This window comes from Lissotriton helveticus, chromosome 1_1 (genome assembly GCF_964261635.1).
Source record: "Lissotriton helveticus chromosome 1_1, aLisHel1.1, whole genome shotgun sequence".
In the NCBI taxonomy this organism is placed as follows: domain Eukaryota; kingdom Metazoa; phylum Chordata; class Amphibia; order Caudata; family Salamandridae; genus Lissotriton; species Lissotriton helveticus.
The window spans coordinates 230,306,319-230,378,407 of record NC_136057.1 but is presented as its reverse complement, the minus strand read 5'-3'; the positions used below and the strand labels follow the sequence as shown (position 1 = coordinate 230,378,407).

The following is a 72,089-nucleotide window of genomic DNA, read 5'->3' as shown; positions in this document are numbered from 1 at the left end:
AAGCTACCTCAGTTGGCATTGTCAATGCATCTATCAGCTCTTCAAGCAATTGTCTGTGCATTACAGGTGTGCCATCTGATTTAAGAAAGTCTCGCTTTTTCCACCGTAGAATACCTGAATGTGTGGTCATTGTGACATAAGCAAAATCTGAATACACAGTGATGCAGGAGTCTGCGCTTTCTTTCAAGGCAGCTATTAAAGCGACAAGTTCTGCCGCTTGTGCTGAGTAATATGATGGTAGAGTTATTTGCTGTATGATGTCTAGGAAATCTGAGGAATCACATTGTTGTGCTTGAACTACTGCAACTCCTGTATGTCTTATGCCTGTGTCTTGGTCGATGGTGGATGAACCATCAACAAAGTACACTGTACTGTCTGGCAATGGGTCCTCCTTCGCCGTGCCTGACTCATCTGCACAGTATGTGGCACAGTCATGGGATCATCATCTGTGCTTGCAAGGGGGTGGGCAAAGAAAGTGGTGGGATTCACTGTGTGACACTTAACAACTTTCAGAGATGGCAATGATAGGATGACTTCATAACCTGATACTCTTTGTGTAGTTAGTGTTGTTTTCGCTTTTTTTATGATTGCAAAAACAGCATGTTCAGTGTACAGTGTTAACGGGGAACCCATGACTATGGGGGTGCGTTTTTCAACTGCAAATGCAGCGGCAGCCAATACTTGCTCACATGGATAATGCCCTTTCATTACTGAGTCTAACATGCTGATGAAGTAGGCAATGGGCTTGTGGCCCTTAGGGTATTTCTGAGTAAAGACTGCTGTCATAGCTTAACCATCACAGTGGGTAAAATTCATTGGTGTAGTCAGGGGATCCTAACACTGGTGCATTGGTAATTTCAACTTTTAACTGTGTGAAGACTGTAGTCATTTCAGGTGTCCAATCTATTTTGTTATGTCTGTCTTTGGCCATTTTAACAGCTTTTAGCAGTGGGGCAGTGATGGTGGAAAAATCAAAGACCCATTGTAGGACATAATTCACTAAGCCTAGGAATTTCTGCATGTCTTCCACTGTCTTGGGCTGAGGAGTACCATGTATAGCTTGGATTCTGTAGTGGGTGACTCTTCTTCCTGACGCTGAGAGCAACTGTCCAAGGTATTGTACTTATTTCTGACAGTATTGAAACTTATTTGTCTACCTTAAAGCCTCTTTGTGTTAGTGTTGTGAGAAGAGCAATTGTATCCCGCCGGCACTGTTGCTCCGTTGGGCTACAGAGCTGCATGTCATCTACATATTGCAGCAAGGTACTGAATCATTACTGATATGGGCCTTTATCAATTGGCTTCTGACAACCCTATTTGGACATTCGCTGTGGGTGATATTGACCAACTACGTCTTCCTCACAGTAAATTCTGTGGAAATGAACTTATAGTGCTAACAGCTGGTGTCCAATATTTAAGATAATCTCCATTATGGTGCGGCTGGGTAAGAGACTCTGGTTCTGTCAAACTTAAACATGCTCACATGTGTGTGAGCTGAGCATGTGAGACTACTGCCTAGCTCAGCCCATTATTAGCGCACAGGTAGCCTGTCCCTGTAGGGATCCTTCAGTAATTGGTGCTGAGCTGGTGTAGGCATTACAATATGAGTAGGATACATAGCATACATATGCATTGATTACTGGAAAGACTATGCTCACTGCATAATACCTGACCGGCAAAATCTTCCCAACTGCACAATTTCACCCAAATTAGGCCTAAAGATATTGGTCAGGCATCAATTTTAGGGTAAACGTACTTTGAATGTAAATTCACTGTCACTTTTGTGATGTTTGTACTGTTTATGCCATTTTGAGAGTTATCATAGTTCCCTGGGTCAACCGCAATCAGATCCCAAAGCTTTGCCCCAACTACCAGATCAAGTGACTTACTCTGCTGGCCAGCAGAAAGATCAAAGCCTGTCAAACTCCCTTTAAGAGGACAATGGGGTATGCAGGAGTTATTGGGCCCAACCGTGGGGATGCGCCGTTTTACTCCTGATGTCCCAGGGTCCGACCTGCTATAGATTCTAAGGAACTGGGCCAAGTACCCCTTTTGTACTTGACTATCAGTGGTGGATTTGATCAAGCAGTCTAAATCTCCCTTCTGAGGGGGCGAGAGGGATGGGGGAGGTGTGGATACAGATTAATTAACAAGGATTAGAACTCAAAATGTTAGCTGCAGCAGCAATAATTCAATATGACGCCAAACAATTACTTTTATTCTAAAAGAAGTATTTTATTTCTAACTCTACTCATTCAAAGGAAGGTTAAGGCATTCACAGACAGCAACACGTTTCCCCCTTGTGGTTGGAGCTCTAGTGTTTCATAGGCAAGCCCCTGTCCCCCGGTGCCTCACAATGTGATTGGGGTTATCCGCATTCATTAGAGGCCTCATCCGGTGAATGCTCACTAGCAGGCCTTATCTGAAGAGTCCACTCTGACTCTTTGAATACAGTCAAAAGTGTCTTAGCGCCGCAGTGTTTTCAGCAGCGAGTCCCCTAGGACCCAGTAGGCCCATAACAAGCCTTACCTGCTTTGGCAGGACGGAAGTGTGTTGTGTCTTGGAGGGTGTGCCATGCTTAAGCACTCTCAACATCTCTGGTCCTGCTCAGGTGAGTTGACTGAACAAAAGTGATATAATAAAACCTGAATGGACCCCCTTGCACAGTACATAGAGGGCCCCCCTCCGGACTCACTCAGGTGCTCTCAGGCCTGGGTATTTTGCTGAGTGGGTGCCCTGAAACTCAGCCCTCCACACTGCGGGAGGTAAAGGGACCTTTGTTACACCACTGCTGCACCCAAACTTAGCAGCAGTACCCAGTAAGCACAGGTTCTCTCCTTAACCCACACAATCATGCTCTGCCAGCGATCAGAGGTGTTTCTGTGCTCCTCATGGGGGCTGTTAGACCTGACATCATTGGCGTGAGACTCCCTTCCATTTTTTGACGGATTGCCTTCTCTGTTTTGACATATTTTTGCTGGTTGTATGTTTTGGGCCCTGTGCCACTGCTAATCAGTGCCACAGTGCAAGTGCTCCCTATGTTAAATTGATATACTGATTGGATTCCAGGATTGGCTTATTTTGATCTACTGTCAGCCCCTAGTACAGTGCACCATGTGTGCCCAGGGCTTGTAGAGCAAATGCTGCTTGTGGGCTTGCAGCACTGGTTGTGCCACCCACAGAAGTAGCTTGTAAAATGTGTCTCATGCCTGCCATTGCAAGGCCTGTGTGTAGTCTGTGACTACCATGTCAACTTGGCCAAGATCACCCACTTGCCAGTCCCTAAACCTTCCCTTTGCTTCATATTAGACACCCCTATGGTAGGCCCAAGGGCAAAGTGCATTGTAAGTATAAGGTAGGTCATGCTCTGATGTGTGTAGCATGTTCTAGTAGTGAATGAAAGCCCTTTTCGTTTTTCACTTTTGAAGGCTACCTGTTCTCATAGACTAGAATGGCAGTGAAGATTGTTACATCCCTACAATCCTAACTGACTTAGGGAACATGGTAGAAATTCGAGTTTAGTATGCCTGAATAAAATACATCTTTTAGTAAAGTTTATTTTAATATTCTGTGTTTGAAAATACCACTTTTAGAAAGTAGGTATTTGCTTGCCTAACCAGTCTGGGTTTGTGTGTGACAGGGCTGGGGAAATTCCAGGAGACAGTCTGGGACAGCCCAGTGGTGAATAGGGAGATTTACCTCCAGATGGGAGGGGTAGAGTGTACCTGGGACCTGAATAGGGCTGGGCCTTCCCTCCACAATGCTGGCTCCACCCCCTGTGGCTTGTCTGATGTCTCTGCCCTGCACAGTGAAAGGGGAAGGGGAATCCTGTCAACAGAGTACCCCGTAGCTGCTGAGGTTCCGTAAAAATGATTACGACGTTTTGGGCATTACCGAATATGGACGAGTTTGGTATCTACGAACCGTAAAAGGCAAGTTCGATAAGTGTACGCATTTTCGCTACACTACCTGATAGGGTTCGCCTAATTTACGTGTTCTTCATCTGAACCTTCGGGTTCCATTTTAGATACGGCATCCATTTTGTTTCTTGCCCTCACGTAGTCAGCGAGCAGGCAACTGTTCGCCTCCTGACCTTAAGTTCCCAAGCCTTGCGGAAGACGCATATTCCTTTCATGCGCCTTTATGGCCGGAGGAATGACACAGCGAAGGCAGATGGCTCAGCTTGAGGGTAATCTGGCCGTACCGGTCTATTGTGGCAGCCGTTGGGATCTGGCTCTTTGATCCTACGATCATGCTTCCGATATTACCCCCACACTCTTTTCTCTACACGTGTCTGACTTCCTTGCAGCTGCTTTTGTCTCTTTTTCTTGGTCATTTACAACTCAAATGGGTGTGCCTAATGGTGGGAAGATGTGCTTTTACAGTTGGGAACCGGCATTGCTACTGTAATTATGTTCCGGGGTTCTGAAAACATGAAAACTACCCTTTTGAAGTTTACTGTGGGAACTGGATTGTAACCTTTTGTTCACATGTTGTGCAATGGCAACATTTTGTATAAAGGAGAGCGACCCACATATGCAATTGGAAGCAGACTCACAGAACCTACATGCCGTTGTACTTCTAATGACTCTTGTTTCCCTGCAGTAAATAAACGCTGATCTTTGACGCCGAAGGAAGTGTCCCGTGTCTCTGTCACTTGTGCGCCGAAACAGGTATCCCATGAAGGTTATAGGTGTTGTTCCCTGGCACCGCTGGTTCTGTTAAAAGTCCAGTCCTTCAGTTGGCGCCCAACGTGGGGCGACATCAGCGGTACCGGTCCAAAGCCTGACGATCGTGAGGAACTTCGTGTGAAATCTCCGAGGGAAGGTGCACCCCGCTTCATCGATCCTGTTGTCGAAATAAGTGGCCCGAAGATTTTCCCTGCGAAGATTCCCGCCTCCTGACGGCTGCGACGGACCGATGCCCTGACTGTCGACCTGTCGTCGACGCCCGGCGCAGACCTTTCGTACAAGCGAGACGATAGACGGGCCTTTCTGGTGACGCCATTGAAGTTCTGAGTTAAGTATTTGTGGGTCGCTCCCAGTCCTTAGTGGTTGTTGTAGCTTATTGAAGCTTTGTTGTATTGCATGGTTCCATTGCATTTGTGGTTCTTAGTTGTGGTTCTTAGTGGTTATTTGACAGTTGCAATTGCCAAAAACCGAGGGTTTTTGTCTTACACGAAGATTTACTTCGGTAACCCTTGAAGTTTGATACTAGGTTAGTGTGCACGATGCCTGGCCATAGTGGTTTGTTTGGTTTCTTCAAATGTTGCGTAATGGATTCCCGGTTGGAGGACTCGTGTCCGATACCTCCAGTTGGAACCCCGATATATGAGCTCTATAGTCGACACGGTGTGGGCCCTATTATATATAATGAATACTGGGTCCGTTACACGAAAAAAGACGGTGTCCTTAGTTGGCCACCACATGGAAGTTTTGAACTTACGATTTTAGATAATCTTGAAGCTAAATTATTTTAAAAAAAAGCTAGGCCAGGTATGTTTGATTCCTTCCGGCTGTGGCGTAAAGAGGCCAAGCAGAAAGAAATCAAACAGCTTAAAAAGGATCGAAGAGAAGGGTTTGTTCCGATAATGCAAGTTGTACAACAATGTAAGCAAGAAAAAGAAGAAAAAGAAATAGAAGTTTCCACTAGACTACATCACATGAGTATAGATAAATGTTATCCGGTTTTACCGACTGGTCTAGATAAGAAAGAAGAAGATTTGAAGGAGGATTCCTTGTTAGCTATTTGATGAAATCGCCACCTCCTTATGCGCAGGGTGCTATGGCTCCTGTAGTTCCTCCTGTAGTTCCTCCCGTCGTTCCAGCGGCTGCGGGTCCGCCCGTTGTTAATCCTACGTTTGTCCCACCACCTGTCCCTGTTCCTACTGCCCCTGTACCTGTACCTCCTCAATCTGTTATCACTGTTACCCCGACTACCTTGTCTGTTTCTACTATGCCTAGTTTCACTTCTAATGTTGTTGCTCCTGTTCTTCTTTCTCCTTCTGTTCGTAATCGTATCACTAACACTGTTGCTACCCTTTATTCACCGCTTACTGGTCAGTTATTCCCGTCTGATATTTCTGAAACTCCCCAGAGACGGAGCCAGATCCCTAGTGGAAGGGAAAAAGAGACATTAGTGACTATGGCACATAGATGGATAAGACACCCTGCTAACTACACTCCACGTGTGGTCTTCGACACGTTTTCTCAGTTTAATGAGCCTACGCAGAGATTCGTGTTTGAAGAAATGTGTAACTTTTTGAGAGAAGAATGGTATAATAATGATGTAGACATTGTACCGCCCGATATAACTGAGCTTCAGAGTCAATATTCGAATGGTATGATTGTAGGTGGAGATGTACGACGTGCTTTAGAGCGATTGTTAGCCCATAGGTCGACAGTACCTTCTCGAGTGTCATTTGATGACGACTCTGAGAATTGGAAAGCGGCTCCTGGTCAGTATCCTATGAGAGAGGTTCCGCCACTTTGGGTGCCTGGTGATCCACAAGCTCACCCTCCGGTTTTACCGCACTTTCGAAGAGTGTGGATACACCTCCCATGGAAACGATCGGAAGTTTTGCAAGTAAAGCAATCCTTGCCTGATCCGCGTAAGAATCCGGCTGGTTATTATAAGGAACTATCCCAATTGGTGGAAGCTTCTGTTATGAACCTTGCCGACATCGACATGTTGTTTGGTAATGTTGTACCACAACCAGTTTGGGCGAAAATTCGCCAAGCAAATCACGCAAATGAGTTAGGTGGTGATTGGGCTGCACTAATAGCGGCTGATGCATTACAAGTTGGAGGGGCTAAGCCTGAGCAGTTGATTTTAGATTTACCTCAGAAAATCATTACACTTATGAAAACTCTCATTGCGGCGATGAAGGTGAACTGGGATAAATTATCAGCTTGTAAGCAAAAGAAGGACGAGAGTGTCTCGGATTTCTTTACAAGGTTTGAGGAAGCGTTTGTCGACCACAGCGGTCAGGACATGGGCTCTGAGGGAGGCCAGCGGTTATTTGTCGACAAGTTTGTGTCGAATTTGTTGCCTCAACTATGTAACAAATTGAAGAATTCAGAAAGTGCATGGGCGGTTTCAACCACCGCACAGATATTAGCGACGGCTCAATACTATGAGAATAGGGAAAAGGAAGAAAGTGATCGTGCAGATAAGAAAACGAAGGAGCTCAAAACGAAGGTTTTGTTGCAGCAAGCGTATCCTCCACGATCAAATCAAAATGATTCACAACAGCAGTATCGACCACGAGCACAGCCCGATAGGATGCAGCCGCGCTCTGACAACTTTGACTATAGATCTTCACTTGGGTATAATCAGTGCGCATATTGTAGAAGAGAGGGACACATAAAATACGACTGTCCCGCTTTACGTGACCGTCTAAACGGTGTGTCGACACGAGGAAACCGTGGTGGTGGTCCTCAACAGGCATCACGAGGTAGAGGTCGCGGTGCCCCCCAAAATCAAATTGTTGATCGCCCTCAAATTCCATCAGATACGAATAATTGTTTTGACCAGCGAAATGCGGGGTCAGTTCGATCTGCACAATATCATGTGGACGATTATTACGTTGAACATGAGACTGTTGCAAACGACCATTACTAGGACAGCCACCGACAAAGAGAGGGAGTAGTATCAGTTCCGGTTGATCAGAGTGGGCCTTACGTCGCAGTGGCTACATCGGGCGTAGTTGAGCCTTTTCTGTTAGACACTGGTGCGACGAAAAGTTCCATCATGCATTCGAAACTCCCTGGCGCACCTTTGTCTGGCTTAACGAATGTTTCCGTTGGATTCTCTGGCGCCCCTGTTAGCAATCCTCTCTCTAGCCCTTTGCCCCTTACGATTGGCCCTCGTGAGCTGGAGGCTCCGCTGATTCTATCTACCGGTTGTGGTGAGAATCTTTTGGGTCTGGATTTGTTGAAACGACTATATGCGACTTTGTATTGTTCTCCAGAAGGAGTGGAGCTTACATTAGGTCGGAGAGTGATCTCTCCTATGTACTTGTCGATCGATAAATTCCCACCGGAATTGAGTTCCCTTCCTGCGTCTCTATGGGCCACAGGTCCCAATGATGTGGGTCTGTTAGACATTCCACCTTATGTGATTCAATTGAAACCAAATGTGCGATTACCACGTTTTCCTCAGTATCGTATCTCTCTTGATGGTGAGCGAGCGCTGTTAGCAATCGTTCATGATCTAATTAAGAAAGGTGTTGTTGAAGAAACTCGTGGAAACATGTGTAATAGCCCTGTATTGCCTATTTTGAAACGAACTGATCCATCCAAACCTCCTGTGTATCGTTTCGTAATAGATTTGAGAGAAGTAAATAAAATAGTGATTCCACAATTTCCCGTGGTCCCTGATATCACGGCCTTGCTAACAATGATTCCGGCCTCTGCCTCCTGGTTCACGGTGATCGATCTAAAGAATGCTTTCTTTAGTATCCCGATTGCTGAGGAAAGCAGAGACCTATTCGGATTCACATTAGGTGGTCGCAGTTTTCGGCTAAAACGCGCTCCACAGGGCTACTGTGAAAGTCCGTCAATCTACAGTCAAGCACTTAAAAGTCAGCTTGATGCCTTTGTGTTACCGACGGGTGCGGCTTTGATTCAATACGTTGACGACCTGCTAGTGGCAGCTGATACAGAAGCTATTTGCAAAACGGCTACAGTATCATTATTGCATTATCTACATGACTTACATCACAAAGTATCACCTTCTAAGCTACAATATTGTTGTCAAGAAGTTACCTATTTAGGTCACTTATTGTCAAAAGAAGGGAGAAGGTTGACCCCAGAGAGAATCGCAGCGATTTCCCGAATGACTGTGCCAAAAACCCAGAGAGATGTACGTGCCTTTTTAGGTATTACGTCCTACTGCAGACAATGGATTCCAAATTTTTCATTGTTGGCGAAACCATTGATAGCCCTTACGTGCAAGGATGTTTCATCTCCTTTGCCTTGGACTGAAGAGTGTCAGAAAGGTTTTTCTGAATTGCGTGATGCGTTGTGTTCGGCTCCTGTGTTGGGTACTCCTGATTACAGTAAGCTGTTTACACTATACGTTCACGAGAGGGATGGCTGTGCGTTGAGTGTTCTGACACAACCTTTTGGCGGCAAACAACATCCATGCGCATATTTTTCTTAGACTTTAGACCCAGTAGTTAGAGCCTTGCCGAGTTGTTTAAGAGCAACAGCGGCAGCTGCGGCGTCCATTCGACAGTCCGCAGGTCTGGTCATGGATAATATGCTTACGGTGATGGTTCCGCATGCAGTTGACACTCTCTTGAACCGAACGAAGACTCAACATTTGACGAGCGCAAGATTGTCTGGATATGAGTTAACGTTACTGGCCAGTCATATACGGATAAAACGATGTAATATGTTGAATCCAGCAACATTGCTGCCGATCGACACGGAGTCAAGTGGTGAAGCACTACATGACTGTTATCTAAGAACTGAAGAGGAAACAAAGGGTCGTATTGACCTGAAAGATACTCCATTGGTAGATCCCGATGGTACTTTGTATGTGGATGGTTCCTGTTTTAAGTTGCCGAATGGTGATGTGACGACTGCGTATGCTGTAGTAACATTGAGTACGGTTGTAGAAAGCGCAAGATTGAGTCAGAATTCGGCTCAGGCTGCTGAGCTGATCGCCTTGACAAGAGCGTGTGTGTTGTCTAAAGATAAACGGGTGAATGTGTTTACAGATAGCCAGTATGCTTTTGGTGTTGCCCATAGTTTTGGGCGATTGTGGAAAGAAAGAGGATTCCTTACGTCGCATGGCACGAAGATTCAGCATGGACAGCTTGTGAATGACCTTTTAGATGCACTCACATTGCCTAAACAGGTGGCCGTAATCAAATGTAATGCTCATCGGAAAGTGACGGATGATGTGGGTCGTGGTAATGCGTTTGCGGATGAAACGGCTAAAGAGACAGCTAAAGATTTGACAAATCGAATGTATGTTACGAGTTCAGTGAGATGGCCAACGGAGACTAGTATGTGAGAAGACACGACTGAGAGTGTGAAGGGAATACAGAATGAAGCCACTGAGACGGAAAAGACTAAATGGAAAGAGAGCACGGGAAGGCTGGATGAGAACGGATGTTGGGTTGATTTGTCAGAGAAACAGAGATGGATGTTACCGGATGCATATGTGCCCGCTGTTCTTACAATGGCCCATGGTACAGCACACATAAGCACAAAAGGCATATGCAAGTTGTTGTCTCATGTATGGAAGAATGATGGGATTACTAAGTGTGCAGAGAGAGTGGTTAAGAATTGTATGGTGTGTTTGATGCACAATCCCGGTAAGGGCACTCCCACTCCACCTGGCCATTTTGCCCCTCCTACATGCCCTTTCGAAGTTATCCAGTTGGACTTCATCCACATGGAGAGATGCAACAATTTGAAATATGTGTTGGTTGTGGTATGTGCATTCTCCAGATGGATTGAGGCTTACCCCCTTAAGGATAATACTGCCTTATCCACGGCAAAAATTTTGCTCAAGGAGTATTTTCCCCGATATGGAATGCCTCGGGTTGTATGGTCAGACAACGGAAGTGAGTTCGTGGGAAGTGTGATGAAGAGTGTGTGTCGTGGCCTTGGTATCAATCAAAAGTTCCACAGTGCTAATCATCCTCAGTCAGCGGGCTTGGTGGAAGGATACAATGGCACCCTAAAACTAAAACTGGCTAAAATTCAGGCAACAACTGGTTTATCATGGCCCGACGCTTTGCCTCTAGCTCTCCTATCGACCAGGGCAACTGTACACTCAAGAGTAGGGCTTAGCCCATATGAAATTGTGTTCGGCCGTCCTGCTAATATATGGGGAGTCCCAAGGCCTAAAGAATTTGATAGAATTGAATATCCAATGCTGATTGATTATCTTCATGATCTGACTGCTAAATTGAGTTTGATTCATCAACAGGTCTTTGAGGCTCTGCCGTCACAAACAGAGGGTCCTGGTCATCGGCTCCAACCCGGGGACTGGATCCTCGTCCGCAACTTCGGCCGAAAACGGAACCTTGAGCCGAGGTTTGTGGGACCTTACCAGGTGCAACTAGCAACGAGGACAGCAGTTCGGCTGGAGGGACGGAAGCACTGGGTACATGCTACCCACACCAAAAAGGTCCCGCTTCCTTTGCCGGCGGACACTTGGATGAGAAGAGGTTTTTCTTCATCTGAAACCGACGCTCCACAACGTTTTGTCCCATTCAGCGAAGCTCAGCTTATATCTGACACCCTTGTTGATTCCCCTCAAACAATTTCCTTTCCGTCAACCCTGGAGAATTCGAGTGCTGAACAATCATCTGAACAATCGGACACTCATTTGCCATCCAATCCACTATTTGAAGATCAGACTTGCCCTGGGAGCAGCCGATACCTTCTTCGTCCACGTACAAAAGACTAATAAAATGTTTTTGTTTTTAGGTTTCACACTTCCCCTGAACATAGTGGACATTGTATATTGTGTACCTTTTTCCTTTTCGTACAGCCAAGAATGTTAATAAATTGAATGTTCAATTTAGCTAGAACCTATCATCCAGGTTGGCCGTAGGGCCGTGCGGGTACTTTTTTCTGTTTAGCAGCTATCGACACTAGGTCGGTTTCTTTTGTCAATTTCTGGGAACTCCTGGGAATTCATAATTGCTACTCAGAACGAAGTGCGTCAAGAACGTCGCGGACGGTCGTTAGAGGATGGAATCGTCATTGTCTGAGCTGTCGAAAAGAGAGAAAATGTCGGCGCAAAGGTCTGCATTAGATAAGGTGTTTCGTACAAAATGGTTTTTGCTACAGGTTTTCATATTGTTCCTGACTATCTATGTTGCTGGTGGGGGGAGTATATTTTGGGTCCCAATTATTACTGCCTTCTACTATACCTACTCCTCCATCTCATGATCTAAGTTTCGTTTCAACTGTCTCTCCACATTCCTTTCATCTTCTGCCTCAACACGAACAAGCCAGACGTGCGGAATTTAGAAACAACTCCTTTATTCAACTCTTGCATCAGCATCAGTTAGTGGTAAACACTACCAATTGTTGGGTGTGTGGGTTAATGCCACATACCATGGATAAGGGTATTCCATACTTGGTTCTGCCTTATAGTTCCCAAGGGTCAGCTCGAGCATTCCAAACTATGTTCCGCAGCGCACTAGATTCCTACCCCCATCGAGAACCACGCTCAGCAAACTTTGGTCCTGGCCCGTACCACAAGACTCTGGCGATAGCTATTGCTGATTTAGATAGAGATATTTTTGAAGCATCGCTTATCCCAGAGGAGGAGGTGCGAGCATATAAGGAACTAAGTGAGACTGAGTATAGTATATCAGTGGGTGATAGACAGCTTAAAAGCTCATCACCGATATGGATTGTACCTCGCCTTGGTCACTTTTGCCTGAAAGGTCTTGGTCGAAATCCGAGAGCTCAGTTTGGGGAGAGTGCTTGTACTGAGACGTATGTCTTACCGACGCTCTCATCCCCTGTCTTCCTAACTGCCAAGGGTACCTATTTTGTATGTTATGATCGAGCCTATACGTGGTTACCTCATGACTTCTCGGGTACCTGCTATATTGCAAATCTTTTGCCTCCGACTTTCACTGTTGCCTCAGATTATCACAGAACTAGAGTTGTGAGAGGTGTTGTTAACAAAGAAGATACTGCCGGTCAAGAAGCAGGAGACTTCTTTATGGGTTTCCTACCGTTTTGGGGCCCTATGGTCAATAGCAGGAACCTGAGACAGTTAACTCGTGTAGTAGAATCAACTGCCAACATAACTGCAAGTGCCCTTGGTAATTTGACAGCCGAGCTTCAGGCGGATAGACTGATGACGTTACAGAACCGTATGGTTCTAGACATTGTTCTAGCAGATAGAGGTGGTGTGTGTAAGGTCATCCATTCGAGCTGCTGCATATTCATACCTGATAACGCTCCAACGGTTTATCAAGCCATCTCTAAGTTGCACAAAATCTCGGAGTCCATACACGTGGATGAAGGAAATTGGACGCTTCTAGGATGGTTTTGGGGCCTGATGTCGACTTGGGGTTGGAAGATTCTGATGATTATAGGGGTTGTTGTGACGTTTCTGTTCACATGTTGTCTTTGTGTGCAGTGTGGTCCTGCCTTATGTGGCCTTTGTGCTACAACGTGTATAAGACAGCCAGTTGTCACCAAAGAGGCATTGATGGATAGAATAATGTATCAGCAACATCTAAATGATCTGATGAATATCGAGATCGATTATGATTCCGACTAGTGCTTGCCTACATGAGGGCAAAAGGAGCGTCTGAGGTTCCGTAAAAATTATTACGACGTTTTGGGCATTACCGAATATGGACGAGTTTGGTATCTACGAACCGTAAAAGGCAAGTTCGATAAGTGTACGCATTTTCGCTACACTACCTGATAGGGTTCGCCTAATTTACGTGTTCTTCATCTGAACCTTCGGGTTCCATTTTAGATACGGCATCCATTTTGTTTCTTGCCCTCACGTAGTCAGCGAGCAGGCAACTGTTCGCCTCCTGACCTTAAGTTCCCAAGCCTTGCGGAAGACGCATATTCCTTTCATGCGCCTTTATGGCCGGAGGAATGACACAGCGAAGGCAGATGGCTCAGCTTGAGGGTAATCTGGCCGTACCGGTCTATTGTGGCAGCCGTGCAGGCGATGGGATCTGGCTCTTTGATCCTACGATCATGCTTCCGATATTACCCCCACACTCTTTTCTCTACACGTGTCTGACTTCCTTGCAGCTGCTTTTGTCTCTTTTTCTTGGTCATTTACAACTCAAATGGGTGTGCCTAATGGTGGGAAGATGTGCTTTTACAGTTGGGAACCGGCATTGCTACTGTAATTATGTTCCGGGGTTCTGAAAACATGAAAACGACCCTTTTGAAGTTTACTGTGGGAACTGGATTGTAACCTTTTGTTCACATGTTGTGCAATGGCAACATTTTGTATAAAGGAGAGCGACCCACATATGCAATTGGAAGCAGACTCACAGAACCTACATGCCGTTGTACTTCTAATGACTCTTGTTTCCCTGCAGTAAATAAACGCTGATCTTTGACGCCGAAGGAAGTGTCCCGTGTCTCTGTCACTTGTGCGCCGAAACAGGTATCCCATGAGGGTTATAGGTGTTGTTCCCTGGCACCGCTGGTTCTGTTAAAAGTCCAGTCCTTCACTGCATCTTCCCTCCCCTGTGCTGGCTCCACCTCCTGTGGGGCGTCTGATGTTTCTGCTCTGCACAGTGAAAGGAAGAGAAGAGGCATGTAAACACAGTGCTCAGGAACTGGTTTAAACTAGGCAGAGGCCTCTCTGCCTTCAGAGAACAAAGGACTTTAGATCACCTCTGGAACAAGAAACCTTTCTGCCAACGAGAAGAACCAAGGAAGCTGCAGGAGTTTGGACTGTCCCTTTGACAGTGTGCTGTTTGCTGGGTTGGCCTGCAATGGTTGCTTCATTGCTAAGGGATAGGAAAAGGAACTTTGTAAGGACTTTCATCTACAGAATATTCTCCAAGGGCTTGAACTGTGCTTCTCTGCTGCTGAAGTCTCAGGGCCAAAAGACTTCACCTCCAGCTCCCTCCTGAATTTCCTTGCTGGGAATTCTGACTCCAGTCACTTGCGTGCTGCTGGGAGCTGGAAGCACGACGCATCGAGAAGAAGCGTGTCGCTGCCGCAGCTGAAATCATCGCAACGCCGGAGAAGCGATTGTTTGTCGCATCTCCCTGGAAGCGTGTGTTCAACGAAGGTGTCTGCTGTCGCATCACCGGAGAAGCGAGACGCATCGAGAGAGCTGTCATCGCATCGCCGGAGAAGGGCATCGCAGGGCCTGTCGCGGCTCCAAAGTACAGAGTCGTCACAAGGCTGCCAGGGCGTCATCGCATCATCATCGCATCGCCGCATCAAGGGCGTCATCTTCTTGCATCGCAACTGGATCATAGCATCGGCATCGCATCGCATCAAGGCGCCATCTTACGCACCGCAACAGGTCGAGAATCTACGCATCACCTCTGCACCGGTAAGGCTCACGACGAGTCCCCTACTCTGTGCAAGAATTGAGGAAGGATGCAACTGTTCCCCCGGGTCACGGAACTGACGCATCTCCCCTTTTGCGAGCCTTTTGTTCACTTTGCGTGCCGCATCCAAGACCTTTGTTGAGAACTTTGTCGCATTTACCATCAACTTGAATTAAGAGACTTTTATCATCTTTTAAGTAACCTTTAGTATAGTATTGTGGATTTTTGTCGTTTGTGGTCTTGTGTTATAGGCCCCGATGTAGGTAAAATAGATTTACCGATTTTTAATTACCGAATTTTACCGATTCGGTAATTAAAAATCGGTAAATCTAAGGGGTGGATATGTAGGAACATCCAGCTGTTCCTTTTACCGAATCGGTAAATATCTGTATTTACCGATTCGGTAAATACCGACCGGTAATGCCCCATTCATTCTTATGGGCTTTGAAGCCCATAGGAATGAATGGGACATTACCGGTCGGTATTTACCGAATCGGTAAATACCGATTTTGACAAGGGTGCAGAGGGTGTCACTTTGACACCCTCTAGCACCCCCAAAAAAGGTTCGGGGTGCCATGTGGCAGGCATACCTGCCCTAAGGGCAGGTCTGCCTGTCATATGACACAGGTGTGCATGCACACATGTGCATGCACACCGGAATCGGTATTTTACCATCAAATATATTTGATGGTAAAATACAGATTCGGTAAGGGTTGTGGGACTCAGAAGAGTCCCACCTACATATCAAAATTACCGAATAGGTATAAATACCGATTCGGTATTTTACAGAATCGGTAAATTTACCGATCGGTAAATTTACCGATTCTGTAAAATATGTGGCCCTACATACCATTTACTAAATACCGGTCGGTAACGGCCGAAAATACCGATTTTCGGCCGTTACCGACCGACCTACATCGGGCCCTAAGTCTTTATAAAGAATACCTATTTTTATAAAACCTGTGTTGTGTCCATCTGTAGTTTTATCACTGTATTACTGTGTATATTCACAAATGCTTAACACACTGCCTCTGAGATAAGCCTGTCTGCACGTGCCAGTCGAGTACTCCCCTTGTCCTGACTTAGAAGTAAGGGTCCCTATTTGGACAAAGGTGATAACCATTGTCAACTAGAGACCCCCAGATCTAACATTGTTGGTCAGCGGTGAGGATTTGGACTTTGCATTTGTGTTTCATATACAGTGATTGGAGTACACTACTAGTGAGTGCAGGCCAAACGTGACCACATACTTTTTTTTTATAGAATCCTTGTTTTTCCTTGGAACTGTTATTTTTTCTAAAGACTCCCAATTCTTACTACCATGAGTAAACCAGCATCTGATGCCTCTATGGATGTTGATTTTGAGGAAGAGAGGGTGGAAACCTACACTGTGAAACAGCTCAAGTATCTCTGCAGGAAATTAAAAGTTGCTACACCAGGCATTTCTAAAAAGGAAGACTACCAAAAGGCGTTGAGGGCCTGGGTAGAAGCCAGAAATGTCCCTGATCTTGTTGTGGAGCCTGTTGGGGATGCAGATGGGCAAATTGATGGGCTAGAATTACCAGCCTGGGGAGGGGTACCGTCCCCACCTGGCAGCAGCATCTCTTCCAAAGACCTGTCCCCCAGACAACTGGAAGACAGGGAGAGAAATAGAGCCCTGAAGCTGGAGTTTGCTAGGCTTAAGATAGAGGGTCAGAGAGAAGCAGAGAATACCAGGTTGTCTCTGGAAAGAGAGAGAATGAGAATGGAGCATGAGAGAATGTTGAGGGAGTTAGAGATCAAGGCCAAGGGCTTAGAGATCAATTCCTCTGGTGGCAGCGCACCATCTGTGCCTTCAGAAGGCAGGGTACAAATTCCCAAGGATGTCATCAATGATTTTCACAAAGGTGAAGATATTGGTCAGTGGTTTGCAGCCTATGAGATAGCAATGTTCGCCCACCGGGTCCCTGAGAAGGATTGGAGAGCGGGGTTGTGGGGCCGCTTTGTCACTGAAGGTAGGGACACTTTGTTAGACCTGCCCAAAGAGCATAGGATGTCTTATAGCCACATGAAGGAAGCACTGATGACAAGGTATGGGTTAACTCCAGAGCTCTATAGACAGAGGTTCAGGAATTGTAAGAAATGGAGGGAATAAATTGGGTAGAATATGTGTCTTTCTTTTGCAGAGCCATGGATGGTGGGGTGAGGGCTAGCAATGTTGACAATTTGTCAGCTCTCTATGATTTGATTGCCAGGGAGCACTTATCTGCTAATTGGTTTCCAGAGCTATGCCAGCACCTTGTTGATAGCAAGTTGACTAATTATAGAAAGCTTGCTGAGGAGGCGGACCGCTGGGTCAGTACCAGGGTCCACAAGAGTCTTGTGGGAGACTCCGCCAAAGGTGGGCAGGGTCCCCAGCAGAAGAGTGGGGGACAAGGGTAAACAGAGGGAGTTCCAAAAAGGTCCCCAAAGTAATTCCCAAGGGAACCAGGGTAAGGGTTCCCAGCCTCCCCCTGAAAAGAAGTCAGGAACCCCAACAGGTAAACCTGTTCATAGGGGGCCTGTTACCTGCTTTTAGTGTAAGCAGGTGGGACGCCGTTGGTATGATCCCCAGTGTCCTTAGAAAGGACAGTACGTGCCACCCCATGCACCACCCCGTCAGATGGCCAGTGTAGCCCTGGGTGGGGAAGAGATGGGTGCCCAAGGTGGGTGGGGTCCCGCAGAAATGTCCCTTGTCTCATTAGGAGATTTTGAGATGGTCCCTAAAACTCAGCACTAAAAAATACAGGCAGTGGGTGACCATCAATGGCCATAGAATGGAGGCTCTCAGAGACACAGGGGCAAGTTTGACAGCTGTCAAGTGTCACTTGGTCTCTGAGGAGCAGGTAGTACCTCATGCGTTCTTCCCAGTTGTTGCCGCTGACAACACAGAGAGCCATTGCAAGGGGGCTCAAGTTCCCTTTGAGTGGAGTGGAAGTATGTTGCTTGGAGTGGAATTATGTGGGTTGAATTGGATTTGTTTGCTGTGGAATTGTGTGAGGTGAAACTGTCTGATCTGTAGTGTATTTGTGAGAGCTGCACAGAATAAATAGATAGAGAGGGATATTTAGTTTGTGCACAAAGTAGTGAATGAACTACAGAGTAGCAGAAAGAGAGTATGAGAAAGAGAGAAAAAAGGGGCGACCAAGCAAAAGACACATAAAGAGGGTTCACCTGTGTATGCAGAAGACACTCCAATAACAGGAGGAGGGAATGAATTTGAGGGATGGAAATCTTGAAAAGGCACTGGAAAGAAACTGTGCTCAAAGGCCTGCAGTGAGGCAATTTGAGAGAGATTGTAAAAGCCATTGAGAGAGCGAGAGAGAAGTTTGAGAGAGAGTATGAGAGAAAAAGGGATGAATGGGAGGGGCAGCCCTGGGAGAGGTAGACCAGTGCACAACACGCCAAGGTACAGGAAGGTAGCATGTGTGAGCACGCAGTATAGATTAGAGACAGCGAGTTTGAGGGAGGGTTGAGTGAGGCAGTGGACTGGCAAGATGAGAGTGGGAAGAGGGAGTGTGAGAAAGATGAGAGGGGCTGTGGGTGTGTGTGAGGGAGAGATGACATGGTTTATAGAAGTGAGATGTAGAGATGGGTTGTATTGGAATTGTTTGTTGTGGAATTGTGTGGTGTGAGATTGAGTGGTGTGGAGTTGTGTAGTAGAAATATGTGGCATGGTGTGCTGTGGAATTATGTGTATAGTAAGTAAACGGTATTAACTGTTTGGGAGTATCTAGAGTGAGATTGTGTGTTTTGGAGTTCATTATGTGGAATGGTATTGTGTGTTGTGGCATGGCCTGCAGTGGATATGAATTATGTGGTGTGCTGTTAAATGTTGCAGCATGATGTTGAAATCTGAGTTGTATTTTAGAGGTATGTGGTGTATTGTGGAATTGGGTTGTGTAGTTGAAATATGTAGATTGGTGTGAAATTATGTGGTGTGTATTAGACATGTATGAAGTTGAATTGTGTGGCATGGAACCGTGTGACGTTGAGTGAAAATATGCAATTATGCGCCATGGTGTGTAGTGCATTTATGTGGTTTGCTGGTATGTGACATATAGTGCATTTATGTGGGGTATTTTTATGTTGTACTGAGTAGAGTAGAAATATGTGGAGTGTAATTATGTGGTTCTGAGTGGTTTTATGTGGAGCGTAATTAAGTTGTGTGGTGCAGAAATGTGTGCCATTGATTTGTGTGGTGTGGTGGGGAATTATGTGGGATGGTTTGGAGTGGTATTATGTGGCATGGTGTGGAGTATTATTATAAGATGTGGAATTATGAGGCAAGTTGCAAAGTTGTGGAGTGTAATTATGTGTTTTGGAATTTAGTGGAGATATGTGTAGTGTAAAAATGTGGTCTGAAATGTAGGTTGGAGTGTAATTATGTGTAGTGACATTTTCTGAAGTTCAATTGTGTTGTATGTGTAAGTATATTGTTTGAGTGGAGTGTAATTATGTAGCATGGAGTAGTATGTGTGGCATTGGCAATGCCAATATGTCTCACATTAGTGAGAGTTAGAGCTATTAGAGTTGTAAATGAGAATATCTTTTGCCCATGGGTTACAAAGTGGACTGGATGTATGTGATGTGGAATAGAATTATGTGAGTTGTGTTGTAATTGTTAGTTGTGGAATTATATGATTTGAAATTGTGGAGTGGATGCGTGTAGTGGAATTTTGTGGCCTGGTGTGCAGTGGAATTATGTGTTTTGAGTGTACTGAAACTATCTGGAGTAGGATTGTGTGTGGTGGAGTATAATTATGTTGATTGGTATTTTGTGTTGTGTAGTGGTTCGTTGTGGAGTTTAATGATGGGGTATTCTGTTGCATTTTATGGCATGATGTGGTATATTGTGGTGTAGATTGGATGTATGTGGTGTGTTGTATAAATGTGTTGTTGAGTTTGTTGCCAAACTACGTGGTGTGGAATGGAAATGTGTGGAGTGGAATTGTGTTGTGTGGAACTGCGTGGCATTGAGTTAAATTCTGCTGATTGGAATTATGTGACATGATGTGGAGTTTATTTATGTGTCATAAAGGGGATTTGTGTACTAGAGTGTCATAGAGTTGAGTACAGGGGAGCAGAGTTCAGAGGTAAAGAGTTGTGTGACTCCGCCCCTTGTGGCTCCACTCATGATCCTTCGTTTATGGGTTACCAGGGTATTTATTTCATTTTCAGCACAGATACATACGTACTATGTACTTCTATTAAGTGAACATGAGGCTGGCACTGTTGAATGGAATCTGAAAACTTGCACTGAAAAGAAACATAATTTCACCTCAAATCATACGTAGATACCCACATTAAGTAAAACCTTCACACATGTGTGTCAACAGATGACCTTGAGCTTTTAGACAATGGAGGCTTCCAAAGTAAAGCAAGTATTGAATGATAATGCACACCTGAGTGAAGGTAATCACCTGTCCTAGATACATGCATTTAATTGCTCACAATTAACACAAGTCTTAATATCTAGGAGCACACAAGCACCGCCCACTGGCCAACACAGTGAAGGAACAAGCTAGGAAATGGTCATGTGGTAATCCGAAAGTTAGCGAGGCGGAAGTGCCTCACTAGCTATATAGAATGTATTTCCAGAATAAAAAATTATATTCTCCACTGAAAGTGGACATGGCTACGTGCAGCCATCATTATAAACTATGCTGTGAAGGGGCGCATCTTAACAAAACAGAGTATAATATGTTTAGGATGGCAAGTGGACTAGAAAGACCACTGCCATCTAAGCACAGAATGTAATGGTGATATGTAGTAATGACTGCTGAGGCTAAAAATAAATAGAGGAGGCCTAGCTGTGGCATGCTGAAGAAAAGAAAAGCAAAGTGGCTGCAATGCCTAAAGATAAAGCATGGCGCGCCACGCTAATGAAATATTGTCAAAGTAAATGAAAATGTCCCAAAGTAAATAAATAGAGGTGGGCGAGCTGTGCCATGCTGCACAGAATAAAAGAAAGGCATGGCTGTCATGCTTAAGGATAAAGCACAGCGTGCCACACTAATGAAATGGTGCCGAAATAAATGAAACATTTCCTAAAGTAATTAAATAGAGGTGGGTGAGCCATGCCATGCAGAACAAAAAAAGGCATGGCTGCAATGCCCAAAAGTAAAGTACTGTGATCCACGCTAACAAAATGTCGCCAAAGTAATTAAAACAATTTCCCAAAGTATATAAATAGAGGTAGGTGATCCGTGGAGTGCTGACCAAAAGAAAGGCATTGCCGCCATGTTTAAAGATAAAGCATGGTATGCCACAGTGATGAAATGTTGCCAAAGTATGAAAATGTCCCCAAAGTAAATAAATAGAAGAAGGCGAGCCTCGCCGTGCAGAACAAAACAAAGGGGCAGCCCCCATGCTTAAAGATAAAGAGCAGCATGCCACGCTGGCCAAATGTTGCAAAAGTAAACAAGCACTTTCAATCATTGCTGAACACACAGCTAGCCACAATAAGACTAAAGAGAATTTAATGAACCAAAAAAGACATGAATGAACAAAAGAGTAGGGGGACGTGTAACAGGGTCAATAGCCATGAAAGTGAGATGTACACCCAAAGTCATGACAAATAGCAACATTTCACTAAAAAAAGAAAGGAATTTAGAAAGGCACACAATGAAAAAGGATGGGCTTGATGAAAGCCCATAGAGCAGCTACAGCATGTCTCAAAGAGACAGCGCATCATGCACTGCCTAGGCGAAATCTAAAAAAGGACCTGTCCAATCATACTGATCACTACACAGTATACTGCTACCACTGCGCTCATACTGATTAACTCCAGGTGAAGGCAGTAAACTTCCACCACTATGAGGGTAGCACTTTGGGTTCCCATCCTGATCCAACAAGATCTCAATCCATGAGTGAGACAACCTATGTCATGGGGAACTTGCAACAAAAACAGAATTAGAAATTCAGACAAATTTACAGTTGGTCACTCAGGGCAGGGATATACGTCTATTTGGGAAATTTCATTTACCTAACAGGCAGAAACACAACTTGCCTTTACTCTGCAGTCACTACCCTAACTGCAACATTACCACACATTCCTTTACCATGCAAGTTGTTGTAATGACTTGTTTTAGGGGGCGTGTTGTATTGTTAGTCCAACACCTTCCCTACTGATAGATACACCAACTGGAGGCGGAAAGTAATTTATACTATTCCAAAGTCCATCACCCCCAAGGCAGGTCGTTGTACCGACTTGCGTGGTAAAGGAACGAGGTTGGGGTAGTGACTGCGGAGTAGAGGCATATGTGATAAATGCATGCAGGGTTCCATCAATCATGCACGTCCATTACCATGCAGAGGACGTTTCCCTATCAATACAGCCCTCGAACACAATAGAGCCATTTCACAGTGCTCAGCTCAGTTTCTGTGAAAGGATGGAGTAAGGAAGGAACCTGACCTGAACAAGCACCTGGACACGCCAAAGTATACAGAATCCAAGGAGAAAGGCCACACTCTGGAGGCAAACACAGGAGGGTATTCAGTCAGCGGTGTCATTTCTGCGAGTCAAAGCTTCTAGGAAGGTTTTTTTATAGACCACCATGTTTAAATGCCCCAGAATACTGTGCAGGAGGGCTGGGGTATGTATGGAGTGATGTTGTGACACATGGGATTGTCAGAACTTTCCATCACCACTTGAAAACCCCTGCAGATTTCACTACACCTGGAAATGACAATGGTGAAAGAATGTCCAGTTGGAAGAAGAAAACACCTGCCCCCACTGAGAAGATGGAATAAATAACTTTGACTTCATCTGGCACCCAAGACTAGCATGGGTATTTCTAAGGACAGTGGTGGTGGTACCCTGAGGAAAAGGAGGGAGAATGGACCTGCTGGGGGGACACAGAAGAATCACCCTGGGCCTTCTATGATCTGTCACTTGACTCCAGTGACACACAGGTGCACTTGAAGTACTGAGGAGGCTTTGGGACTTGGGCAGTATTTTTTTTTTGCAGAGTTTTATATAGCGGAAACTAGACCCGAACCGAATCAGGTATCAGAGCGCTTTACATATTTTCCAGTTACGTTACATGAGGGCACACTTTCATTTCAGGCACGGGGAGATTAAGTGATTTGCCCAGAATCACAGGAGGTTTTGGCGCCGTTACCGAGACTCGAACCCAGATCCCCAGGTCCGAGGTCGTGCGCCCTAGCCGTTAGGCCAACTCCTCTCCCCCTTGTATGACAAGGACGGTGTTCTGATTGATTGGTGGCTGTGAAAGATGCTCCTCTAAGGGTATGATGAGCGCAAACGGAAGACAGGTCTGGTGAAGGTAGGCTCAGAAACAAGCACAACAAAAAAAGTTTAAGGCTAGGAGTCCTGAATAAACTACTCCTGATAGACTGGGCCCAGTTTTTAACAAAAAGATTTACTGACATCAAACAAACAAAATTTCAAGTAGGTAAGGAGAAGGAGCAAGAAAATGTCAAAGATCAAGTGCAACAAAAGAATAATGCCACGCCATCTAAACAAAAAACAAACCACACTATTCCCGATACCCTACCTTAGCACCGAAAGCAGATGCAGTACAAAGGAATGGAGTCATCATAAACGCCAGCAGCTCAAGGGCTATACTTGAAAAAAGAGCCTATCAACTTGAGGAGATAAAAAGAATAACCTTGAAGGGATGAGGAACCGAGGCCCCAGGTCTGAATGAACCCCTCCGCTAATCTTCAAACTTGTACCAGATTTCGGGGGAGGGAGACTACAAAACGTATTTGAAGAAGTAAGCGCAAAAGTGACGCATTGCTGGAGTGTGTCACAAAAGTCACGCAACTCCAGCAATGCCCCAAGTAAAAGGGCCTGTGTCAGTCTTACGCCTGCTGTGAGGCAGGTGTAAGATATTGACTATTTGCACCATAGAAGTGGCTCAGTGAACTCTCGTAGATTTGACTGCGTCACTTCTACGAGGCTTACTTAGGTGGGATCGATCGCCCACCCTGCATGCAAGTATAATGCAAAGTGACACAGCTACTTTATAAATAGTGTGCAACAGGAGGCATGTTTTACGCCGCCGATGCGTCACAAAGAGTGACGCAATGGAAGCGTAAAACTGTCGCAAGGTTGAAGCCCCTTTGAGTTGATGAGGGGTAGGAAATATGGAAGAATATTATTGCCAACTTGGATGTGTGAGGAAACTACTAAAGGTTTGAGAATGGACAGCCTGGAGAAATGCCTGATTGATGTGGGAGATTTGGTGAAGGTGAAGCCTGGAGATTGTAGTGCATTTTTGAGTAGATTTCAGGGTGCCGTTCGCGGTGAAGAGAGTGAGAGGCAATTGGGTCAAGTGAGATGATGGACAGACATGGAATTTAAGGCATGTTGCTCGTTACCAGAAGAAAGGTCGTGTTATTGAACATGAGCAGGTAAAGCATGGTGTGGGCGACACTTGTTCGCCTTGGTTGTTGATGAATGACAAAGAATTTTCAAATGCACAACAGGGGGCAACAGGTCAATAATTTGGAGTTCTTGTACTGGGTCATGATGAACTTGTTGCACGTAGAGGAGATTATTCCAATATTATGGCACAGGCTGGGAGGGAGGTAAGGGCAAGAAGGCCTCCTGCCTACTTCAATGAATATGTTTGTGAATAAGGTTATTTTGTTTCTTGTAGGTTCTCTGCTTACTTTGGTATCCATGAAATCTTTCTAGGTGGTTTTGTTTTGAATTATTTTACTAGGATTTTACATGTTATTTATCTATGCTGGTTTCCTATTAGTTGTTTATTGATGGAAGATTGAAAGAAAACACTACAAAGAAATTAAGGGAGATACATTAAATAACAGAGTTGGTGCAAATTGCATTGAAATATTATACATTTTTAGACAATATTCTTTGAAAAAGTGTGCCCAAAATGCTCCATTTCGCTAATTTTTTTCAAAATTGTCTCAGGTGAAAAGTCCCTCTGCTCTTATAAGTCTCTCTCAAACAGTTGGATCTTGTTTGCCGCTCTCTTTGGATTGATGCAATTACACATAGGATTTTTTTAAGACACACTGATTTCAGATTTCACTAACCTCTACTGCCGATTGGGAATCTACATATAAAAACACATTAATATACACAGCTTTTGATTTTAAAGGACACCTTGAGGGTACTGATGGTGATGGAATTCTACTATCATTTTATTATCTTTGAATTGAACCTCAATTTAAAAAACAGTCTTTTAAAGGCACACTTTTATTTTTTCAATTTAGGGGCTTCTCTCAATTGTATTACAACTTGCTCAAAAACATAAATCACCATGTAACTATGCTCAGGGTTTATTTACAAATTTCAATGTTACAAGTCAATGCTTTGCTCATGTCTTCTATTTCCATACCTGTTTAGGTTATCAAGTTCAAGCCATGAAGCTACAAAATGAAACCAAAGAGTTTACTCTCTTATGCCTCACAGGTGATCATAATCTTAAAATCCCACTTTTCCTTCTCTTCGTGGCCATTTATGGGGTGACTCTAGTGTGCAACGGTGGCATGATTGCCCTAATCCATAATGACCCTCGACTTTGGACACCAATGTATTTCTTTATCAGTCATCTGTCCTTCGCAGACCTCTGCTACTCATCCACCATCACCCCAAAGATGTTGGTCAGCTTTATTGTGGTGAAAAACTATATCTCCTATGGTGGCTGTATGGCCCAGCTTTTTTTCTATACATTTTTTGGAAGTGCTGATTCATTCCTTCTTGCGGCAATGGGATATGACCGCTATGTTGCTATATGTGTTCCGTTGAAATACAGCTCTATCATGACTAAGAAATATTGCATTATGATTGCATCTGCCTGTTATGTGTGTAGTTTTGTGAATACATCATTAAATGTAGGTTTCATGTTGGGGCTTTCTTTCTGTGGATCAACTGAAATCCAGCATTTCTTTTGTGATTATCCTTCCCTGTTCCAGATAGCCTGCACTAACACACGGATAAACAGAGTCCAATTCAAAGTCTTATCAATCCTGATAGGAATGTTCTCCACCCTAATTATCCTCATATCGTACGCCTTCATATTAAAAAGCATCCTGAGGATGCGTTCAGCAGCCGGGATACTTAGGGCATTATCCACATGCTCTTCCCACTTCACTGTAGTGATGCTCTTCTATGGAACCGGTTTGTTTATATTTCTACAGGCCCCAGATAGCCACTCCTTGATTAAGGATATGGTGGTGTCTGTCTTCTACACTGTGGGGATCTCCATGATGAATCCACTGGTCTACAGCCTGAGAAACCAGGATGTCAAGAAAGCTATCAAGCTGATCTTGTCAAAGAAATGGTCTCTTCAGAAAGTATGATCTTTGCAATGCACTTGAAATGACATATATGTTGTTTTATAACACCTCCCTTAAAGTGACAGGTGGCAAGACAATGCTCATCATATAGCAGCCCAAAAGGCATTACAGATAATTGGGCATACAACCAGACTTAATAGTATTCATTTCATAGCAAGTGATTATTCTGAACAATTAACATGGATCCAACCCTGCTGGATATATGTCTGATTCTCCTGACTCTCATTGGAGTTTAGTTTCTTACATCTTGCTATGAGTTTCCTTTTGAGCTTTCACAATTTGTTTCAACATTCTTTTTCATATATTACAATAAATGGGGTTTCTCATCTATAGTGGCTTATCAAGACTTACAAGGTCATTTGTTACTTGGAAAAGCTCATGTTCTGTCAAACGTAATTCCCCCACATGATATTTACGTGCATTAACTTATAACAAAATAGCAATGGCATGTTCCACAGAGCCACCACATTTGCAGCATTTGTTAGTCGGTTTTAAAAATTATGAGCATATTAAGTTAATGTTCCATCAATGTGGTCTTTGCATTTTCACTGGTTTGGTCTACTCTTGTCTCAGGCAATAGGTACTGTTTTCAACGAGGTGTAGGGATGCCCTTTATATATCACTGAATTTGTTTGTCACGTTCATGTGTGGAATTAGCTTTTTTCACCTATACTTTGACATTAGCAGTGGACCCTGGGTACAAACACATGCATGGATCTACGTGGGACACACCACACAGGACCCCCCTCCCTCCATATGTCTTCTTCTCAGAAGTGTTTTGAAATGGTAGATGTAACTAGATACCCACTAACTGGGTGCTCAAATACTGCAGTCATACCATGTGTTAAGTTTCCATTGATTGCACCTGGGTGAAGTGTCAGACCTTTCCCCTCCCAAGAGATAGAAGAACCATACTTGTCGGATGCAATTGAAATCGGGAGAGCTGTGAGAAGGATGAATAAACCACCTTAGGACGCACAGAGTATCCTGGTCAGAGATGACCAAAGGAGAAAGAGGTTAGTAGGAGAGCATATCAAGAGGAGGGATAAGATCATTATTGTGGATTGGTATGAATAGTGTGGAACATGAAAATGTAGGCAGGTACAGTTTGAACAAGGATCCCCAGTTCTTTGGGAGTAAATTTCAAACAATTGGTTTTGCACCAGTAATGATTACTTTAAGATTACTACAAACCTAAATGTATGGTTTTCTATGGGTAGTTTGGATTTACTCTTTGAAAATCACACACACCCTAGAAGCAGTAAGTAGGTTGAGGAGGTAACTAGATCTATTTAGGTATATATATTTATCTGACAGACAGCCTATTTTGAATGTAAATCTTGCTTCCACAGGAAGTAGATGAAATTCCCAAAGGAATATTATGATGTGAATGTATTTCTAGTAAGCTGTGCAGTGTATTACAGTCTTGAGAGGAACTAGTGAAGATGTCAGGAGAACACTTACAATGGCATTTCCACAGACAGTTCTGATGATGATTAAGGCATGCACAGCTGTTTCCAATTGATTGGTGTTACTAAGTGTTATAGCTGGTTTAATAAACAAAACTAGAAGTACACTGATTTATGCTTGAAGTAGAAATGACATCTTCCTGCACAGAAACAATCCGTAAAGGCATTTTCCTCTTTCTACTTGTCCTGCAAAATGCCTATGCCTTTGCAGAATGCAACACACATAGATAGAGGGAGCAAAGGGGGAAATACAAATATTTCTACTTGTTATGCTTGCTTCAGGAAGGCATAGATTTTTGACACATTCCCAGTTTACATGCCTCTGTAAACCTGGAAATGCACCAAAATCCATTGATAGATACATGGAAATGCCCATGCTTTACCCATTAAGGCCTCCCTGAAACAAAATAACAGCAAGGCAACTCTTGCGCTTCCTTGTGTTACTCTGTATCTACTAAACCATGCAAAGCAGTAAAATAAATTCATCAATCAATCAGGATTCATACTGCTTGGCTAATCACCCACAATGTTATTTATGCCCTAGGATCCTGCTGTGATCATTCGAAGAACCAGGCCTTGAGTCCCTGTCTGAATTCCGTGAAGGAGGATGCTGTTCAGAGGTGTAGGGGAGAGGAAGTTCCAAGACTTGGCAGCAAGATATGAGAAAAAACGTCTTCCAGTGCAGCTTCGCATGGATTTACGTGGCATAGTAAATGCCAAAACAGATTTTGCATTGGTACCATGATTCACCCTGACACAAAACATTAGTAAACATCCCTTTAATGTTTTCTGCACATGAGAGTTTTAATATGGATTTGATCCTGCAGAGATCCATTCGGCCCATTGTATCATAGCATCACCGATGTGTATGGTTGCATTATTCCATAAGAGAGCACACTTGTGGAGGATGGGATCAATTTTCAGTAATTTATCTATGGCTCCTCATGCTAACATTGTGTTTCAAAGGACTGGATTTATCCATCAGTCAGTTGGGGGATTTTTTAGTATGTGTATCTATACCTGTGTCACATGGTAGACCCATCAACTTTCATTTGTGGTCATCCACAGTGCTGCTGATAAATCAGCAAGATGTGTTAGCTGATGTGGCAGGTAATAGGATTCTACACATGGAATTTGGAGACCACGGGATGATTTGCGTTCAATAGTTTAAGTGTGGTTATCCATGTGTTACACAGACTCTCTTGAAGACTTCCTCTGCACCCATGGAGAGAGTGATTGTTTCATCATTACAGTCCTTTGCAAGTCATATTAGGTGACAAAATGTCCTCAGGCGAAGGTGGGATGACACTTTATTCAACCATTCACCAGTTCATTTCTAATTTTGATGAGACCCTTCTATTTGAAAATGGTCAAAACCCCATCAACACCATCTAAAGACATGCCTGAAATATTACAAACACACCAAATATTTCCTCTAGTGTCCTTATTTTTATGCAATACCATTGGCTGTATTTTGTTTTATACCAATATGCTTTTCTATTTTCACATTGTCACTTCCTTGACTTTCTTCTGCTATTGTTTTTTTGCACTTGGGGTTCTGTTGAAAAAACTCTTTCTCACTCTTCACTTCATCATGTGTGACTCAATTGTTGCATATATTTCTAACTTTTTTCTAAAAATAAACTTGAATCGTTGAGCGATACACAACAGGGATATCCTCCGTCCCTTGGTGAGCTATTTGGGTCACCACCTGATTCTTATTCTTTGGTTAAAGGAAGTTACCTTAGGGTCTGTTGATTTCTTAACACTAACAGTCCTTGAAAGTTGTGAAGCATGGACTTTTTCTTTTGGAGTGCTGGGTGTCAGGCAGCCAGTACACACAACCCCTGTGTGTGACACAGGGTGTAATTTGGATTTTAGGGAACATTTGGACCTTGGTGAATAAGGTATAGCTTGTGTTTGGCCACAGAGGGATGATAGTCGAAAGCTGTCCCTTTTTTCTCTGCCCAAATAGTTTCTATTATTGTTAAATTATAAAGCTCCCTTAGCTCCACGTGGTACATAGAGCATTCCTCCCTTTGGGCTGTAGGCTCTAGGAGTGTACTTAAGTATTTGGGAAGAAGTAAGAATTGTTTCAGTCAAATCTTTTCTCCTCTAGTCTTTTCTATATTTCTCCATTTTATGTATTATTGATACTGTGGTGCTGGTGAAATTTTGCAAATAGTTCTAAAATGTTTAAACGTTCTGTTATTTTAATAAGTTTATGAATTTCATGAAGTAATAATTTTTTCAATATTCAGATGCCCAGATTTGCTATTTCACATCAGGAAATCAACTTGTATTGTTCTGATCTAACCATTACAATTTTGTTACATGTTGTTTTTATTGCAAAGCATTTGTCATTGTCAAATTGATAAACGTCTATTAATGCACTGGTTTATATTTGCTCTCAGAAATATTGTTTATGGTACAGCCCCATTGTAAAGATGTTATCTTTAGTTAATGTCCCGCGTGCCAGCATGCATGGGACATCTCTTTGGATTCCATGTTCTGGCGTAGAATGTATTACTTTGACATGTCGGCAGTTGCTGCCAGGAGACCTATGCACCAGGACGAATAAAGAAGAGCTCCTCATCTTACCTCCTTGTGTCCTCTTTTCATTGGCGACGTGGACCCGCCTGGTGCTGCTGGTTGTCCCAAGTGTTGCTGGATGTCTGGAAGCTTCTTTCTTGATGAGGCAACTGCGAATTGGTTGATTGCGTTTCCTGACTGCCTGCTTTACACGCGAGTCCTCATGTCTCCGTGTTTGCTTTTCCGTATCTGCTCTCTGTGAGTGCCTCTCTGAGGATTATTTCATTGTGTTCGATTTTTGCTGTTCGGTGGTTTCTGCACGTCTTTCCGCGCGATCTTGCACGCGCCAGCTCACACCGTTTCCTAGCTCTACGCTGCATCAGCGTGTGTCAACGTCACGTCAGTGTGCGTTCCAGCTTGCGTTTCAACTCTCATTCTGATGGTTACCATGGTGCCATTCTAAACTCCTTCTGAAACGCATTACTTCATTATTTTCTGCTACATTCATCTTGCGTGTGTTGTTGTTCTAATTTTACACGCATTATGTGGTCTTTGTGACAATTTTCAGACCTGAAACCTATATTTTCTTGTATTACAGCAGATTCGTGATTTAAATTTTGCTAGTAAACCTTGCATTTTTGTTTAATCTTCACTTTGTTGGCTGGGGCAGCAACTCGCCCACGCAAATGGAGAAAGTGGCCATTACACCTCCCTTTTTACAGTCTCCTGGTCCGCCTACTATGATTTGGAAACAGTGGAAAGCAACTTTTGAAACCTACATTGATGCTATTGATGGTGGTACCTTCACCTCTAAAAAAAAGAGAGCGTTGCTTGTTTATAATTTAGGAGCTGAAGGCAGATCTATTCTAGAGACTCTACAACTAGAGGAAGTGAGAGTATCCAATGGTTCACGTGAAGAGGGTGACACATTGGTGATTGACGAATATGCTTCTCTCATAAAAACGTTGGATAAAAGGTTCAATCCAAAGCGCAATATTGTTCTGCAATGTCACAAATTTTTGCAACGTGTACAGATGCCTGGAGAGTCGATCGACGATTTTGTTGCTGCCTTAAGGATCTTGGCTGTGAATTGCAACTATACGGAATTTAGGGATGAAATTATTCGAGACCAATTAATTGAACGCACATTTGACAAGAAAGTGCGTGAGAAACTTTTGTCCTCAGATGACCCTGATTTGGAGACTGCGTTGACTCTTGCCAAATCTGTTGAACATTCCCAGTTTTGCATGAAGGAACTAAGTACACCTACCACTTCTACACCTCTGTCATCGGAGGTTAATTTAGTAACGTCCAAGGTTCCTCCAAAAACCAATAAAACTACTGTTCCGGTATCTTCCAGAACTGCCAAAACTACCTTACCGGGAGCGTTTGTTGACAAACCCAGGAATGATGCTCAAGCCTTGTCATGTCATCGCTGTGGTAGCAGGTTGCATCTGGGAAATTTCAAGTTTTGCTTTGCTATTAATCAGTCTCGTTTTAAATGTGGAAGGAAGGGTCATCTTGCACGCATGTGTAAAATTACTTTTTCCCAAAGGTCACTGTCACAAAGTGTGAAGAATATAGTGTGTGAGAATACCGATGTTGATGATGATGATAATTACTATGAATTATTAATGTTATCGGCTTCCCCCATGGAAGTGGAAGGTATTATAGAGATTGCATCTCTTAATGAATCTCAGAGGAGGAAATCCCCTACTGGTGTTGGAAACTTGAACGACCAATTCGGTCAAATTCCTTGCGGATTCTGGTTCCCCATTCACCTTGGTCAATGTTAGGGATTTTGAAGGTTTGGGTGAGATCTTTTTGGCGTCATCATCAATTAAGATGTTTGCATATGGTGGGAAAAGGGTTGACGTCTTGGAAAAGTTTAAAAACAAACTAGAATTTAAGGGCGAGTGCACGTCATGTGTAATTTACGTTGTCAAAGATGGTGCTAATTTGTTGGGATGGCATGAACACGGTGAGCTAAATATCATCCTTGACCCCAATCATCACAACATGGTTTTGTCTAGGAATGAAGCCAAACAATATTACGCTTCAATTGCACAACCTGAGTCAGTACATGTTGTGACCACATTGAGTGAAATGAGTGGGTTTGTGCTTATCCGGAGGTGTTTAGCGATAATCTTGGTAAGCGGACGGAAGAGCGACCGCAGCCCTGGAGTAAGCGTAAAATGCCTTTTCCGTGTCCGCCTGCCGCGGACACTCCGTCCGCCATATCAGGATAGGAAAGAGTGTCAAAATTCCGTCTGCGACGGAAGAGCACGCACCGCCGCCCAACTACACCCGACCACGCGGCGGACGTAACCAATCCAGAGACTCCTCCGTACGTACTGACGTCTACGACCGTCCCCCAAATCAAGATGGCGGAAAATACACATAAAACCGCTGCGGAAAAACAACCTGTCTGAACACGGCGGATTCCCCACAGCGAAGATAACATACATAGCAGAGATACCCACCGCAAGCTGCTCGCCACCATGGACCCAGCGCTACACGCTTTCCCGATGCTCTCCGCGATCCACCACGTCCAAGTCTTGGCCCACTATCGACGACGACGCAGGTAAGGCACAAACCATTCGCTGTCTGTAGGGGAATACCTGCAAGGGTCGTGACTTTGGGATAGGGGGTGTCATGTTACCGAAACCACTGATTAGAAGCAAATACAAATACATAATTGTAGTACGCAAGCAGGAATGACTACGACAAACCACGACACATGATTGACTACCTTTATTACACATAATAGGGGTATAATCACAGTGTATGCGTGAGCATGGGCAAAGTGGGCACCAGAGCATGAACATCAGAACCAGCACATCAGAGGGCAGAATGCAGTATCAGAGCATCAACAGGGCATTGTTCGTAACAGAGCAGGTACAGCAGGGTCAGCACATCAGAGGGCAGAATGCAGTATCAGAGCATCAACAGGGCATTGTGGACAACAGAGCAGGTACATCAGAGGCAGTAAGCGAGAGGGCAGAATGCAGTATCAGAGCATCAACAGGGCATTGTGGACAACAGAGCAGGTACATCAGAGGCAGTAAACGAGAGGGCAGAATGCAGTATCAGAGCATCAACAGGGCATTGTTGACAACAGAGCAGGTACATCAGAGGCAGTAAACGAGAGGGCAGAATGCAGTATCAGAGCATCAACAGGGCATTGTGGACAACAGAGCAGGTACATCAGAGGCAGTAAACGAGAGGGCAGAATGCAGTATCAGAGCATCAACAGGGCATTGTGGACAACAGAGCAGGTACATCATTGGCAGCACCTGAGAGTGGCTAAGTGCATCAACAGTCCATTGCACTGAACATGTCCATCAGAGGCAGCACGTGAGAGGGCAGAATGCAGTATCAGAACAGCAACAGGGCATTGTGGACAACAGAGCAGGTACATCATTGGCAGCACGTGAGAGTGGCTAAGTGCATCAACAGTCCATTGCACTGAACATGTCCATCAGAGGCAGCACGTGAGAGGGCAAAATGCAGTATCAGAACAGCAACAGGGCATTGTTCGTAACAGAGCAGGTACATCAGAGTCAGCACATCAGAGGGCAGAATGCAGTATCAGAGCATCAACAGGGCATTGTGGACAACAGAGCAGGTACATCAGAGGCAGTAAACGAGAGGGCAGAATGCAGTATCAGAGCATCAACAGGGCATTGTGGACAACAGAGCAGGTACATCAGAGGCAGTAAACGAGAGGGCAGAATGCAGTATCAGAGCATCAACAGGGCATTGTGGACAACAGAGCAGGTACATCATTGGCAGCACGTGAGAGTGACTAAGTGCATCAACAGTCCATTGCACTGAACATGTCCATCAGAGGCAGCACGTGAGAGGGCAGAATGCAGTATCAGAACAGCAACAGGGCATTGTGGACAACCGAGCAGGTACATCATTGGCAGCACGTGAGAGTGGCTAAGTGCATCAACAGTCCATTGCACTGAACATGTCCATCAGAGGCAGCACGTGAGAGGGGCAAAGTGCATCAACAGTCCATTGCACTGAACATGTCCATCAGAGGCAGCACGTGAGAGGGCAGAATGCAGTATCAGAACAGCAACAGGGCATTTTTCGTAACAGAGCAGGTACATCAGAGGCAGCACAAGTACGTGTTCTAAGCAACCCGTCCCAAGCACCACAACAGTGCAAGGCTGTTCTCAATGGACAATGTACACACCATGTGCAATAACATGTGAGTGAAGTGAACAGCACCTCACATCACAGAATCAGGTGGACTGCGTGAGCTACCTGCCTCGGACACACTGCCAGCACCAGAAACAGGAGTGTGAGACACAGCCACAGCCCGAGTGACAGACACATGGGCCACAGACCCAGACACACTGCCAGCACCAGAAACAGGAGTGTGAGACACCGCCACAGCTCGAGTGACTGACACATGAGCCATAGACCCAGATACACTGCCAGCACCTGAAACAGTAATGTGAGACACAGCCACAGATGTAGTGACTGACACGTGAGCCACAGACCCAGACACACTGCCAGCACCAGAAACAGGAGTGTGAGACACAGCCACAGATCTACTGACTGACACATGAGCCATAGACCCAGATACACTGCCAGCACCTGAAACAGGAGAGGGCACAACTGAGACTGTGCTACTACATGATGCATGACAGCAAACAACAGACACAGTGCCACTATCTGATACATGAGAGTCAACTGCACCTGCGCCACTGGGACCACTGAAATGATGAGCCACAGGGCTGTATGGGCCAGGAGGCAGGGTGGCCCTGGGAGCTGGGGATAGCTGTACTTGAGCGACATTGGGGTGGGCAGGTGTCAATGGTGTGTGTCTGCGTTTCTTAGGGATATGTGAGTGCACCCTGGACAGGACAGGACTGGCAAGTGGTGGGGACTCAAAAGAATTATCACCCACCATAGGTGGAGCATCTGCTGCCGGGGGGTCGGCTTTCTGGGGACGTGCTGGAGCCTGCTTGTCGTTTGCTGTGTGCCTGCCGCCTGGACTCAGAATCATGTGTAATGGGGGATGCAACAACAGGGGACTCCCTGCTCTGCTTCTGACTGGCCTGGATGGGAGTGGAGGTATGGGGGGACTCCGCCGCGGAGACATCTGTTTTCCGTTCCTTCGACAACATCAGCCTCAGTGCAGCCAGGGGTGATGTATGCCTGTCCTTGATTGCGCCAGTGTCCATGGGAGAAGCCTTGTCCCTAGGATGTGCCTTATCCGTAGGAGGAGTGTTGTCTCTGGACTTTCCCTGTGCCCTGGACGGTGCCCTGTTCCTGGCAGCAGACTTATCGTCTGTGGTGTACCTGTCTCCAGAAGACACCTTCTCCCTGTGTGTGGCCCTTGCTCTGTTGTGTGCCTGCCCTTGGGAGTCTCCCTGCTCTTTTGAGGTGCCTTTGTCTTTTGACTGTCCTTGTCCCTGCCCTTGGGAGATGGCCCTTGCTCTGTTGTGTGCCTGCCCTTAGGACTCTCCATGCTCTTTTGAGGTGCCTTTGTCTTTTGACTGTCCTTGTCCCTGTCCTTGGGAGTGGCCCCTTCCTTAGTATTGTCCTTGTCCTTGGGAGTGTCCCTGCTCCTTTGAGGTGCCTTTGTCCTCTGACTGTCCTTGTCCAAGGGAGAGTCCATGGACTTGGGAGTATCCCTTGCCTTGGGAGTACCTTTTGTGTGGAATGCCTGTATAGCATGTGAAGGCATGTCCCCCAACACCACTTGTGGATCCTGTGTGTGTACTCCAGTGTATCTGACGTTGTCTTTGTGAACAGATTTTGCTGACCTAGGGGATGTCTGTGCCCTCCGTGCCATGACGTGCTGTCTGACGCTGCTTCTAGTGCAATAACCTGTATTAGAGTCCTGGTCAGAATATTCACTCCCCCCTGAGACATCCAGTGGTGTAGATGGGGAAACAGAAGTAGCACCCTGTCCATGCGACTGTACAATGGCAGACGACACACTGCTTGCCAATGACTGAACTGTCCTGTGTAGACCAGCAAGATCGCCATGCATCGCTTCCATGAATGCCACCACCTGCCCCAACTTCCTATCATGGTCTTGGAATGCATTTGTCATATTGGTCTGCCCGACACACAGCTGTCGCAGCAGATCAACAGCCTCAGCACAAAGTGCACTTTGGGTCACCGTGGCAGGGGCAGCGGTGCCTGCACCGAACGCCACTCTGCTCCCCCTACTCCTGCGTGCACGAACAGTACATGGTGCAGTTGGCGGCAGTGTGGGCCCTGTGTACTGTGTCCCGACCGAAGGTGTTGATTGCCCACTCCCAGTCTGTGACAACAGTGGTGGCTCACCAACACTGTCGGAAGATGAGGACGATGGTGTCTCCACATGCGAGTCCTCAGGGACGGTCCTGTCCCCCTCTCCGGCGCTGCACTCCTCTGTGTCAGTCTGCGTGTGCGTGAAGTCTGATCCGGATGCATTGCCTCCACTCATCTCCGCCGTCTGTGTGCCCTCTGCCAAAGCTGAAATGCACAGAAAAGAGGTGTAAGTCATGGGCACACTCACGTACAGAAGGATAAGGAATCCCTAATTCCATTGCTGACAAAGTTCTTCTAGCCTCCATCCTGCACACGGCCCACCTCTACCAGTCATCCTCACATGACATAAGCGTTGGTGGCCGTGACACATGTACAGCATGCGGACAGGGCAGGAGCATGTACATCTGCACACATGTCTTGCCATGGGGCCACGGACCACTACGGCATGTGCTTCAACACTCAACTACTAAGCAAGTGGCGTGTCAACATAGCGGACCTGGATGTCAAATTACACTCACCCAATGGCACCAACATGGCATCGCAGCGATACATACGCACCACGGAAGTCACTACTGTGTCTGAGCACCAATACATGCATTGCACTCCAAAGTAACATACACAGACAGTCTGCTCACCGCTAGTTTGCTGTTGATCCACACTCAGCCGTTCGGACAGGTCAGGATGCGTCACAGCAATAATACGGTGCATGAGAGGGGTCATGGAGCGTCGGGCCAGACGTGGCGTCCTTGGAATCATCCCCAGTGTCACTTCCGCTACATTCTTGCTCAGCCTGGAAATGTCGTCCCAGCGTTTGTGGCAGTGTGTATGTCGTCTATTGCACACCCCCAATGCCCGTACATCACGTGCTATGCTCCTCCACACGTCCTTGCGAAGGTGCAGCTTGACCTACCATGATGGGAGACAAAAGGGTGCAAGTCAGTGGACAGTTGGCCTGTCACAAAGATAGGGGCAACACGTATCTGTCAGCAGCCATGCACATTCCGACAAATATGTCGGGCCCACAGTACACAGCTAAGATTGCAGAAGCCAGGAGTCATTGACCACCTCATGCACACCAACATGTCCCACACTGTCCGGGTGCACCGTAGAGCCGTCCAAAGTTGCGGAGCAAACCGTCCACGAGGACATCAAGCTCCGCGGCGGTGAAGGGATGAGACCGGATCTCTTTGACTCTCGACATGGCAAGATCACGGAGTATGGCACTAGAGCAGCAGTCGGTGGTCAGCTCAGCAGCAGCAGGTCGAGGTGATGGTCACAGGCAGCAGTCGGTGGTCAGCTTAGCAGCAGCAGGTCGAGGTGATGTCCACAGGCAGCAGTCGGTGGTCAGCTCAGCAGCAGCAGGTCGAGGTGAACAGGCAGCACTGGTTCCCTGGGTAGGATGTGTGCTTTTTGACATCACACATATATAGGGCCCTGAGCACATGTCAGTGGCATACGTCGCCAGCAATTGGTCAGCCCTGGATGCGTGTTTGTAAAAGGGCCAATGACTGGCCCTGGTGTTGCGGTGCACTGCTTCCGCTACTTTCGATTGGCCATACGCGGCCAGCGTTCCCTCTTCCCATTGGCTGCATGTGCACGGACCGTCACGGTCACACATCGGCAACCGCAAGTGCAAGGTTCCGGGACGGATGCTTCTTTTGCACCAATGTTCTATCACTGGCGCCACCATGGCGGTGCACGTATTCGGCGGGGGAGGTGCAGGCCAACACACCCTTTAGATGTAGTCAATGGACATGGTAGTTCGAAAATAGCGGAAGCAGTGCACCGCCATGGCGGCGCCAATGATTGTATATTTTCAGACGCTGCACCGTGGTGTATTGTCTGCAGTTGCGTCATGAGGGTTGTGAGCGTGATAGGGAAACTTCATATGTCATGCACTATTCCATATGTGTCCATACTATGCCCATCGGTGTGCACACAATGTGCAACACATGTGCATGTCGACGTGTTGACGTCGGGTGTGACCCTACAGACGTTTTAACTTCTTCACATCTACACAGTACATCACGGCTGTATCGCCACATTCTGAATCTGTTGTCAGTGTGTGGTTCATGTGAGGTCACTACAATGGTGGGGGTACACATGCATTCAGTGTATGTGTGTTGCCTGTTGTGTCACCATGCATGTAATGTCCGTATGCTCACCATTATTGGTTTTGGCATTGGTGCATGATGACATGGTGTGTGTGTATCATTATTGTTTGTGTGCATGCACTTGCATGTGTGTCTGTGATGTGGCTTCTACACATTAGGGTCATGACACACGTCTTGTCAGTAATGTTGGCATGTGACAAAGTTGCGTTGTACGTGTTGACACACTTTCTGTTGCTAGTGGCTGCACATTGTTAACGGGGCACTCCGTATTGTAGTTACTATCAGAGATGTCACACATATGACCATTGTCCACAACATTTATCTTCTTGCTAATGTTGGCTTACATGTGATGGAGTTGCACACCTATGCGTCGTTTGTAAGTTGACTCAAGTTACATCTCTCTCCCACACAGGAGGGCTCCAAATGTGCATGGCCATACACTGCTGGAGGATATGGTTGACGAGGAGGTGATCAGGAAATTCCGGCTAGATCGACGTAGATTGATGGAGCTTGTTGCCCAATTGTCTCCTCATCTGCCTCCACGAAGGACGTATCCTGGTTCCGTTACACCCACAGCAAAGGTGATGGCGGCACTACATTTTTTTGCTACTGGCACCTTTCAGTACACAGTTGGACATGCCGGGGGGATGTCACAGTCCATGTTCAGCATGGTACTTCGGGATGTTATAAAAGCTATGATGCTGTACAAGGATGACTACATCCATTTCCCACAGCCGGCAGAGTTGGCAGCAGTCAAAGCAGACTTCTATGCACTGGGCCAGATACCACACGTAGTGGGTTCCATTGATGGCACACATATCGCTCTCATTCCACCACGGGCACGTGAGCAGGTTTATAGGAATCGGAAGCACTTCCATTAGCTGAACGTGCAGGTGGTGTGCCTGGCCGACAACATCATCTCCCATGTGTGTGCAAGATTTCCAGGCTCCGCACATGACGCCCACATCATGCGGAGCAGCATTGTCCCCCAACTGATGGCAAATCTGCGTCCCGGTCATGCGTGGCTTGTTGGTGAGTATGCTGTGGGGATATTTGTGATTTCTGTGTGGCATGGGGTACCCACCAATTCTGGTTGTGATATTTGTGTCTGTCATCCCCCTACATAGGCGACTCGGCGTACCCAAACCGGCCCTGGCTCCTGAGTCCCATACGTAATCCTACTACAGCGGGTGAAATGCGCTACAATGATGCACATGGAAGGACACGTAGAGTGGTGGATCGTACTTTTGGACTGCTAAAGTCTAGGTTTCGGTGCCTGGATAAGACCGGAGGGGCCCTGCCTTACTCACCAGCCAAAGCATGCAGGATCGTGATTGCCTGCTGCATGCTCCACAACCTGGCCGTGCGCAATGACATTGAACTGCTCTTGGACCCTGAAGACCAAGAAGTTCATCGGCCTCCCATCCCACCCATGTCGACTGATGAGGATAGTGGTGAGGAGGAAGGTGTGGACCAGAGGCGCCAGCTCATTGATCGCTACTTCCCTTGAATGTGAGTAACTACCTCTTGTGCCGGTTGCCAATGCCTTATGTATGTTTGCTGGTGTTGTGTGGATGTGGTGTGCATCAGCTGGGTGTTCTGCTATGTGATGGTTGCATATGTGTGTGTTCATTTATTTGGACATGCTAGTCTCCATGATGTGTGTCCTCTCATCCAATGACTTTGTAATGAGTGTGGTTTGTGGAATGTGGCTGTGCAGTGTGTTGTGATGGGTGTGAATCTGTTTCCTGACGTGTGTTTGCTGTCTCTGAAGTTCCCTAGGTCACTCCCGCAGCGGCATGATTATGTACGACTTGGATCCCTGCACCTGGTTACGTCTGTTTCTGAGGCAATCATGTGATTAAACATGAAGGCAATACATCATTGAGTGTGTAAGTGGCATTTATTTACAGGTTGTGCATTGGTGCTGGTGAATATTTACAAGTAAGTGTGGGGTGGGGAAGTGTGAGTTGAAGGTAATGGCAGATGAAATGTCCATGCTGACACCACATTGGGTGATGTCAGGCTAGTCCAGCAGACCTGTGCCAATGATTGGCTATGTGGGACAGGATAGTTGGCAGGGTGAATGGCTGGCTCAGGCAGTGTCAGAGTCATTGTCGGCCCCTCTTGGTGCGTGTGGATGGAGCACCCCCACTGCTCTCACCCACTTCCAGCCTCGGACGGCCCCTCCGTCTTTGAGGTGGAATGGAGTCAGCTGGGGGAGCAGGTTGCTGAGGGGCCACATCCATCGCCAGGAGCACAGGTGGCGGTGGCGGTGGCGGTGGTGTTGCTGGCCGTGGCGTCTGGACACTTGGCTGAGGGGACGTGGGGTTGTTGCGGGCTATCCATTCCCTCCACATTGTTGTCTGCTGGCCCATAATGTCCACTATCTGGCCAAGGCGGCCCGAAATTTCCCGCAACATGTTAGTGTTGTCCACCGAGTCCTGGTGGGCACGATCTGCCTGTTCCTGGCCACGATCGTAGGAAGCCTGGCACCTGGCTAGGGCTTCAAGTGACTCTGCCACAGGATGGGGTGGGTGTCCTTCCTCAGCGCGACGGAGTGTGGATCTCCTGATTGGCTGATGTGGCCTCGCCTCTCTCCTTTCTGGCCCACTCTCCCTGCTTGGGTGGGAGGCCGATGGCCCTGCGTCGTGCGGTGGGTTAGGCAGGGTGGCACAGGCAGGAGTGGTGGTACTGGTGGTGGTGGTGGTGGTGAGTCTGCAGGTCACTGTGGCCGGTGTTGCAGGAGTTACACAGGCGACGGTTGTCGGGGCCGGGATTTCCTGTGAGCCAGATGGCCCTGGCTGTCTGCTTTGGCCCACACCATCCTCCGCACCGGAGCTGCCTGTGGCATCGTCCCCAGAGAGTCCGGTATGGGTGTGAGGCGAGTCTTGCGGCCGGTTGCTGGTTTCACCAGTCAGATTACGATCACCTGAGGGACAAGATTGTGCAGATCAGTACTGTGGACATTACATGTTCATATCAATTTGATTACAATTCAGTGTCCTGTCGCACACACCCCACCCACCACCACCGCCCTCAATGTGGACATGGGGGCCTGTTGGGAGTTGTAGTGGTGACCTCTCACACACCCCACCCACCACCACCGCCCTCCCTGTGGACATGGGGGCCTGTTGGGAGTTGTAGTGGTGACCTCTCACACACCCCACACACCACCACCGCCCTCCCTGTGGACATGGGGGCCTGTTGGGAGTTGTAGTGGTGACCTCTCACACACCCCACACACCACCACCGCCCTCCCTGTGGTCATGGGGGCCTGTTGGGAGTTGTAGTGGTGACCTCTCACACACCCCACCCACCACCACCGCCCTCCCTGTGAACATAGGGGCCTGTTGGGAGTTGTAGTGGTGACCTCTCACACACCCCACACACCCCCACCGCCCTCCCTGTGGACACGGGGGCCTGTTGGGAGTTGTAGTGGTGACCTCTCACACACCCCACACACCACCACCGCCCTCCCTGTGGACATGGGGGCCTGTTGGGAGTTGTAGTGGTGACCTCTCACACACCCCACACACCACCACCGCCCTCCCTGTGGACATGGGGGCCTGTTGGTAGCCATTTACACTTTGGTGAGTATGTGGCCCACGTGCATGGGTTGGGGCCTGGGAGATGTGTCTTCTCAGTTGTGTGAGGCTGACCATGTCGTTCTGATCGTGGTGCTTGGTTTGTACTTACCAGCCTCTTCTCCTTCCTCAAGTCCTTCCAGGCTCTCTGGGTGCAGTATGCCCAGCACCTTTTCCTCCCAATCAGTGTAGGGTATGGGCTCCGGGGGTGTGCCGCCGCCAGTGTGATTTGCTCTCACATGGTTTTTGGCACGGATGCCTTTCACCCTGGTTTTCAGGTCATGCCACCGCCTCTGTATCTCGTGCTTTGTCCTTGGCACGGTCCCTGGCGCATTCACCCGACTGACGATCCTGTCCCACATGTGATTTTTTTGCGCCACAGTGGTCTGCTGGACTTGGGCCCCGAATATATGGGGCTCAACACGGATAATTTCATCCACCATTACCTTCAACTCGGTCTCCATGAATTTAGGTTTTTTTTTTGGGTGCCATGGTGTGTGGTGCTCAGTGTGTGGGTTGAGTGAGTTGGGAGGTGCAGGTGTGTGTTGTGTGGTGTGTAGGAATGGTGTGGTGGGTGTTTGTGTGGTGGGTGTGGTAGGGTGGTGGTTGTGTGTCTTCAATTGGTGTATGCTGTCGGTCGTATTGGGCCTCTTGCTAGCAGCTATGCTGTGATGCAAAGGATTGTGGTAGTGGGTGTGTGTCATTTTATAGTCGTGTCTCAATGGTTGTTGGCAGTCAGGTGGTAGGTGGGTGTGTAGACTAGTGTGCATTATTGGGTACTTGGAGGGGTGTCATTGTGGCTTGTGATTGCTGTTGGTGTTTCAGGTGGGGGGTTGTCCTTTTTCGTGTGTTTGCAATTTACTTCCGTCACAATTTTTGACATTGGTTTGACGGTAGGGATGTTGTTCGTGTTGGGCTTCCGCAGTGATGCACTGTTTCTCGTTGCATTTTTTCCGCCGCGTACCTGGATGGCGGTGCGTACCGGGGTACAGGCGGCGTTATCTTAATCGCGGACACGGAGCCTTCGCAGGTATGGCGGTGGATGTGGCTGTTCCCGCGGTCATGTGCGTCAGCGGCGGACGGGGTTTCGTCGGTTCCGTCCGCTTGCAGCGGGCTCTGGTGTACTCCGTCCGCCGCGGACGGACTGTGGTGTTCTCCGTCCGCCGCGGTCTGGGGTTCGTTCCATTATTTTCCTAATCGCTACGGCGGTTTATCCGCGGAGCGGTCTGGAGTATCTTGCCCGCTTCCTTGGCGGACGGGACACGTTTCCATCCGCGATCCTAATCGGCCTCAAAGTTCGCAAAGTACCTTTGAGTATGCGTTGTGAGTTGAAAAGTGAACTAGAAAGGTTGTGTTCCTTGGGTGTCATCGAACCAATTGAAGGGTCAGAGTGGTTAAGCCCCATTGTTTTGGCGAGGAAGGCTGATAAATCTCTTAGGATGTGTGTTGATTTATGCGATTTAAATTCATGTATTTGGATAGATCATCAACCACTTCCTAACATTAATGAGATGTTGTCTACCGTGGAAGGTGCCAAATATGTTACCACTCTGAACATATTCTCTGCTTGCCATCAGATTGAATTAAGCAAGGATTACAGACATCTCACTTCATTCGTGACTCCCGAAGGGGCGTTCCATTATCTCAGGATGCCATTCGGTTTGGCGTCGGCTTCTGCAGTGTTCCAACGCCTTATGAGTAATCTCTTCAAGGACACTGCAGGGGTCGTCTTCTTTCAGGATGATACCCTCATACATGGTAAGACCATGCAAGAACACAACGATGGAGTGAGGAAAGTTTTAGATATTGTAAAGTTGTATGGGTTGACTTTAAGAAAGGACAAATGTATGTTTTTCAGAGATGGTGTGGATTATCTAGGTCACCATATTTCAGCCAAAGGTGTAGAACCTAAAATGAAACTTTTAGATGCTATCTGCAATGCACCTGAACCGCAAAATAAAGATCAACTGCGTTAATTTCTAGGACTAGTTGAATACTATGCGAAATTTGTCCCAAATTTTGCTGACAAGCCCGTTTGTTTACGCAATTGCTTAAAGAAAAATGCTAGGTATGACTGGTCTGAACAGTGCGCAAATGATTTTAACCTGTTGAAAACTGTGATTGTGCAGGCACGCCCTCTCAAATTGTTTGATTTGAATGATCAGTGCATTGTAGTTACTGATGCCAGTAATGTTGGACTGGGAGCTGTCCTTATGCAAAAGAGAGCTGACAATAGAGAAGAAGGTTTTGCTTTTGCCTCCAGAACCCTGAGAGGTGCTGAGGGTACTTATTCCACAATCGAGAAAGAGGCGTTGGCTTTATGGTAGGGTGTACAATATTTTAGGAACTTTTTGTGGGGCAATCATGTAACTCTTAAAACTGACCATAAGCCATTAGTGGACCTTTTCACAACCAAGGGTGGTGGTAGGGCTACACTCCGCATTGCCAAGTGGCAGTACAGCCTTGCTGAATTGAATTATCACTTAGAATATATACCTGGTATAAAAAACAATCTAGCTGACTATTTATCAAGGTTACCTCTTGCTCACACCGATCACGAGGAGGAACCTGATCAATTTGAGATGGTGTGTGCTGTCAGTTCTGTATCTGACACTGGTGCTGCCTTATCAGAAACTGATTGGAAGCGTGCTATTTCTGAGGATGGGAATTTGTTTAAAGTAATAGATTTTTTGACTCAGGGATGGCCGAATGACAAATCGTTATCTCCTGAGTTAGTTCCGTTTAGAAGAATTTGTGATGAACTGTCCTTGGTTGATGGAATTTTACGCAGAGGTAGTCTTCTAGTTGTGCCAACTTCACTTTGCAAATCTGGCACATGTGGGGCATTTAGGTACTCGAGCCATGAAACGCAGAGTACATGAAGATTTTTGGTGGCCTGGTGTGGATCGGGCCATCAAGCACTGTGTTTGGGATTGTGGGGCATGTGTTCTTAGCGACAAAACTCAAGTAACTTGTCCCTCTGCTATTAATCCCATTTCGGTAAAGGAAATACCTTGGAACAAGTTAGCATTTGATGTGGCTGGTCCGTTTAATGATTTGGGAAATACCCCTAAATATGCATTAGTCTTGATTGACTACATGTTGAAATGGCATGAAGTTAAGTTTGTGGAAGGTATCAGTTCTTCTACTATTATCAATTTTTTAACTGAAGTTTTCCTGCGGGTGGGTTTCCCAGAAGAGTTGGTATCTGATAATGGTACTCAATTGGTTTCTGGTGAGATGGAGAGTTATTTTAAAAGGTGTGGGATTAAACATGTGCTCACTTCCTTATATCATCCATGTAGCAATGGTTTGGTTGAACGTCTGAATCGTGTTATTAAAGATCAATTACAACTGGCTACCATAAATGGTCTTCATTGGAGACATGTGATTTCTGACATGTTGTGGGCTATGAGGGTCACTCCTCATGTCAGCACGGGCATTTCACCTTTCACCTTGCTCAGAGGAAGAGTAGCTGGTTCCAAACTCAATAAAGATTGGATGTTGAGAAAAGACATTGATGTTACCAAGATTGGGACGGTAGCAGATATTAGGAGTGCTGCTCAGGCAAAATATGCACAGAAAAGCATTAGAACATCTCCAGTATGTCAGGGTGATTGGGTTAGAATTAAAAAACCTGTGCTTATACGCAAAGGGCAAGCTAAGTTCTCCCCTCCTGTACAGGTCAAGGAGGTGAAAGATCAGGTTGTAGTGCTTGACAATGGTAACATTTGGAATAAGTCTTGTATTTCAATTGTTCCCAAATCTAAGATTGAGTTTGTGAGGAACAAATTCGGTTTGGATTCCTTTGATTCCTCTAGTATCAGGAATTCAATTACTTCTACAGCCTCCACTAGTTGCAGCTCTGACTTTCGGCGGAGGTCGTCAAAAATTAAATCTGTGCCTACTAAGTATCGTGATTTTATTGTATCTTGAATTGTCATCTAATTTGTACATTCCGCTTTGGGGTTATGTTTTGTTTTGGTTTGTTTTGTTTATTATTTTAATTATGGGTGGGGGAAAGGGAATGTTTTAGGGAATTTTGTATTTTCTTTACGGAATGTTGAATCTCTTTGTTTGCAATGTAGGAAGGGGGATGTGTAAAGATGTTATCTTTAGTTAATGTCCCGCGTGCCAGCACTCAAGGGACATCTCTTTGGATTCATGTCGGCATGAGTCCCGGTGCATAGGTCTCCCAGCAGCAACTGCCGACATGTGCAGATCCACCCTCATTACATGTTTCTTACCTCTGGATACCGCCCAGTGGATTTAGCACCCTACCAAGATGTGGCAAGACATTTCAAGTATCACTACCAATCAGGCAACAACTAAAGCATATTCCAATGATGAAGCGGACACCATTTATGCTTTGGTAAAAGGAATCAGAGAGTTCGGTTCGACCACCGGGTCTACAGCAAACCAACTGCGACAATTGGAATATCCCATGAAAAAGGAGATTAACCAACGTTTACACGCCACTACACTAATTGAATATCAAGAGGATTCCCCGAGGACTACGTATCGCCCTTCGCCCAATGCTATTTAAGTTTGATAAATCCTTCATGTCGCGTTGGTACGCGATTCTCAACAAATGTTTGTTGGATCTAATATTACTGTTGATACAGGAAATATCAAGTGTTCTGAGGGAATTAACCTTGGACATTGACAAACTTAAGGATGAATTATCCAACAAGACTGAACAGGAGGAGTGGACTAGGATTCTAGAGGACATTAACAGGTCTTTAGATATATATGCAAGAGAAGTACATGAACGCAAAACACGCAAATTTAAGAGGGACGCGATAGATTATAAACTGGATGAAGTTTATACGTGGGCGGAGAATTACGCCCAGGAAAGAGCCTTCAAGAAGCCAGGAACTGCCTCATCTGAGGAAAGTGTTGCCACGGATCAAGACTTACTGATTTACGACCCAGCGCGGCATCAATGTCACAGACTGGAGGAAGGACAAGAGAAGATAAACCAGCGAGTTCAACTGTAGGACAGCCTTTTTTAGAGGTAGGCCAGGGAGACAAACAACCACCCGACAAATCTACAACAGGCGACGGAGGACCCGCAGGGGACAAATCAAAAAAACCTGTACCAGTAGAGACGGGCAGACCGAGGAGGGAGGTGAAGAACAAATAGATTCTGAAGAATCTTTGATTATCAACATCTCAAAGAAAATCATAAATCAATCAGAGCTTAACATACTCAACAAAGGGTCATCTTTCGTACCTACATATGTTTTGAATGAGTTGGAGACAGAAGTGTCCCTGTTCAAATTCATGAGAAAGTTAAGATTACAATGTTTTTTTTCTAATGAGGAGATTACAGACAAGGATTCTACATCTACTGAAAAACAATTTAAACCGAAGAGCAAATTTGTCTCGCCCATATCCCACAAAACATTGGATAATTTTGAGACACTCGTCAAAAAAGATTTGGAACAATTGACCTACAAATGAATAAACTCAAACAGGACCCTTCCATTACTTTTCTCCCAGCAGACAAAGGAGGTGCATTAGTAATTCTTGACACTGAATTCTACCATCGCAGTGTAAACTTACATGTCCAGAATGAAGACACATACATACATCTGACAAAGGATCCAACCCCAGAATTCCAACAAATTTTTATTGAAATTCTAGATAAGGGTGTGGAAACAGGAATCATTGACATCAAGAGACGGCAGTTTTTGTTTAATCAATACCCTAAGATTCCCTCGATATACATGTTGCCGAAAGTGCACAAAGACCGAGATAATCCACCTTGTCGCCCCATTGTAGCGGGTTGCGGATCCATTCACGAGAACTTAGGTTACTACCTTGATCACCATCTTCAGCCACTTGTACAAGCATGGTCAACCTATGTAAGGGATTCAACAGACTGTTTAGAAAAACTTGAAAACATCAGAGACAAATTTCAAGAGGACATTATTCTATGTACGATTGATGTTGTGGCGTTATATACGTCCATAGCTCACGGCGAAGGGCTAGAAGCTATCGAATGGAGACTGTTACAATCCAACTTTGAAGAACAAAAAAGTGTGTTTCTATTAGAGCTTTTACATTTTGCTCTCTACCACAGTTATTTTTGTTGGCAAAATGACTTCTACATTCAAAGAACCTCAATGGGTTTCCCGGGGGCACCCGCATACGCGGACACATATATGGCGTATTTTGGGAATCAGCATATATTACATCATCCGGACTGGTAAAAACATGCAAAGATTTTTTTGCGATACATTGATGATATTCTTGTCGTCTGGCAGGTTCCCAGGCAGACGTTGGAAAAATGTATCCTTTAATTGAACACATTTAACAGCAAGATACAGTTCACATCAGAGATTGACGCTAAAAGAATACACTTCCTCGATATTGAAATTCTAATAACAACGGAAGGATTGGAAACCAAGGTTTATCACAAGCCGACTGATGTGAACAGTGCATTACATTTCTCCAGTGGTCACCCTTGGTCACTGAAACAACATTTACCCTTGTCACAATTGATGCGTATAAAGAGAATAACTTCTGATGAGAACACATGTGAATCACAGATGGAAGAACAGATGAATAAATACAGGAGGAGAGTTTATCCTGAACACACATTAAAAGAAGCCAAAAACATTGTGGATATGAAACACAGAAAGGATCTTCTTAAAAAACAGTTGAAATGTCCAGACAAAAGAGAGGTTTTTGTGTTGAAACACTCAGCCCAGGCTCCTAAAATTAAAGCCATCATATGGAAACGATGGGAACTAATTGTGAATGAACCGGATTTCAACAAGATCTTTACCCAACCTCCACTATTCGCACACACAAGAGCACAGAATTTGCGAGAGTTATTGAAGAAACCCAAGAACACTCCGACTACTCCACAATACAAAGGGATGCGTAAGTGCTATAATTGCGGTCAATGTGGGAATGTCATTGTCAGCAAAGAATTTCAACATCCAAAAACTGGCAAATCTTTACCTTTGAAACACACATCTGATTGCACTACAGAGAACGTTATCTATGCAATAAAATGCCCATGTGGACTGGTTTACGTGGGGAGGACAAGTAGGAAAATTAAAACAAGAATAGTTGAACACAAGAGTCGAATCAGGAACAAGAACATGAATTCATCTTTGGCAGCACACTGGGTTAACAGTGTGCACACCATTCCGCAATTAAGATTCACTATTTTAGAACACATCACACCACTTGCAGGAACAGACACACACACCATACTAGCCCGAAAAGAGACAGAATGGATCAAAAAGCTAGGTACGATAATCCCGGGGGGTCTCAATGACCATTATGAACTACTGTGTTTTCTGTAACCAATTATGAAACATAGAATGGAAGGGGTTCATTGCATTCTTGATAATATGTGAGCAGAGTTCTAGCACGAGGACACCACATTTAGCTATTTTAGTTTCATTCACATTTTGTTATTTATTTATTTTTTCACATTTTTTATTTTTCACATTACTAATTTTCACATAGATGTCTGAAACAACAACATTCCTAACATTGAACACCAGAATCGGCAAGTTAGGTGGGCGCCATCTTGAAACAGGAATATCGGCCCGTGCAGTCCACTTTCTATTATCATGGGGCACGCCTCAGACGTTATTTCTAGATTGTTTGCTCGCCGTTTGACAGGCATTGGAAGCACACTTGTGGAGGAGTTCGGGTTTCGTTAGGAAGTTTTCCGTGTAAGTACAACTTTGTTATATCTAGAGATATTGCACAGCGTAGTGATGTAGCTTATCATTTCGGCACCATGAATGACTTAGACTCGGGTTTTTATTTTCAGGTAGAAGCCTTGGTACGGCGGTTGGGTATTTTTCTCATCTTACTTTCAAGTTACACAGTAGTTACCGTAAGGAGGTAAGAGAGAGACGTACGTCCCCTTGTTGAAACATGAATCTTATGGTGTCACGGAGGGCTAAATTTTGAGGATTCCATTTAGTTTTTTTTTATTCCCACACAGCTTGTAGGAATTACGACATTCAAGTTGTTGCTCTGGAGTATCCGTGGAAGTGAAACCTGATTTTTTGAAAGGGTATGTTCATTTATGTACTTACTTGGTAAATCCTTTGAGACAGATAAGATTAGAGAGGAGTGACGCTGTTTTCATTGTATTTACTTTGGCAGAAACAAAAGTACTGTTAAGATTCTGGCATAGAACAGACGTGACAGACTGTTTGGAATCCTAGAGGTACTTACAACCAGCCACTGCTTTCGACTTATTCACATTACCGTTTACACACAGAGTTTAGTCTCACTCGATTTCACGTGGGGTTTGTTTTTGGTGCTTTTGGTTTTGTAACACTAGTTGGACGTCAGATGATTATATAGAAAAACACTGGATACACTGTCATTTACCGTGGGCACCCACTTTTTGGTATTATGGAGAATGCAAACCTTGAGTCTGATTTATGTGAGTAATTGCTAATCAATGCTATGAATTGCGCTAATTTTTTGAACCCATGAATTTTGTTGTAGACACGAGGACCGCACTCCCTTGAAGAATTGCAACAGCATCATATGTTATCACTACCCCTGAAGAAGGGCTCAGTGTGAACCCGAAATGCATTGTTTTTTTTTGTTTTCTATGTTGATGACTTGTTATGCAATATTACTTTAATGATATGCTATGACACATGTTCAATTGTGTACATGATGACATATGAGAGAAATACATTTTTCATTCATTTTTTTCAATGTATTTAAAATCACGAAGCATCCTGAACGAATGATCAATGAATGTTTTACAGGCTTATTGCCAGATAGTTGTGCAGGACACAGTCCCTGGTTTTCGAGGGTCTCCTTCAACACATTATAACTAGGGGGGGTGGTACCCTTCCCCAGTGTTCGTGCACGCTTACACGCGGATTAACTGCATTACAGTTTTTATTACTTGAGTAACTTTTGATTTACATAGGTGTGCAGATCCACCCTCATTAAATATATACTTTTGACATAGCGCATGAAACACCGTAGATGGAAAAACACTACTTGCCTCTTGGCCCTCGTGGAATGACCATATATGGCACACATAGTTAGTACAAAGCTCTGCTTTAGTTATTATTGTAGAGGTCAGGAGGGGTGACTCCCATTCGTCTCAATGCCCAGGAGTGCAGGCACGGTGCCTTCAGGAATGCGCTTATCGCACCCAAAGCCAGATGCGACCTTGAGTCCCAGGACAGGGAAAGAATAGCGTGTATTCAGCTGTCTCCAGCAAATCAACTAAGCTAGGGCCTGACAGCCATTGGAAAATAGCACGTGATCACTGAATGTGCCTAACGCAAACAAGAAAAGATGGCGTCTGTATAGTTTCCGGCCTACTCGATGAAAACAGAACATACACAGCATATACTCTTACTAACTCAGCTAAAGAAGTTATAGATTACACTCTATGCGTACCTGTATACTAGGGATATATAGATACATCATGCTAACACAATATACATATACGACCCATATCACTAACATAGGGGAAATCGGAGCTTTATCCCTCAGTGGGGAAGTGCCACCGAGAAGATGGCCCCCTGTTAAGGCGACATGTCCCCCGCATTGAAGCCCCCTACCTGCTATCTAATGGGGTATCCCACCAAACGACCCCTGGAAGAAGTCTAGCACACCAGACCATGAAGGCAACACCCAAGGAGATATCCTCACCTACCACAAGGGAAATACTCCATGGCCCAAAGCAAGCAGGCTACAAATGCCACTCCCCAAGCAGCGGTCCCCTTGAGGTAACCAAGTAGCAGGTGAGACAGTCCTCCAAAAGACTCAGACGACCACAACTTTTCAAATGGTGCCTGGCTGGAAGGGGACTCAGCCATGGAACAAAGGGGGGATCAGACAGAATGCCAGCAACAGAGGGCAACATGTCCATCAGCTCCCTGGTCCAAGAGAATGTCACTATTGCTCCCGGAAATTCTGCAGGGCTGACTATTGTCACCTGAATTAGATAAGAACATATGGTATCCCAACTGGTACTATTCAAAGGCAATTAGTAAGGATATGAATACAACATTATCCAGAGGGAAACAAGGAGACTCCATTTGATTATAGCATGTGCTCATGGCATCATTTATGTATACAATTTAGGAGAGAGGAAAAGGCAAATAGCAGTTGTGACAGCACTGCGATATACAAATAAAACAATTGAAAACAACCTAAATTGTACTTGGTGCTCAAGGTGTGTGAGTGAAAAACACGGTAGCGACGCAGGTGATAATGTGATCAGCGTGGACGGCGCATGGTGACTAGTGCATAGATATATACAATGAGTAAAAACAATGTGGTTCCAGGTAGTTTGGGGAATTCGATTTTGATTTGAAGTTTTATTAGTGAACCACTTTGTATGGAGCACATATGATTGTGCTAAATGGTCAACGGCGTTTCGATTCACATTAATCGGGATCTTCATCAGGACTGGGTAGGGTCGGATGCAGTGCTGGTAGGGGTGAAGCGGACGATGGAATCCAGGGTCCAGATCGTCGATATTAATCGTCAAAGGTTGTCCGCATGGATCGGGCCAGCATGTAATTCGTCGTAGGCAGAAGACTTGAATCCAACCAATGAGGGTGGAGGGTTATCGAGGGCTAGTAGAAACAAGGCACCTCGTGGGGGGTCCGGTAGGGCAATTTCCAGGAACCGATCCAGCAGTGATCGGTGAGGAGAGAATGAATCTCTGTGGCGTGGGGAGCTGTGTGGAGCTCGCGCAGGGCTGGCGTGTCCACATTCAGCACCTTTGAACTAAACAAAAAAGCTACCAAAATACAAAAAGATATCAAATTCTACAAAGTGGAACAAATATATCCATACCTTAACGAGGAGTTTTACAATACCCCATGCATTCCACCCAGATCCAATAATTGGGGCAGATTCAGAAACAACCAGCGTATCACATTCCCATATTCTTCTAAAACCTCGGCTGAAGAGTCAGACCCCGGAGAAGGGTCCAGTTCCACACGATTGACCACCAGACCACCACCCTTACTCCCGCAAGGTTTTTTAGGACAGGGCCGAGGACACGGCCAACCAGCATCACGCCCGACCAAAGTCCGGCAAAACCAACCCCAATTGGCGGGCGAGAGACAGACAAGCAGCTGTATTGTCACCTGAAAGCATACCATGAACAAAAAGGCATATGCCCAGGATGGCCCACACAGAATATCCAGCCACAAAATCATGTATGTGTTCATGACTAGTGCAAAATGGTAGAACAATACTATTTCTTTCAATTCACTGTACTGATGGGTCTATATCACTGCTACTGCATTACAGTTATAGCAGCACACATATTTTACATGAGAAGAACAACGGTACAATACATTCTTATTGTAAACATGCTCAACAGTTTCTTCTGTGTATCTCTCTGAGAGCAAAACAAGCAAGGGTGAAACGTAGTATATTGTTTCCACAGGTCTGAGGCTATTATGTTCTGAAGTTGCACAAACTAATCTCTCTGATAACAGGAGATTCTAGTAGCACTGCGAGCTAGCTAATGCGAAAACATAGGCTGACATTTTCGGTGGGGGTGGACAGGTTCAGTTTGCCACCAAGCCCCCAGTATATGTTATCCGTAAACAGCATAGGACCTGCGTGAAAGGGTACTCTCGGAACTATACTACATGGTACCCTACGTGGTCCAATGGTACCCGTGTCAAACATGATTTGCTCAACACGGTAAATACATAGCACACTTACTGAACAGAAGAAACTGAGTAGCTCAGTAGTGTCTATTCTCAGAGACCCTACTTATAAAACCCGGAGATGTCTGGAGTAGGTGGGAAAAAGCTCTGCCACAGCTGAGTAGACGAGATATCCTATGTATTGGTTGTTGGTTAATCAAGCTTGAAGGAATATTCCCAAAATTGTGCATACAACCTTTGCATAAAACCTTTTCTTAACTTCCTTGACAGGTATTCTGTGTCTTAAACATGATGTCTGTCGAGAACAGAGGACAAAATCCACTAAAGGAACCATTTCCCAATGATGAGGAACATAGAGATGCAACACAGATTGCACCCAAAGTAAGACAAACTCTTACAGTTAAACTGCTCAAATATGGGTTACCACCCAGAGGAGGTGTAGTAATATTCGTGATGGAGGCACACGAAAATTTCAAAACAAAGGTATTCTACACATGGATTACATTCCCGGAAGCAGATGCTGTAAAAAAAACATTTCATTATTAGAAACATGAAGAAGTACCAGCGGCTTACACTCTGTTTGAGGAGACTGAGATTCCGCTTATTTTCCAGGAACATATTTTTTGGTTTAATGGCGCCCTACCCCACATAAGAACAAGAGTAAGGCTTGGTCCTTTAGGAAGACCAGGAGCAACATGGCGAATATTAGCGACCTATGCACCACATCCAGAAAATGACACAATGCCAGGTAATGAACTACTTGTTCAACTCAAAGAGTTGAAAAAACTCTACAGAAACATGACACACTTCGTCTTAAGGACACTAGCGGTCCAACCTACAGTAATTACACCTACTACAGCTCTTACACAGAGCACTAGTACTAAAATTACTCTACAAACATTACACGCAGTAATGGGCAGAGTGCTCACAAAACGTGAACACATTCCTTTCTGGGTAGCTCAGTTAGATCCAGTAAAGAAAGAGAGGCCCCGTAGACCCACGCAGGAGCACTCAGCAATCTATCAAAGTTCAAACCTAAGTATTAAAGGGACGATAAACAGTGCGACCTTCAATTTATTTGAGAAGACTGTTGAAGCCAGCTGGGAGAAAGCGTGATAACTAGTTTCAAACTAGCAGTGCTTCCTTCTAAGGGGAGATTGCACTGCGATATTCTTCTGTGACGGGACTAAACATTTTAATCTGAATGTTTTGGATTTTCAAAAACAATTTAACCAGACATTTGGCATTTATGATGAATCAGAATATGGAAGGTGTTTTTCCCCTTTGATAAAAAGGTGACTCTACAAACCTTTTTAATAAACACAGAGAGTATATAACGTTGTCTTGAAAAAGATGGAAATATAATTTCACACATTAATACGCGTCAACGCCTTAATACCAATACACAATTTGTCAACAAAAGGCATGGTTTAGAGTACCAACCATAAAACTACTGAATTCCTTGCTCCACATATTGTTATATGACGGATATGTAACATTCAAAGACATATTGTACCTGTCTATATTTTTTACTCTCTTTTTTATGATGTGTTATTGAACAACTTTCAAACAAATTTTGCTTTAGTATTAATGTGGTATAATGTACATGGATTGTGTTTTTTTTACTGAGAACTAAAATGGTTTTTAAGATTAATAAATGAATGTATAACTTTTTAATTTTAGTGTTTATTGATATTCCTTGTTTTATATGGTTCAATCTTCTGTATGGTTGACAGTAATCCCAGATGTATGAAGACAAGTACAAAATGACTATGAAGAAGAACCTGCCCTAAACTTAGGAATGAAGGTATTAAATAACTACAACCAGGTATCAGCCATAATACTAGCTAATATTAAAGGGGAAGCAGCATCAGTGGCAATCCACCAACGCCTGAGGGAGGTCGTCCCATTATTACAGGAGGCTGAACTACCCAAAATAATTGTAACTGCATATGCAGAATTGGGCACAGATAGTTTGGGGGGAAAAGCTTTAAAACCTCAACTACAAGGCAGTCCTGGAAAGGACACTTCTAAGCAGACATCTCCTTCTTCTAATAAGAAGTGGGATAATGAAAAAGAAAACTCTAAAGACAAGAGTGCTCAATCCCGAGGTGGGTCTCCTCAACAGGAGCTCTCTGTAAAGTGGTATAACCTTAGCAATAGGGATAACATTAGGAAACCTGACAGATATCAGGATACTAATACACGTTCCTCTTGTTTCTTTCAGGGCTTGAAGAAAGCCTCTGAAACAGGAGGAGAGTCAGAAAATAGAGAGGAGCTCACACTTCCAGTGACAAGCAGTGCACTCAAGACTTTACTTCTAAAAAGAAGATAAGCAAAATCAAAAACCTCAATATAGGAAAAAAGTTGCTGGTCTGAAAATCAGATATGCCCAGAATTCTGAGGACCCAACTTCTGATCAGGGAATGGGCTATTATGATGCTAGACAGTGCAGCAGAAGTAACAATAGCTCGACTAAACCTGAAGAAATTTCTCGTGACAGCGGAGGTGAATGATTACATCACGGTGGAAACACCAGACACCAAGGTGAGCGTCCCGCATAGGTTATGTGAAATAACACTCCAGTTGGAGGGGAACAAGCCCAGGAAAGTATTTTTTATTTTTTTATTTATTTTATTTTCAAGGTTTTATATAGCGCTATCTCCACCCGGGGGTATCAGAGCGCTTTACATCAGCAATGGACGTACACAATAAAAACAATTACGGCAGTTGAACAAAACAGGTGTACAAACAAATAAATATTACAGGGAGTAAATTTGGGAACATAGTAATCAATCATACCTTAGATCTACTTCCTCTTGAAGCCAGACGCACCTTGACACAGGCACTCGTGACGTCCCGTATGGATTACGGGAACGTCCTGTTTTTAGGTGCCACAGAAAAAAGCTTGGGACGCTTACAAGTCCTTCAAAACTCGGCGGCTCCTCTAGTTCTGAGACTACCTAAAAGAGCAGCGTCTAAACCTGCCCTTGCGGCACTTCACTGGTTGCCAGTCAAAAAGAGAGTGATGTACAAAGCTCTCCTTATATGTCATCGGATATTATGGCAGAACGCCCCCACCTATCTCCATGACCTGAGACAAAGATACGAGCCAAGAAGAGCTTTACGCTCTGTAGGCACGGGCCAGCTGACGGTTCCCTGGGTAAATAGAGCCAAACTTGGGGTTAAATCCTTTAGAGTCTCAGCAGCACAAAATTGGAACAAACTTCCGATATGCCTCAGACTGGAAAGATCTGAGATCAAGTTCAGAAGTCTCTTAAAAACTCACCTATTCAATTTATAAAGCTTTATGACGAGTGTGCTGGGTGCGTTTTTGCTGCCTGCCTTTCTCTCTCCATAGCGCGGGGACACGCCGAGATGGCGCCACCAGGCGCTTTATTTTTATTTATTTATTTATTTCAAAGGTTTTATATAGCGCTGCTGGATCCTGGAGTATCAGAGCGCTTTACAACAGAGTTAGACACAATAAGATAAAATAGCAATATATGCAGAATTAGCAACAAGATACAGTATTGCAATAAGTATATGATAAGGGGGGAGTGAGAGACAGATAAAAATTAAAAATAGGCGAGACAATTAACAGGGGAGATAATGTTGGATTCAGACAAGGTGGGGGTACAAGAGTAGAAAGAGTGGATGCTAGGTACCCCAATATTTGTTGTGGAGAAGTAGTTTGAGTTCTTTTTTGAAAAGTGAGAAAGAGGGGTTGCAGCGAAGGTCTTTGGGGAGTGAGTTCCAAATGGTAGGAGCATTACCAGAGAATGCACGGGATTGAGTTTTTTGACATTTAAGTCTGGGTGGGATCAGGAGAAGGGAGTCAGTGCTTCTCAGGGACCTGGTGCAGCCTGCTTTATCTAGTTTTGTTGCAAGGTAGACGGGGGTGTTTTGGTGAAGAGCTTTGTGGGTGATACAGGCAATCTTGTAAGAGGATCTTCCTTCAATTGGGAGCCAATTAAGATTTTTGAGGACGGGCGATATGTGGTCAAATCTTTTACAGTCAGAGATAAGTCGGGCAGCTAGATTGAGGACAGATTTAATCGGTGCAAGATGGGTATTAGGGGTGCCGGCAAGGGTGGAGTTACCATAGTCAATCCTGGAGAGGACTAGCGATTGGACAACGATTTTGAAATCATCAGCTTGAATGAAAGGTTTGATTTTCTTGAGGTGGAGAAGGGTGAAAAGAGCACTTTTGGCGGCATTTTTAATGTGGGGGATGAGGTGGAGATTCTGGTCGATGCTAATGCCAAGGGATTTAACAGAGTTAGAGGTGGAGAGGGAGCAATTGAGAGCTTTGATATCATCGATCCAGTTTTGGATGGGAAGGGTATTGTTTTTGGGGGTGAAAAGAATGGTTTCTGTTTTTTTGGGGTTCAGTTTGAGATGGTTGAGATGGAACCAGGCTTGTACTTTAGACAGGGTGTCGTTTAGGTGAAGGATGTCTTTGTGGGATTTGATCTTGTAGTATAATTGGGTATTGTCGGCGTAGAGGTGGTAACTTATTTTAGCTTGTTTGAGAATGAGGGTGAGTGGTTCCATGAAAAGGTTGAAAAGGGTTGGGGAAAGGATGGATCCTTGAGGGACCCCGAGTGAGACAGGTTGAGGATTAGAAAGGAAGTGGCTAAGCTTGATTTGCTGTGATCTGTTTTGAAGGAATGAGCAGAACCATTTGTGAACAGTGCCTTCCAAGCCGAATCGAACTTTGAGGGTGTTTAGAAGGGTGGGATGATGGACAGTATCAAATGCCGCTGATAGGTCAAGGAGGATCAGTAGTGAGGATTCACCTTTGTCAAGGGAGCAATGAATGTCATCTGTGATATTTAACATTGCAGTTTCTGTACTACAACCTTTTCTGAATCCTGATTGAAAAACATCAAGGAGATTGAAGTCAAGGATATGGTTCTCAAGTTGTGATAGGACACATTTTTCTAGGGCTTTAGAGAGGAAAGGAAGGTTAGAGATAGGGCGTAAGTTGTTAAGGTCGTTTGGGTCTGCATAAACTGCATAAATGTTTTGGGTCTTTATAAACTACTTTATTATTATTATTATTAATTAGGGGTTGCATATAGATAGAGACAGGGAAGCAAGTAGTAGGCACCAGCATGTTATTATAAATAGTGAAATTAGCAGAGTGGCAAGGAGGGTTCAAAGGACATAATAGATTGTATGTGGTAGTGAGAGAATAAGGGGGGAGAGTGAGGCGACAGGAGAGAGAAAACGGGGGGGCGAATGTGGGAAGGGGGAGAAGTCGGAGGAGGGAGAATGGGAGGTAGTCAGAAAAGAGTTCCGGCAATTAGTTTCCCCTAAAATTTGGTGAGCAAATGAATTTTAAGGTCTTTTTTTAATCTGGAGTAGGAGGGGTTGCACCGTAGACCTTTGGGTAGGGCATTCCAAATGGTTGGGGCCATACCTGAGAAGAAGTGGGATTTCGCAGCAGCTTTCTTGAGTAGGGGGGGTAAGAGAAGAAGAGTGTTGGTGCTTCTCAGAGTTCGGGCACAGCCAGCTTTTTTTAAGTTTAGTTGAGAGGTAGGATGGGGTCTTCTGGTAAAGGGCTTTATGGGTAATACAGGCAATTTTATAGGAGGATCTGCCTTTGGGAAGAAGGGCATTACCATAGTTAGTTTTGGATAGAACAATTTATTTATTTATTTATTTATTTATTTAGATAGAACAAGAGACTGGATAATTAATTTAAACTCTTCAGCTGGGATACAGGTTTGATTTGTTTGAGATGTTGGAGAGTGAAGAGTGCACTTTTAGCTGAGTTCTTGACATGGGAATTTAGTGTGAGTTTATTATTGTTGGTGATGCTGAGTGATTTAGGTTAATTTAGGGTCTGTTGAGGTTTACCCTGCCAAGAGCTGTAGCTGCTGCTTGGGTAAGGTCTAATGCCCCTCAGCCAATAACCCAATTTTCTACTGTAGTTAATGGTTGCCTCTTAGAACATACGTATGTTGTTCAACAAACATTAACAAAGCTATCAAAATTGTTCAAAGCGTTTGACTTTGTCTATACTTGTAATATCTTCCAAACCCTCTTCGTGGTCAGACTTTACAGAATGCTGATGTGTTCAGACTCACATTAATTGGTAGAGATTGGAACCTTGCACCCAACCTTATTGTAGACTGTAGAGGTCCGAAGGATACACATGTTAAGTTACAATCACTGTATTAATTGAGTATTAATGCAGGACACAAACAGTAAAAAAATAAAAAAGTGACAACACAACTGAAGTAAAAGCCCAAACCAATTTAGAACAATAGAGTAAATTATAATAAATACAATTACACCAAAGGAAACAAAATCCAATCACTAGAATTGGTGATATTAGCTTTTAAAATTTACAGGTAAAAAATAGCACCAAGGAGCAGAAAGCACCACTGTTGGTTAGTTGGTGGCACTAGACCAGGGGAAAGTTACCGGTTCAGGCAGACCGTGATGGAGTGTGGGTCACAATGCAGGACCCAGGTTAATCCTACTGAAGAGTTAACTTCTCAAGTCCAGTGTGAAGAGTTCCTCTTGTGTTGGAGAGGGCCACGAGATGGAGGCTTTCAGTGCGATGAGCAGGCCAAGCACCACGGATGGCTATTGCTTTCGCGAGTAGATCCTGTAATTGCTGGAGCATTGCATTGATTAATCGTTGAGGACGGTCACTGTCAGCACAAAGTGCAGGTCTTGCAGTGCCGATCATTATGGACGGTCACACAGAAAGCAGGTTCTTGCTGGATCTTTACATTGACAGTCCTATTGGGTGGCTGATTCTCAGTGCAAAGAGATCACATAACAGTTGTGAGTAGCCCAAACTTCAGGACTTTGGGCCAGATGTGCAACCGTTTTTGCAGTCGCAAAGGGGATTTCGGCTCGTTTGAGACCGCAAAAAATGTCAGGCCAATGTACTAACCCTATTTTGCTAGTCGCTAATCAATTAGCCACTGGCAAAATAGAGTTAGCGACTCGCTATTAGGAAGGGGTGTGCTAGAGGTATCTCTTCCTAATAGCAAGTCCAAAATCTATGTATGAATATTTTGTGACTGCAATTGCGGTCTCAAAACAATAACAGTTTACCAAACTTCTCAGAAGGGTGGTAAAGGGCTCGTAAGCTGGAAGGGATCCCCATGGTGCCCCTGCACTTTTGGGAATGGATGTACAAATAGTTTTTTAAGAGCAGTCAGTGGACCACTGTCTGCCCTTAAAAAATGAAACTGAAATGTTTCATTTTTATTTTCTAAATGCAAACGGGCTACATTTACAAAAAACTGCTTTATTTTACAGTCTGGGACATGGTGGTCTGCTGAGCCCTGAAGGCCACCATCCCTGGGAGTGCCAGACATTCCGAATGGGGGTCGCAAATTGTGACAGCCTCATTAATGTTTTTGATGCATCCAATTTGTGATGCTATTGGGAATCGCAAACAGTGTCTGAGACACTGTTGTACATTGGATTTTGTGACTTGCACATTGCTACTCGCACTTTGTTGCTATTTGCGAGTTGCTAATTCCAATCGTCGAATATCTGGCCCTTAATATTTTCTTTGAGTAAAAGTTGCCACTGATTCAACCAAGGGTCCAGGACCTTGGGAGGCACACATGGAGATCAGGACTCACTCCAGCAGAGGCCAGAAGCAGGACTCAAGCAGATCCAGGGCGGTGCATTTGGTACTGGTCAGGTGGTCAGGTTCAAGGTGGGTTCTGGAAGCTTGTTGTGTGGCTGGAGCTCACAAAGGAAGTCAGCCAACAGACCCTTGGAGTCACTCTGAGTAGCCTATGTTCAATCTTCCTCGTCAGTCAGCAGGGCAGTCCCTTTTCCTCGAACAGCACAGCAGCCCCTCTTCTAATTCTTCCACAATACCAAGACTGTGATTGTGTGATACTTTGAAGGTCATATTTTTTTACCTGTGCGGTGGAATTCTCGGAACTACCCCTAAAACTGGTTCTGGACAGTTCTTGCCCTGGTCTGACTACATTATTCAATGCAATAAAGTAACCCAAAGAGAGTCTATGAGAGGGATAGCATTATAACAGCAAAAAACGGCTTTAGGAGCTTTTTCCCTAATAGAACATGTAAAACTTAAATACACATGTCCTCATTTTTAAACTCCATGCACCATGCCCTATGATCCTTAAGACTCTACCTTAAGGGTGACTAATAAGTAATGACAAGCATTTGCAATGCAATTGGTCTCGCCTTTGGGACCTCAAATGTATATAGCTATGCAGCACATTAGCCTGGCCGCTGAAACACCTACTGTTCTTTAACATGGAGGGAAAGTAAGCACCAAACTGCGTGACATGCCAGGTATGGGTACACACGGAGATAAATATTGCCTTTCATTGGGAAATGGTATAGTCCAAAGCAATTTTTTTAAATATTAAATTAAGCCTGGGTGTAGTTTGCATAGCAGCACTATACGTAGCTTTACATAGTATACTTTAAACTTTGCATAGTACATGTAGTCTGTGTAGCGTAGCAGAAGACACTGCGTACTTGTATATACTGTGCAAAAATTGCAAAAAGCTTCCTGTTCGTGACCAGACATGATAAAATAAGTATTTCTATCTTTATATGCTAAAGTGCATATAGTACTTTCACAATGGTGAAACTGAAAAATAGCAAGCAGTGGGAGATGTGATGATTTTGGGATCCTCCCTAACCTAGGGAGAGTACCAAACAGATGCCTTGAAAACAAAAAAGCACATCTTATTGAACAATTTAGTTGTGGTGCCATCCTCTTAGGACAAACTCAAACACAGTTATTGGCAAAAAAACATTCCCAACCAAAGGTCCTGCAAAGCATTATGGGATGAGATTAGCAGTGGGCAGTGAATATTATATAGTATATGTGAGACTTGGCCCTTTCCCCAACATTTTTCGCCTTTTTATTTCCCTTTTAAATCAGAATGCCCTCATGGTAACAACAATGTATAGGCCTTGTGTAGTGAGGAAAGCCCTGTGTACTGTGAAACTGATGTTAAGATGCAGGTGTCTTATACCCCTAACATGGCTGCCACTGACCACTGCTGCTGCAGCGGGGTTTAGTGGGCGCATTCTAGTGGCTAGGGCCTGGCTGGAACCCTCCAAACAATGTATCAACTTAGCCTGCCAGCCTGCCCACAGGTAGAATGGTGGAACCTCCTAGAACCCCCTGGAACCTTCTGGAACAGGTGAGGTGACACCAACTGCCACTGCCAACTGTCAACTGGCACTGTATAAGGAAAGGAAGGTAAACTTTCCTGTCAGAGGGACTAAGGGGAGACCTGGGGAAGTACCTACGCAGGAGGATAGGCAGTGGGGGTCAGGGCAGGGTCTTATGATGCTGGAATGACAGGGCCTAGTGTGCTGCTTTACAAGTATTGAGGCATCCTGTACCCCCCCCACTGACCTAACCCCGCGGCAGGGAACCCCCAGGGACCACTTGAAGGGATTGGCTGAGAAGAACTTGGAACACCAGCCACCAAACTATTCCCCCCTTCAAGGAACAAGAAACCAAGCAACAAAACTAAGGGCGTAAGGAACATCACGCCAACAAGAAACTAAGCTTCTATTTACAAGGGCGCAAGAAACATCACGCCAACAAGAAACTAAGCCTCTCTTTACAAGGGCGCAAGAAACCTAAAGCGCTAAGAAGAAATTAAATCATCACAGGACTTTTGAAGAAGCAAACAGGTATTGGCGCGGTACTGACCCTGCGTTTCCTGATGTCACCTGGGGTCTCCCTTGCTAACCTGCTACTGGGGTGTCACCTGTCCTGTATATCTAGCGCTGCCCTTGCTGACCCTGTGAAGAGCGCTGAAGTAATGGAGGGGGTTGCTGCCTTCTGAAGCGCTATATTTGCCTGAACTGCAGCACCCTGAACTGAATGTTATTAGACCTGCTGGTCTTGCCCCCACCTCGTGTGGGCCAAAGCGCTATAGCCCTGCACCCTGCTGTCTGTGAAGCGCTAGAATCCTGGGCGTGATTCCTGCCTGAAGCGCTATATCCTGTGGTGCCCTTCAGCAGCGCTACCTGGAATGAACTGTCTGCCGAGCGCTACCTCTGCTGTGAATTGCCTGCTATATCGTAGCGCTGTGAATCCTGAAAAGCGCTATCCCCTTGAAGCGCTGTGTCACCAAGAACTTCTGTGGCTCTAGAAGTTGCTGCCTTCTGAAGCGCTGACTCCCTGCTCCCCCAACGCTCCTTTGCTGTCCCTGTGAAGAGTGCTGAGGTACTGAAGGGGGTTGCTGCCTTGTGAAGTGCTGTACCTGCAGGGTGCTATTATCTAAACCTGATTGCCTGCTGAAGCGCTGTCCCCAGCATTAACTGTGGCCAAGCGCTGTCATGTGAGGAACTGAGGTAGTGCCCAGGGAAGCGCTGTAATTTCACTCCAAGCGCTTTCTTGAATGTCCCATAGAAGCGCTGTAATTGTGCCTCCAAGCGCTCTCTTGTAGGCCCCAAAGAAACGCTGTATTTTTGACCTTAAGTGCCCACCTGTTGGCCCCTATGTGCCTCTAGTGACGTGGAGGCCATTAAGTTACTGTTTATGCCTGAGGACAGGCTTGCCATTCATGAACTGTTTGGGCCCTGGTTCCGGCGTAGGCCTAAAGACATACTGAGTTCATCTGCGATGGCTTAGCCCTGCATAGGGGAGTCCAAGGCATAGTAAAATGCTCATTGAGAATGCTTTACTGAATTGCTTATTGAAATGTTCACTTTAATTAACAGAAATGTTTTACTAATCTAAAGCAAGGCCTGTGCTTGCTTAATGAGATGTTGCTCTCTAGCAATGAGCAATGTTCTATTTATAAGTTACTTAATGAAATGCCTATGCCTGATTCCTTCCCTGTAATGTTTACTCCTGATTAGGGGGATGTTACCTATGATTGAGGAAGAGTTTTGAAGTGGTTATTCCTGCTTGGAACCAGGATTATTCTGAACTATAGAAGTTTTATTACACCCCTGCCCCAGTGTTATAACCTCTACTTATTTACAGGACTACTCTTGGGTGCTGAGAGGTTTATGCCTGCTTAATGTAGGAATTAGAATGTTGATCCTGGCCTGGGGGTGGGAACGCCAACAGCTGCATAATGAACTGTGTCTGCTGACTAATGAAACATTTATTCATGTTGGTTGAAAGGTGGAGCACATGCCCACAGTTATGGAGTGAGGTGCTCCTTGCTTTAAAAGAAATGTTTACATTTACTAAAAGGCTTTACATGCATAAACCAAGTCTTCTAAGCTCAGGCTTGCCTGTTAAAAATGGTTCTCTGCCTTGAAGAGTTGTTAACTGTTGATTGCTGAGTAGGGGAACGTTAATGCTCTAAGGATCTAGTTACACCTAATGAGATGTTTTATCCGCAGTGGTGTGTTTTTATTCCTGCCATAGGAGTTTCATTCCTGCCTAAGGAAATGGTTAATGAAATGTTTTACCCTCAGTGAAGTGTTTTACTTCTGCTAAACTGATTATCTCTATTGCAGGAAATGTTTTACCTGTCAGCTCCTGATTAATAGGGGGAAGGCCCTGCCTGTTCAGGCATCAGGTAATAGGATGGTGTGTGATGCCTAAAGAAATACTTTATGCCTAATGAAAGGTGTTGACCTCATTTGAGGCAATGTTTACTCCTGCCCAGGGAAGGGTCTCATACCCCTGCTATAACAGAGATCTACTTACACCTGCTCAATGTAGGGATTTCTACTTCCCTGATGGAATGTTGGTGTAGCCCTGATACAGTTAAACCTGCACAAGGGGATGGTTACCTAGATTGCAATGTTTTCTCCTAGTTAGTGCTGGCTAATGCAATGGTTAGCTGGGCCCAATGAGAAGTTCTCCCAAAGGGATGCCCAACCTTGTTATATGGAATAATTATTCTTAATGAAATGTTTAATTCCTATTACAGGAGGAGAGTTACGTCCACATACTTTTGTGGCAAATGAAATGTTTCATATTTAAGGAAATGTTTGAACTACACTTAACGAATTGTTTATTCCTACAGCGGGGAGATGTTTCTGTTATGGAACTGTCCCTTTGTTTACCTGAGGAAATGGATATTGATGCTTAATGCACTGTTGTTCTTATGACTTTGAGATGTATTCCTTTCAGGTACTGACCAAGAAGCAAGGCGTAGGTCGGGCCTGTGTCCCACTAAAAATGTATTTAACTATTTATTGATCCAATATTTAATATTTATTGCAGAACGGATATTTATTCATCCAATATTGATTGCAAGTCTTGAGACACATGTATTTTAAATGAATTTATGATTTCCCTGATCCTGCTCTATCTATCTGATTATTTATCTTAATACAAATCACTTGTTTTTATACAAGCTCTGGAGTCGAGTCATTTACTGCGTGCCCAGGTTTCTGTCTCAGTGTGAGTGTGTGCTGCATGATCGCTTAACACATGTGCTTTCGGATGCCTACACGCTCGTGCCATGCTACCCTAGGGGACTGGTGACCCCAGTTCCAACAGTATACAATATCAAAAGAATTCTACAAAGAGCTGCAGTTCAACTGGTGGTTACTAGATGTCCCTCACGAGTCAAATGTTATGTTATGTTATGTTAGGTTGTTTTCTATAGCGCATGGCTACCCCAGCAACGGGGCGTCCCAGCGCTCACAGACATGCATGACTGAGTGGCTGCGAGGCTGGGTGTGGAGAGGGAATGTAATACCAGCCTCCACAGCACTGCAGGTTAGATTGATGAAAATAGCCAAGTTTTAATTAGCTTGCGGAAACACTGATGATGCGTAGTGGATCGTGCTTGTATAGGGATAGAATTCCAGAGTAGAGGAGCCTTGTAAATGTAAAATGTAAATGTCAAGGTACTTATAGAGCGCACTGTCACCAGACAGTCACCTTGCGGTGTCGCCTATTCGGCTTCCTGGTGCTGATACTCATACCGCTGTGGAACCCCTCCTGGCTTTCCCTGTGAAGTGTCCACTCCTGGGCACCCCCAGGGTGAAGCCAGGCATCCTTAGCGCTGTTGGGGCTAAGCAAGCTATTGCCCAGAATTGCAGCATGGGGCCCATGATTAGAATAGGCACCGAGGCGCGAATTAACAGGTCTGAGGAAATAGAGTCCGAGACCCCGCTGAGGTGGGAATCAAACCCTGGGGCCTTATTTATGAAGGACTTGCGCCACCGGTGCGTCACTTTTTCCCGTGTTAAAAGTGACGCACCAGCCGCGCAAGGCCTTCATAAATAAGGCCCCTGGTCTCTGGCCAGAACTCTGCATCAGGGTCTGCCGCTCTACCCATTGAGCCACACTCCTCCACTTGTGGTTAAATGAACGTCCTTCCGCTCTACTCCTTCGTACCCTCGTAGTACAGGCCAGATAGCGATCTGCAGAACAAAGATCACGCGTCGGGGTATAAAAGGTGCAAAGTCCCTTTAGGATATGAGGGCCCTGTCTGGGTATAAAAGGTGCAAAATTTTGTGAGCTACACATAAGGTCTTAAATAGAATTCTCTGTTTTACAGGGAGCCAGTGCAACCGAACGAGAGCCTGTGATGCGGAGCAGTGTTTTGGCAGGGTGAGCAGAGTGTGGGCTGAAGCATTCTGAGCCCTCTGAAGTCTTTTGATGACAGTCAGATTGGAGCCCAGAAAGAGAACGTTACAATAGTCCAGATGTGAGAGGACCATGGACTGGACTATTATCTGCCGGGTAGGAGGATCAGAAAATCCCAGGATGGGTCTGAGGGCGCGAAGGCGCCCATAGCAAGTGCCTGCCACTTTTTTTGCTTGGGAGTCCTAGGCCAGGTCATTGTCCAGCATGACTCCTAGATTTTTTATTACTTGCTTCGGGGTCGGAGAGTGGCCCAGTGTGGAGGGCCACCAGTGCTCGGCCCACTTCTGTGGGTTTCGACCAACTATAAGCACCTCTGATTTGGAAGCATTCAGTTGTAGGCAGTTATCAGACAGCCAGTTGGCGATGGCCATGAGATCTTCAACAAATTTAGCTTGGTCAGACTCAGCGTTGTTAGAGAAAGTAAAAATAAGCTGAGTGTCGTCAGCATAAGAGGTTAATTTGATGTCCCGTTCTCTTGCTAGTATGGCCAAAGGTCTGACGTACACATTGAACAAGGTGGGGCGGCTGAACCTTGAGGGACCCCACAGCTGAGAGGATGTCTGCTGGACGAGTACAGAGCGGCATGCACCTGGAAGGATCGGTCAGATAGAAATGACACAAACCAGTCCAGACCGCCGCCCCCTGGTCAAGGCAGTATTCACGTAAGATTCCATGACCTTGGCCAGATACGGCAGCAAGGAGATAGGCCTGTAGCTATCCGGCTTTAAGGGGTCCAGAGTAGATTTTTTTAACAAAGGGACCACCTTAGCATGCTTCCAGGAGCTGGGAACCGAGGCTGATTGGAGAGATTGATTGATCAGCCCGCGGCCCTCCAACAAAATGGGGTCGCGATGAAGTCGAAACGTCTCGGGTTTGACCGGGTCATCCGGAGAGCAAGACTTCACTTTAGCGGCAAGAAGCTCCAGCTCAGCCAGGGATAGGGGGGAAGGTAAGAAGGGAGTAAGATAAGGCGGTTGAGGCTGTGTCTTCAGGGAAGGGCGTAGTCGGGGCATTAGAGTTTAAGGTGTTGTAGATGCCTTTAACCTTTCCTTCGAAAAAGCAAGCTAGCTCTTCACATTGAGTATTGGATCCTATTGCGCTTTCAGTGGCCTCAGGGGCTTTAGACAAATCCTTTATCAAGGAAAAGATGGTTTTCGAACGATTGGTGCTCAAGTTAATCAAATTGGTGCAGTAGATGGCTTTAGCCTTTTTTATCTGCTTGTGATACAGTTTGGTAGCAGATCTGTAGCTGGCTTTTGCTATAGGGTCATATGAGCGTCTCCATTTACGCTCAAGAATTTTACATTGTTTTTTCCCACTAGCCAGTTCTTCCGAATACCACGGGTGAGCCTGGTCACGATAGGGCCTTGACAGTTTCTTGGGAATAAAATGATCCAATGCATCAGTGATCCATTTCCTAGAGTCTTTATCAGCCTCCTCCAAATTGCTAGACCAATTAGGCTGTGAAAGTTTAAGTCTGGATTCAAATAGGGTACCGTCAAGTTTGTGCCAGGGACGTCTCAAGAGGGAGGGGAGAGGCTTGGGCCTGGGGCCAGCTGGTATCCCTATGGAGATATGAATAAGGTGGTGATCCGACCAGGTGAGTGGGAGGGGAGGGTGTGCAATGATGTCCTGGATGTTCGAAAAGATGTCCTGCAGAGTGCGAGGGTCCCCTAACCAGCTGAATCAGTTGACAGGCCTCCAGGTCGTCCACAAAATTCAATTTGGCAGGGGAGTCAAGACACTCAAGATGAAGATTTAAATCGCCCAGGACACTAAAGTTGGCTGATTGCAATGTTAGAGTGGAAATGGTCGCAGCCAGGAATCTTGAAAAGTGCCCGCTGGGCCAGGGGGGCGATATATTAGGAGACCTGTAAGGGTAAAGATGTCCGAAACCCTAATCTTAAATAGGACACTTTCACAGTCCGCTATATTAGCCGGGGACAGGGTGCAGGCCAGACTTGATTTAAAAATATTATCCAGTCCTCCACCCCTCCCCTTCATCCTGTTCTGGGCCCGAACAGAGTAACCTGGGGGTAGGGCTAGGGCTAAAGTGGCGCCAGACTCGTCAGTCAACCACGTCTCAGTAAGATATAATATGTCAGGATTAAGATCCAGGAGGAGTTCGGCGATATCTTCATGGTGTTTGACCATAGACCTGCAGTTTAAACTAAAAATCTTAAGATTTTCAGTTGTCTGTACTGCGCAGCTGGGAGTCAGTGAGGGCGTAGAGGCCTCAGTGGCTTTATGACCGCAGTGCTTGCACCATAGGCTGATAGTACCCGGATGCCATAAATGGGGCCTGCAGGCACTCATCCTGCGAAGGGCTAATAGCTCCCCTCGCGTGTATGGGGCCATTATTGTGCTATCAGGCAGAGCTCCTAGCACCTAGTGACGGGCCAGCGCGGACGGGCGCAGACGGGCTCGCCTTTGGCGACCCGCCGGCTACCCGCTGCGCGGGAAAATGCCGAGATACCTAAATAGGCACCGTCCCCGCCTCTGGCGATGTGAACACCCTCAGGGGGCGGGCCCAGGTCGTGAACGCCTTCCACTGCAAATGCTTGATGAAAGGGTTTCAATGCTTTGCATTTGACTTGTGAGGGACATCTAGTAACAACTAGGTGAACTGCAGCTCTTTGTAGAATTATTTTGATATTGGATACTATAATATTCACTGCCCACTGCTAATCTTGCCCCATAATGCTTTCCAGGGCCTTTGGTTGGGATTGTTTTTTTGCCAATAACTGTGCTAGGGGTGGTCCTAGAATGATGGGATCACCACTGAAGTTCAACAAAATGTACTTTTTGTTTATGCTCTTTGTGTTCAAGGCATCTGCTTGGTGCTCCCCCTAGGTTAGGGGGGACCCCAAAATCCTCAGCTCTCTCATTACCCAATGTTTTAGTGGTAAAAATTCATTTTTGTGAATTGGTTATATGCTGTTAAGCATGTAAAATTGCTTTTTCAAAGCATCTGAAAACATTGTTTATTTAGATGCTATGCTATGTGATTAATCACTGTTTTGGTACTGTGCTACTTGCAAAGTGCGAATTAGTACAAACTTTGCATGCTCTTTCGATGTCTACGGGTGCTTTTGGAAGACAATTTCTATGAACTGGAATCTAGAGAATGCTAAAGTATTTTACTAACCTGTGCTGGTCGTTTTCTATTAAGAAAGTTAAATAGAGACAGTTGCCTGAAAAATAAAAGTAATAAAATCCCCCAGTAGAAAGCAATTTTGTTATTTTATCTACCTCTACTGGTCGTTTTCTATCAAGATCATTACATAGAGGCATTTGAACACAAAAAAAGTCCCTAAGTGGAAGCAGACAAGTCTAAGGGCTGATCTCCAGAGCCCACAAAGTACATATACATATAAGTATATAGTAACGAATATACAAGAGATCTTGAATGCTCGACCTAAAAAGAACAATCAAGGGACAGAATGCCGAGCAATGTCATATATTCACCCCAGTACAGAGATCTGGGCCTAAATCCATAGTTTTTTGCTCACCATGCCATATCAGTTGGAACCCAGCCATATACAAATCAGTCTTGACGCCGCACCCAATGGGAACATTCCAGCTCAAAGTGCCGGGCCAGGTCCTCCCTGGAAAGGAAACAAGCATCCTAGGACCGGTTTCAGGGCTTCAGCCCTCTTCATCCAAGATAGCTTGACTCCAGTGGCATGGAGAGCACGGGACCCACGTCTGGGCATACTCGTCCCACTCGGGTGACAAATGCACAAAGAACAATTGATGGACGGAATGCAGAACAATGTCCTACATTCACCCCAGTACAGAGATCTGGGCCTCAATCCAACGTTTTTTTGGTATAAGTTGCCTATTCACTCTACTTTGAATAAATAATTCAATATTTTTTTTATATTGTTTTTGAACTACAAGGGACTGCTTTCGGCTCCCACCACCTTACAGGCCTCTTTCTCATTGCTCCTGTATGCAGCAGATCTGCTGGTATCTTGACCCACTTAGGTGTATTCAGCTGACATGTTGATATATCATTGGTGTACAGCAACCTTGAGCTTGTTAGCAGATGGCACTATGGGAGGACAGTATGAACCACTCATGTGCTTTGTTGAAGGTTTAACAGAGCAACTGTAATGAAAAAGGGGGGCGGGACATATTGTACATATGAGAAAGATGAATGCCTTCATGGCGCTATCACGGTTCTCATACCTACATTCAGTAAGGTAAGGGGGAATACAAGGGTGTATGATGGAAGCTGCTGCCTGAGGTAAGCAGAACTTTCCCTGTGTTTCCAGGCCCATCACCGGTGTCTGTGATCTGCTTCTGGAGCTGTTATGTAGCTGATCAGTTCCACCTAACGTGTCTCTTGATTTCAGCCGTTGTAACACTCCGACTAGAAGCTGCTCTCTACGGGGCAAATTATCAAGAAACAGCGTTAACAGCGGAAACTGCCGCTAAAGCGGCGATAATGGGCTTGAAAATATGCCTTTGTGAATTCCCATAGAAACCCATGTTCGGACTTCTATTGGAATTCTCAAGAGCG

At 45.2% G+C, this 72,089-nt stretch overlaps 1 long non-coding RNA gene across 2 annotated transcripts; it reads left to right on the top strand.

Moving 5' to 3' along the window:
* The first annotated feature begins 49,986 nt into the window (after window positions 1-49,986).
* On the top strand, window positions 49,987-50,922 carry LOC144768659 (uncharacterized). Of its 2 annotated transcripts, none has more exons than XR_013598608.1 (4): window positions 49,987-50,046; window positions 50,148-50,221; window positions 50,325-50,396; window positions 50,840-50,922. It is a non-coding gene; the product is annotated as an uncharacterized LOC144768659 (long non-coding RNA). The 2 variants fall into 2 exon arrangements; XR_013598606.1 differs by having other exon boundaries at window positions 49,989-50,046; window positions 50,304-50,396.
* Window positions 50,923-72,089: the final 21,167 nt, after the last annotated feature.